This window comes from Bufo gargarizans, chromosome 2 (assembly GCF_014858855.1).
Source record: "Bufo gargarizans isolate SCDJY-AF-19 chromosome 2, ASM1485885v1, whole genome shotgun sequence".
Classification (NCBI taxonomy): domain Eukaryota; kingdom Metazoa; phylum Chordata; class Amphibia; order Anura; family Bufonidae; genus Bufo; species Bufo gargarizans.
Genome location: NC_058081.1, coordinates 341,783,972 through 341,844,919, shown reverse-complemented (window position 1 = coordinate 341,844,919; position 60,948 = coordinate 341,783,972). Strand labels below are relative to the sequence as shown.

At 44.0% G+C, this 60,948-nt stretch overlaps 1 protein-coding gene across 1 annotated transcript; it reads left to right on the top strand.

Moving 5' to 3' along the window:
- Positions 1–217: 217 nt before the first annotated feature.
- Positions 218–33,360, top strand: LOC122928115 (bromodomain-containing protein 8-like). The gene is made up of 8 exons (XM_044280621.1): positions 218–555; positions 2,481–2,726; positions 15,932–16,162; positions 27,692–27,831; positions 29,356–29,439; positions 31,670–31,738; positions 32,157–32,334; positions 33,251–33,360. The coding sequence occupies exons 1-8, from the start codon at positions 334–336 to the stop codon at positions 33,287–33,289; spliced, it is 1,209 nt and encodes a 402-aa protein (XP_044136556.1). The 5' UTR covers positions 218–333; the 3' UTR covers positions 33,290–33,360.
- The last annotated feature ends 27,588 nt before the right edge of the window (positions 33,361–60,948 follow it).

The window sequence follows — 60,948 nt, the reverse complement described above, 5'->3', positions numbered from 1 at the left end:
TCCAGAGCAGCCAATGGCAGACGGGGACGAGCCTCCCTAGCATCGCGGGTTATGCTAGGGAGGCTCGTCCCCCGACACCGGATGTTTTATTCTGTGTGCAGGGAGAAGTAGCAGCGGGGACCAGGGTAAGTATATTCCATGTGGGGTGCCACGGGGGACATTTTATACTCTTGGATTACCCCTTTAATTTTGTGATTATTGTAGTAATTGCAAGTAAATGACCCATTAATATCCTCTGTTCTGCATACAAAATGAATTCTAGAAAGAAATGGTTGTACCATTTTCAGGTTGTACTTTTTCTTCTTGCAGAGGAGTTCTCACTTGCAACAGAACATGCAAGAAGGTCAGACCTCCAATCATGCTGCTATTTGCCCTATGAGTTCTAGGCAAACTCACAGTGACTTTGAACATGTTGGAATAAAACAAGTTATACATGAAGATGTATCAGACCTTGCAGTCCAAATTGAATTAATTTCTTTGGAATCTGAGAGTGCAGTGCTCAGTTCGGATGGATATAATTCAGATGTTCAGAGTTCTTCTCATGGCCTGTCACAGGTATTTACATTTATTGGGGCATCATAGGCCTTTATGACCTGTGTGTTTTCTCTAGTTTATTAAATTTTAATTGAGAGAATCTACGAAAAGTGAGCTAGAGTTTTGGTGTATTATCTCGGTTTTTGGCATCATCTCAAAACTTTCAGCTTGGACAGTGGTTTGTCTTTAAAAGACCATGGGCCAGATTTATCATTAACTCGTCAGAATAATGGAGTGAAAAAGTCGCAAATTTTTGCGCAATCGCTTAAACTGCGCAAAAATTTGCGACTTTTTTCTGCTCTGCACTATGCTCGCCAGTTTTCTGAAAGTGGGCGTGTTTTCTTATGTAAATGAATCTCTAGACAGATTTACTATTGGGACTATTTAAAAAGTCGCAATTTCGCTCCAGTGAGGACCATGCTTATCTTATGAGACTTTTTAATAGAACATGCGACTTTTTCATAAAAACGTGCGACTTTTCCATAAAGATGTGCGACTTTTGTAAAGCTGCTTACTGACGGATAAACTGCTACCGTCAGACCACATTTATTACAGTCTTAAAGGGCCGATCATAAATCTGACTTGACTAAAACTGACTAGCCATATGTTAAAGTGGAGTGAGCTGTCAGAGTCGTGATAAATCTGGCCCCATGAGTTGTGGCACAACATTAGAATAAAACATCTCAGATTATCCAGGATTGACCACCTTTTTACAAGTGATGGCCTGTCCTCAAGAAAGACCATCACTATCTGATCACCAGGGATCTGACACCCTGCTGACCAGATGTTTTGCAGTAGCTCCGGTGACGGAACTATGCAGCTCCATCCAATATGCAGAGGACGGAGCTGTATACTGCAGAGCTGCACAATGAATGGAGCTGTGTAGTTCCATAGCTACTGCAGAACATGCTGACTGGAGAGTGCAGCAGGGTGTTAGACTCCAATCAGGTAGTGATGACCTGGGGCTAGACCACAATTTGAAAAAAAAATGGCCAACCTCTTTAAAGGGCATTTGTCAGCAGATTTGTAGCTATAAAACTGGCTGACCTGTTGCATGTACGCTTGCCAGTTGAAGGCATCTGTGTTGGTCCCATGTACATATGTGCCCACACTTCGGAGAAAAATGAATTCTAAATATATGCAAATGAGTCTCTAGAAGCAGTGGGGGCATTACCCTTACTCCTAGATACCCGTCTCTCTCTGCAACTGCCACGTCCTCTGCACTTTGATTGACAGGGCCCAGCAGGTGTGATCATGTTTACACTACCTGGCCCTTTTAATCTAAGTGCACAGGGTGTGACAGTTGCAGAGAGCTGACCCTTTAGGTGTAACAGCAAGCTCCTAGAGGCTCATTTGCACATAAAAAAACTTTTATATTTCTCAGATGCAGCCACAGATGAACATGGGACCAACAGAGAAGCCTTCAGCTGCCAAGCAAACATGTAACAGGTCATTCAGTAGTAGTCTGCTGACAGATGACCTTTAAGGTGGCCAAATATGTTAGTCAGAAATTAGCTTATGGTTTATAAGCAGTTTAACAATTATCTGGTGAACGATTGTTTCGCAGACATGGCCATACGAATACTGGACATTGCAATTGTTCAAATTGTCCATACATGATGAATCTGGCCTGATTAAAGATCTTTCTGGAAATGTTCTTTCAAAGAAAGATCTTTTGACAGACTACTGGATAAAAATTTTCCTTACGGCCAACTTCTTTTGAGATAATGCTGGTGGGTCATCACTTGGCTAAAACGATTGTCCCTTGATCATTTTTAAATCGTCCCAGTTGATCACTTTTGACTAAAGTGTATTGCCACCTTTACTACTACCTTGGCTTGGCTTTAAAAGAGGGACCGAGGAGCACAGACTAATACGTTTTTATGGATGTAGGATTTTTTTTCTTTAGATTAAGTATTTACACTCAATTCTTATGCCAATTGCAGGTTGAAGATTTCAGGCTGAGTCACTCCACTATGAGCAAAGATAATTTATTGCGTAGCTCTGAAAAATCCTGCATAGAGGACAGGAGTGAAGGAGATGAAGCATGCTTAGGAAGCAATCTAGAAAATAATGTAGAAGGTCAAAGTCACCTTGAACATGGGATAACAGAAAACTCTGAGCCAACAGATACACCTCAGTCCTCAGACTTACTGCTGGTTATAAAAGAGCCTATTCTGGGCTGTGCGCAGGTAAAAATATACTTATTAGGCTTCATGCACACGAGTGTATGTATTTTGCAGTCCCCAAAAAAATACAAATGACATCCGTGTGCATTCCGTATTTTGTGGAACGGAACAGCTGGCCCCTAATAGAACAGTACTATCCTTGTCCATAATGCGGACAATAACAGGACATGTTCTATTTTTTGCGGAACGGACATACAGAAATGGAATGCACACAGAGTACCTTCCGGTTTTTTTTTTGGGCGGACCCGTTGAAATAAATAGTTCTGCAAAAAAAAAAATGGAACGTACATGGAAAGAAAATACTTTTGTGTGCATGAGGCCTTAGAAAGACATCATGGGCTACAATCAATTGTTGGGGATATAAAGCAAAAGGCTTTATATAAAATAAAGGATCAAAGGATTTCAAAGGGAATTGATCCTCGAGGTGGACATATAAAATACCTCAAAAAGAGATCGTTGTTAATTTAATTATGTTGTGCAATCAGTAAAATAAGGTACAAGAGTCTATGCAAAAATATAAATGATTTATTATGCAATAATTTAAAATGCAATCAAAGTTTATTGAATATAAAATTCAATAATATGCAATAACACAGTGATATGCAGTATCCAAAATTCGCCACTAGATGGCACTAGCACCAAGACCAACGTATACACAATACCTCTCAAACATAAAATGTAATACGATCCGTCTCAATCACAATCATCAGATATAGAACTCAATTATGTTAATAGATACAAACCCTTGCTCTGCACAAAACTATGACAAATCTCGGATAATCGGGTAGGATTGTCACACAACTTATAAATTATCAAGCCTGGTATTGACTATGGAATGAAATAATTCCAATCAGAGAATTTCCTCTGAAATCAATATTTAGATCTTTTATTCAGTAATATGCATCTTTACTGAATAGTGACAATATTGATGTAGCACTTTTAATAACTATACATCTGCCATACAACGAGAAGTTTTCTAAATATCAGGCTAATTAATTTATATCAACACTACACGAAATAAAGTTATATGTTACCCGAGAATGCAGATGATGTGCAGAGACTAAGGGAAGTCAGCTCCAAAGTCGGTCCTGATCATTGGGATCTTTCTCCTGGGCTTTCTTTGATTCTCTGTGTTTTCCTTATTCCCCCTGTCTTTTTCCTGTTGCTGCCCCCCCCCCCCCTCCCCTATGTGTGTGTGGTTTATGATCACAAACTTATCAGTTAGACACACCTTCCTAACTTGGAATTTTCCAATCCATTGTAGGCTAGGCGTGTACATATGATAATGACTGTGATGTCACTGTATTACCCAAAATGCATTTCTGCTGTTGGTGTAATGTTACTCATTTACCCCTAGGTGACACTATTACCTAAGCTATTAGTATCATTCTAGTAAGAGTTAAATATCCAAGTATGACTTTATCTCACATTCTATACACATGACATACGGAACCTTCAATCAGAGCTCCAGGGATTAGTTTTTGACACAAAAACAATAATATTGTGAACCTTGTTCTCTCACAGAGATATCTGTGTCTCCTCGGCCACTCCAATGGGTTATTGATGGTTAGTTAAAATAACACCTCTTTCCCTAAACACAGACTCATTAGCAAGGTTTATACCTAAACTGTTTTCATCATACTCTAGGAATATATGCTTTCCTATTGAGAATTATATATATGATATTAAAATTTTTTTTTAAAATAATACATAGGTCCTATTGATTTTTTTATACAAAAACTAAGGTTGATTATAGATATAGATATTACAGCTTTTCTGCTTCATTAATAGATACCAAACTGTAGCGGTAATTAGCACCAGCTGCGTCCAGAGAATATTCCTATCTCAGCCATAAATCCATAAGGAGACAAGAATGCCTCTTCTTAGACTGGTACATCCTTGAGAAAATAAACCTTATGATCAGTGTCCTTTCCATGAACTTCTCTTGGCCATATTTAAATTACATAACATATAACAATATGGCCTCTTATATACCAAATCCACTATAATTAGGATATTTAGATATACAGTGGATATAAAAAGTCTACACACCCCTGTTAAAATGTCAGGTTTCTGTGCTGTAAAAAAAATTAGACAAAGATAAATCATTTCAGAAATTTTTCCACCTTTAATGTGACCTATAAACTGTACCACTCAATTGAAAAACAAACTGAAATCTTTTAGGTGGAGGGAATAAAAAATAAATAAAAATAATGTGGTTGCATAAGTGGAGCTGTGTTCAGAATTAAGCAATCACATTCAAAATCATGTTAAATAAGAGTCAGCATACACCTGCCATAATTTAAAGTGCCTCTGATTAACCCCCAAATAAAGTTCAGCTGCTCTAGGTGGTCTTTCCTGAAATTTTCTTAGTCGCATCCCCACAGCAAAAGCCATGGTCCAGAGAGAGCTTCCAAAGCATCAGAGGCATCTCATTGTTAAAAGGTATCAGTCAGGAGAAGGGTACAAAATAATTTCTAAGGCATTAGATATACCATGGAACACAGTGAAGACAGTCATCATCAAGGGGAGAAAATATGGCACAGCAGTGACATTACCAAGAACCGGACGTCCCTCCAAAATTGATGAAAAGACGAGAAGAAAACTGGTCTGGGAGGCTACCAAGAGGCCTACAGCAACATTAAAGGAGCTGCAGGAATATCTGGCAAGTATTTGCTGTGTGGTACGTGTGATAACAATCTCCCGTATTCTTTATATGTCTGGGCTATGGGGTAGAGTGGCAAGACGAAAGCTTTTTCTTACGAAGAAAAACATCCAAGCCAGGCTACATTTTGCGAAAACACGTCTGAAGTCTCTCAAAAGCATGTGAGAAAAGGTGTTATGGTCTGATGAAACCAAGGTTGAACTTTTTGGCCATAACTCCAAAAGTTCTGTTTGGCCCAAAAACAACACTGCACATCACCAAAAGAACACCATACCCACAGTGAAGCATGGTGGTTGCAGCATCATGTTTTGGGGCTGTTTTTCTTCAGCTGGAACTGGAGCCTTAGTTAAGCTTTAGGGAATTATGAACAGTTCCAAATACAAGTCAATATTGGCACAAAACCTTCAAGCTTCTGCTAGAAAGCTCAACATGAAGAGGAACTTCATCTTTCAGCATGACAACGACCCAAAGCATATATCCAAATCAACAAAGGAATGGCTTCACCAGAAGAAGATTAAAGTTTTGGAATGGCCCAGCCAGAGCCCAGACCTGCATCCGATTGAAAATCTGTGGGGTAATCTGAAGAGGGCTGTGCACAGGAGATGCCCTCGCAATCTAACAGATTTGGAGTGTTTTTGCAAAGAAGAGTGGGCAGATCTTGCCAAGTCAAAATGTGCCATGCTGATAGACACATGATAGACACATACCCAAAAAGAGTGCTGTAATAGAATCAAAATATATATATACTTATGGAAAAGCACAACACAATACATTTGCAACCAGAGTTCACAGGAACCTGTAACATTAAACATGATGACTGATCTGCAGGCAGCATGTTTTACAGCAGGACCAATTGAGCAGATTGATATATGGTTTTATATTAAAGATTCAGTAAAAATTGTAATTTATTCACTGAACTCCTGGGTCATTCTGGGCTTAGGAGTAAAATGGGTGGCCTTATTCAGTGACTGACAGCCTATCTTGCATAAGTGTGCAAACAGAGACAGCTGTCAGGCACCAAGTACCAGCAACTGGACTCCTAAGCGTAGAAATAACAGTTTTAAAGAGGTTTTCTGGTTACACACAAAAAAATAATAATAACCACAGCATTCAACCTAAAGGCTCATGAATATCATGTGGAGCCACTATGGTAGCTAATGGCGGTACACGGCATGACACCTGGTGTTTGTCCTGTGTGTCTCCACACTATGCATGATGGCAGTAGGCACCCTCTAGCCCTCCTATGAACTATGATGCGGCCATAAATGGCAAAGCAGGTTCTGCCTTGGTACTAATGATGGCCACATCAGATCTCTTCCCTCATAGAGAATGTCTGGGACTGGATAGGACAACAGATCTCTTAAAGAGGACCTTTCATGGGTTTGTAGTAAGTGAGATAAATATCTGTACATGCGGGGTGCCCCCCGCTGATGCTGCCACCCTGCCTGTTTTTTTTTTTTTTTTTTTTTTTTTTTTTTTTTTTTTTAAATAGCACTATTGCACTCCGTTATGGCCCCCTGCAAATTTCACGCTCAGTATGCTAACACTGAGCATCGGAGCAAGGGGGAGGAGATGCAGTCTTTCTCTGTGGGCGTCTCCTTCATCCGTTCACCTTTTCTGCGTCGCACAAAGACACGGTGGTTGGAACCAAAGATCTCAAATTTGGACTCATCAGACCAAAGCACAGATTTCCACTGGTCTAATGTCCATTCCTTGTGTTCTTTAGCCCAAACAAGTCTCTTCTGCTTGTTGCCTGTCCTTAGCAGTGGTTTCCTAGCAGATATTCTACCATGAAGACCTGATTCACACAGTCTCCTCTTAACAGTTGTTCTAGAGATGTGTCTGCTGCTAGAACTCTGGGTGGTGACTCGGATGAACTTATCCTCCGCAGCAGAGGTGACTCTTGGTCTTCCTTTCCTGGAGCGGCCCGCATGTGAGCCAGTTTCTTTGTAGCGCTTGATGGTTTTTGTGACTGCACTTGGGGACACTTTCAAAGTTTTCCCAATTTTTCGGACTGACTGACCTTCATTTCTTAAAGTAATGATGGCCACTCGTTTTTCTTTACTTAGCTGCTTTTTTCTTGCCATAATACACATTCTAACAGTCTATTCAGTAGGACTATCAGCTGTGTATCCACCTGACTTCTCCACAACGAAACTCATGGTCCCAACCTCATTTATAAGGCAAGAGATCCCACTTATTAAACCTGACAGGGCACACCTGTGAAGTGAAAACCATTTCAAGTGACTACCTCTTGAAGCTCATCAAGAGAATGCCAAGAGTGTGCAAAGCAGTAATCAAAGCAAAAGGTGGCTACTTTGAAGAACCTAGAATATGACATATTTTCAGTTGTTTCACACTTTTTTGTTATGTATATAATTCCACATGTGTTAATTCATAGTTTTGATGCCTTCAGTGTGAATCTACAATTTTCTATATATATCTACACACACACACAGTTGCAAGAAAAAGTATGTGAACCCCTTGGAATGATATGGATTTCTGCACAAATTGGTCATAAAATGTGATCTGATCTTCATCTAAGTCACAACAATAGACAATCACAGTCTGCTTAAACTAATAACACACAACGAATTGAATGTTACCATGTTTTTATTGAACACATCATGTAAACATTCACAGTACAGGTGGAAAAAGTATGTGAACCCCTAGACTAATGACATCTCCAAGAGCTAATTATAGTGAGGTGTCAGACAACTGGAGTCCAATGAATGAGATGAGATTGGAGGTGTTTGTTACAGCTGCCCTGCCCTATAAAAAACACACCAGTTTGGGGTTTGCTTTTCACAATAAACATTGCCTGATGTGAATGATGCCTCGCACAAAAGAGTTCTCAGAAGACCTACGATTAAGAATTGTCTATAAATGGAGAAAGTTCAGCACTGCTGCTACTCTCCCTGGAGTGGCCGTCCTGTAAAGATGACTGCAAGAGCACAGCGCAGACTTCTCAATGAGGTGAAGAAGAATCCTAGATTGTGAGCTAAAGACTTACAAAAATCTCTGGCATATGCTAACATCCCTGTTAGCGAATCTACGATACGTAAAACACTAAGCAAGAATGGATTTCATGGGAGGATACCACAGAGGAAGTCACTGCTGTCCAAAAAAACATTGCTGCATGTTTACAGTTTGCACAACAAGAGCACCTACATGTTCCACACCAGTACTGGAAAAATATTCTGTGGACAGATGAAACCAAAGTTGAGTTGTTTAGAAGAAACACACAACACTATGTGTGGAGAAAAAGAGGCACAGCACACCAACATCAAAACATCATCCCAACTGTGAAGTATGGTGGTGGAGGCATCATAGTTTGGGGCTGCTTTGCTGTGTCAGGGCCTGGACGGATTGCTATCATCAAAGGGAAAAATGAATTCCCAATTATCAAGACATTTTGCAGGAGAAGTTAAGGCCATCTGCCATCTGTCCACCAGCTGAAGCTCAACAGAAGATGGGTGTTGCAACAGGACAACGACCCAAAGCATAGAAGTAAATCAACAACAGAATGGCTTAAACAGAATAAAATACGCCTTCTGGAGTGGCCCAGTCAGAGTCCTGACCTCAACCCAATTGAGATGTTGTGGCATGACCTCAAGAAAGCGATTCACACCAGACATCGCAAATATATAACTGAACTGAAACAGTTCTGTTGTGCACGTCTGATCTGCAATTACAGGAAACGTTTGGTGGATGTTATTGCTGCCAAAGGAGGTTCAACCAGTTATTAAATCCAAGGGTTTACTTTTTCCACCTGCACTGTGAATGTTTACATGGTGTGTTCAATAAAAAACATGGCAACATTTAATTCTTTGTGTGTTATTAGTTTAAGCAGACTGTGATTGTCTATTGTTGTGACTTAGATGAAGATCAGATCACGTTATGACCAATTTGTGCAGAAATCCATATCATTCCAAAGGGTTCACATACTTTTTCTTGCAACTGTATATATACACAAATTCACAAGTAATAAAAAATATATATTTAGGGAGGGATAAGTAGGGTGCTGTCATGTCGGACTCCTGGAAAACTATTTACCGGTAATTCAAAATTCTACTTTTCGGGACGTCCTCCATGACAGCACATATGGAGCAATACCAGATAAACTACTTTAGGGAGAGACCACAGCCTGTAGGACTTTACGTCTAAAGGCTAGGTTTCTTTTAGCGGATAGGTCTAGTCTGTAGTGTTTGCAGAAGGTTTGAAAACTAGACCAGGTAGCTGCCCTGCAGATTTGTTCCACTGAGGCATAAGCTCTTTCCGCCAAAGAAACAGCCACTACTCGAGTAGAATGGACTCTGACTTTGAATGGGCAGTCTTTGTTCTGGGAAGTATAACTTGCTGGATTGTTGATTTAATCCATCTTGCAATAGTGAATTTTGCATCTTGTTTTCCCATATTCTTCCCTGTGAATTGTACAAATAAAACTGAATCTTTCCTGAAGGGGCGAGTGACTTCTAAATAATGTATTACTGAACGACGAACATCTAGAGTATGAAAACGTTGTTCTTTTGCATTCTTCTGATCTGTGTAAAAAGAGGGTAGAACTATTTTCTGATTACAATGAAAAGATAAGACGACTTTTAGCATAAAGGCTGGGTCCAATTTAAAGATTACTCTGTCATCCAGAATCCTCATATATGGTTCCCTTGAAGAGAAAGCCTGTAACATGGGCCTGAGACCCATGTCAAAACCTTCCTGCAGAAATTCTAGAATGTCCTGAATAGAAGGGGAAACTGACTGTTTGTGAAGAGAAACAAACCAGGAACGGAATTTCTTCCAAATCTTACCGTAGCTGGCAGAAGTAATGCTCTTGTGAATTTGTAGCATATTCGTTATAACTCTTACTGACAGGCCCCTGCTCTTCAGATTCCATGCTGCCAGCTTCAACCTGTGAACTTGTGGATGTCAAAGAGACCCCTGAGACAATAGGTCTGCTTCTGGGGGAAGAAAGACGGGTTCCTCCAATGCAAAGTTCTTTAGAATTGGGAACCAACTTTGTTTCTGCCAATATGGAGCTATTAGGACTAGAGTTACTCGTTCTGACCTCAGCTTTTTCAGGATTGGCCCAATTAGAGGAAAAGGCGGGAAGGCATATGCCATATCCATGTCCCAACTCTGAGACAAAGCATCTACTGCCACTGGTCTGTCCCATGGATTTAGTGAGAAGAAAAAGGGAAGACGAGTATTTTTTCTTGTGGCAAAGAGGTCCAATTGAAGAGTCCCCCATGTCTTGCAAAGTAGATGAAATACCTATTTTTTGAGACGCCACTCCCCTGGACATATGGAATGTCTGCTTAAGAAACCTGCGATCACATTTTTCTCTCCTTTCAGGTGGATTGCTGAGACTGACAGTACATTTTTCTCTGCTCAGCTGAATATCCGGTCTGATAAATGTTGAAGGGGTAGAAAACTTGACCCCCCCCCCCCCCTTGATGTTTCAGGAATTATACTGTTGCAATGTCTGAGAGAATCCATAGATGTAGGTAGGCCCTTTAGAAGATTTTCCTCTTTTAGGAAAGTTTCCAAGACTGCTCTCAACTCCCTGAAGTTTGAGGACCTGTGAGAGATTGTGACTCTAGGGACCCTGAAAGTATAAGTCCTGCACCTGGGCTCACCAGCCTGACTTGCTGCCATTCATTGTTACTAGAATCTGAGGTTCTAAAGTCCATGGAATTCCCAATGATAAGTTATCTGGATCTATCCACCATGAAAAACACTGTCTTACCGACTTTGGAATGCGGATGTTCTGATCCAAAGAATTTAGATCTCAGTTCCAACAATTTAGAACTGTTTTCTGCAAATGTCTTGAATGGAATTAACTTCAGGGCAGTGATGGTCAGTTCGCAGTGTTCGCCAGCGAACACATGCGGGCTGCCATCTTTAGTAAGGTAGACTCACCCGTCCGGTGATGCCCTTACCTGTGCCTGTGCCGGGAGCCGATCTGAAATCAAATGCAGTCACCGGGAGCAAGCAGTTCCGAGAACAGCCCGATGAAGGACCCTGGCGGTGACCGCATTTGATTTCAGACCTGCTCCCGACACAGGCACAGGTAAGGGCTTACCTGTGCATCGCCGGACGGGTGAGTCTACCTTACTAAAGCTGGCAGCCCGCATGTGTTCACTGGTGAACACTGCAAACTGACCATCACTGCTTCAGGGGACTGTGGCGATGCAAGAGGTCATTAACCACAGGATTTTTATGGCCGTTCTTATAGACCAGACTTCCTTCCTTTGGAATAAGGGAATCTCCTGGGGCATCTTTGCCTGTTTCTCTATCAGCAGGAATGAACATTGTTTTTCAGAGTCCAATAGGGTGCCTAAGAAAATATTCCTAGTTTCCAGAATAAGGTTTGATTTTTCTGGGTTTATGATCCATCCCAAGCGGGAGAGACTCGTCAAGGTGAATTCAAGCTGTTTTATTAGAACGGTGGCAGATGGAGCTGTCAATAGGAAGTCGTCCAGATAAGGTATAATTATTATACCCTCTTCTTTCCTCAACCAGGACACAACTTCTGCTACTATTTTTGAAAAGATTCTCCGTGCTAAGGACAGGCCGAAGGGTAGACACTGGAACTGGAAATGTTGAATGGATGAATCCTTCTGAACCGCAAATCTCAGATATTTTTGATGTGCTGTAAATATTGGGACATGATAATAAGTATCTTTTAAGTCCACTGTGCACATTACGGCTCCTGGACAAATCAAATAAATAACGGATTTTATTGATTCAATTTTGAATCTTCGATATTTCACCCACTGATTCAGTATTTTTAGGTTTAGAATGGATCGATTTGTCCCATTTGGCTTTTTTTACTAAAATAACTCTCAAGTAATGTCCCAGATTTCTTATGGAGGTACTGGCTTGATGGCTTGTAGACGCAATAGTTTTTCCAAATCTGACATTATTGCCACATTTCCTTGGGGGGAATATAAAAATTATATTCTGTATCCTTCCTCTATTGTTTTTAAAATCCAAGTATTGTGAGTAATTACTTCCCACTGTGGAAGGAAGGTTTTCAGTCTTCCTCCCACTGAAAGAACGTCATTGTTTTTGTTGTGTAGTATTGGGATTAAGGAGGAATCCTCTACCCTTCCCTTCCTTTGGGTAACTCCACCCTCCTGATTTACACTTGCCTCTGTAGGACTGAGACGTATATCGGAGTCCTGGCTTCCGAAAGGACTGGGACTTTTTATTTTTGTCCTCTCTAAACCCTTTCTTTTTGTTTATAGTGTTTTCCAAAACAGAATCTAGAACAGGGCCAAAAACATAAGTACCAGAAGATGGGATAGTACAAAGTTTATTTTTTGTCCCCAGACTAAGTTTTAAGCCACAATGTACGCCTGAAAGCGTTTGAAAGGAAACTGCCTCTGGCAGCGAATCTAATAGATTCCGCTGAAGCATCAGAGACAAACGCAGTTGCCATTTTTAAGAGTGGAATGGACTCCAGAATTTCTTCCCTGAAGGTTTTCATCTTCAGATGGTTCTCTAGTTGGGAGAGCCATAAAAATTACAATTGAGACACTAAAGTAGCGGCAATATTGTATTGATCAATGCAGAAGATACCTCCCAGGATTGTTTTTTAAAGACCATCTATTTTTCTATCTATAGCGTCCTTAAGTTACGAGGAATCCTCAAAGGGCAAGGAGGTTTTTTTAATAACTTTTGCAATTGGTATATACATTTTTGGGGTATCCACCCACAATTTTGTATCTTCTGCATTAAAGGCTAGACGATTGTTAGACTCACAAGATATGTTAAGCCTCTTTTCCGCTTCCTCCCATTCTTCCAATATGAGTAATTTTAGATTTTCATTTAATGGAAAGAGTGTTTTCTTTTTTGCTTTTACTCCGCCAAATATCTCATCCTGTATAGAATGAGGTTGGGCGACTTCCTCTACGTCCATTGTCTGACGGACAGCAGAAATGAGAACGTCTAAATTATCAGGTGAAAAAAATAACTTTTCCCTCTTCCACAGGACAAGAAGCAATTTCATCTTCCTAAATATCTTCTATTTCTCCCTCTGATCTAATGTTACTAGTGGATTCATCCTCTGAATCTGAGTCCATATCAACTTCAGGTCTTTTTACATGAGACTGCGGAACAGATTTTGGCATTAATTTGACAACTGAGGAGTGTACTTCCTCCTTTATAATCTTCGTAATTTTAGCTAATAAAGATGGCTGCAAAGTTGTTTAGAGTAAGACTCTGCCAGCTTCTTAGCACAAGTAGCGCATCTTTTTACTTTCTTTTTTGGTTCAGAAGGATTTTTATACACCACATCTTTATCATCCAGAAATTACAAAACAAACTGCTAGCTATGCAGAAATCCAAAAGTATTATGATTACAGGGCCTATACAGCACACCTGACTTACATGACCCTGGGCAGGAGGTTCTGAACCTGGCACTGACCGACCAATCACTGGACCTTCCATGGTGGAGTACACAAACATTTGATTTCTAACCATACCTTTATAGTCCTGCCCCCTGCAGCCACCAGTCTGCTCCTCCCTCTTCTGGGACTCGATCCTACAGGAGAATCCCGATATAGATAATGCAAATCCATTCCTACTGGGGACTTGGTAGGCCATCCACACCACGCCTGGCATTCCAGCGTGCCCTCTCACCGGACATCTCACGATAGGACGTCACCTGGCTTGAAGAGGAGCGCTGAAGCCGCTGGAAGTGTCGCTCCTGGGACCTCCCCCAATATGGCTGCGCCCTGCACATGGAACTCTGATGGAGAAGGAAGATGTAGTACGGAGCAGAGAGCCTCTCCAGAGAGGAAGCGGACACCGCAACCAGACCCCGCGGCCTCAATGGGTACTGGTAAGACCAAGGGACCCGGCCATAAGGGGTCCTCCGGTTGTGGGATGGAAGGAGAGGCATAAACCCCCAATCCTATCCTGGGCTCCCATGCCAAAGCATACATTTTTTCCCATAACAGGGATACTCTCTGTTGGCTGCTGACCTGTAAGGGACAGGAAGAACACTGGTGTTGCAGGGGAGAGAGGGGCTTTTATCTTCACTGTACTTCCTGTCCCTTTTTATATATATGAGGACATCCTCCATGTGTCCTGTCATGGAGGACATCCTGGAAAAATGGCTCGAAAAGAAGGAAAATCGGAAATAGGAATCTATGTGAAAACAGACGAACAAATGTATATGACAAGACAGGAACAGTAAAGGTAGGGATTGGAAAGGAGAGGTTCAGGTCAGGGAGAATTGACCAGTTAAAATATCTGGAATTGGGCGGATGCCGCTGTCTAAACAGTCCGAAAAGGCCGGAGATCTATGAAACTGTAGCCAGTTTGACCAAACCGTTGCAAAGGTATATGCAGTATTATGATCTACTCTGAGTCCCTCTATACCAGGGATCAGCAACCTACGGCACTCCAGCTGTTCAGAAATTACAACTTCTTCATTCAGTTTATATGGGAGTTAGAACAGAAGCCGAGCCTGTTTGCATGGTGCGAGTTGTAGTTTCACAGCAGCTGGAGTTCCGAAGGTTGCTGATAACCCAAGTTAATCTTTGCAACCGTTCGGTATTTAACCACTTTTGTGGAATTATTTGTTGCATAGCTAAGACAAAGAGTCTCAAGGTTCTCTTTTTGATCTGTTGGATCCATCCTGGGAAGACAATAATGCAGTCTCAGGTGAGGTTGGTATAGAAGACCGGAACCTCTCGCCAAAGTGAGCCACAGTGTATGTTGAATTATGATTGCATTTACAAATCTTGTAACTTGTTTATGCACTTTAACTTTAGAAGCTCCTTCCGTACAGCTGTGTCTGCATGTTACCTATGGTAGAGCCTGACATGTATTTTACAAAGAATCAACTGCAGAAGTCCAAGCCTGATTTCTGCTGTGGATGTGTGACTTGTCATTTAAAGGGTCTACTTTGCATTAGGGCTCATTCATACGACTGTATGGTGGCCTGCAAATAGCGGTCCATAATGTACAGTCATGGGCAGTTTGAACTTCATGCTTGCAGTGCAGACCCATTGACTAGAATGGGTCCACGATCGGCAAAATGTGGCAAAGATAGGACATGTCTTATCTTTTGTGGTCCGGAGGCACGGACCCGAAAACCTATGGAAGGGCTTCTGAGTGTTTCTGTGGGCTTCCGATCCGTGCCTCCGCTCTGTCTTATCTTTTGCCGTATATTGCGGATGACGGACCCGGGCCAGTGCCCGTGTATTGCAGAACCGCTGTTTGCAGTCTGCAACACAGGCATGGACTGAAGTGAATGTGACTGTGTATTCTGCCGAGATCTTTTTTTGCTGCATGCAAATTAAGTATGAAATGCCACGTTTAGTTGCATTGTATAGAGAATTGAAGGATATTTGATGGAAATTTTGCTGTGGAATCAATGCTTGAGTCTTCCAGAAATATTAAATATTTGAACGTAGCCTTAGTGAGATGCATGATTAAATGTGCTGGGGGAAGAATCTATATAACCTGTGCTTCTCAGGATATTTGATGTAGAATATGTTTACACTTATTATTCTTTTGCCAATTGCAGGTTGAAGATCCCTGTCAGTCTACTGCCAGTGAAGATGATTTATTGAGGTGCCCTGAAATTTCCTGCATGGAGAGTAGTAGTTCTGGTGATGGAGACTTCTTAGGAAGTAAACAAGAAAATAACGTACAAAGCAAAAGTCTTCTTGAAATTGGGAAGACAGAATACCAGACAATAGACACAATTCAATTTTCAGACAATCTTTTAACTGAATCTGTTGTGGCCTGCACACAGGTAAAACATATTTTTGATGAAAATGTGGCATGGTCCTTATATAATAAAACCACAAGACAACAAGAAAAAAAGACAACATGGTCAACATACTGTATGTAATGCTTACAGGGGTCTATTGCTGCTAAGTTAACACTTTTCCAAAATGATCATGAGGTTTCTTTGTTCACATTTTGATCAAACTTTATACGCCCGCAGCTCCCTGTACATATGCTAAATATTCATTTTCGTTCAGTAGATATTGTTAAAAATCAAGTTTTATAATATGTAAATTACCTTGCTACCAGCAAGTAGGGCGACTACTTGCTGGTAGCAGCCGCATCCTCCTCTCATCATGACGCCCCCTCCGCCGTTTGATTGACAGGGCCAGGGAACGGGTTCGTTCTCTGCTGGCCCTGTTCTAATTCAAAATATCGCACCTGCGCCGTACCTTTCTTTAATCGCTGCAGGCGCACTAAGAGGCGGCCTCTCTCCCGGCCGCTCCATCCTCAATGCGCCTGCGCCGGGTGTAGATGTGACGTCATCGGCGCAGGCGCATTGAGGATGGAGCGGCCGACAGAGCGGCCGCCTCTCAGTGCGCCTGCGCCGATGACTTCACATCCACACCCGGCGCAGGCGCATTGAGGATGGAGCGGCCGGGAGAGAGGCCGCCTCTCAGTGCGCCTGCACCGATTAAAGAAAGGTACGGCGCAGGTGCGATATTTTGAATTAGAACAGGGCCAGCAGAGAACGAACCCGTTCCCTGGCCCTGTCAATCAAACGGCGGAGGGGGCGTCATGATGAGAGGAGGATGCGGCTGCTACCAGCAAGTAGCCGCCCTACTTGCTGGTAGCAAGGTAATTTACATATTATAAAACTTGATTTTTAACAATATCTACTGAACGAAAATGAATATTTAGCATATGTACAGGGAGCTTGCAGTGTAGGGATTAATATTAACGGGGGAAAAAAAAAGGGTTTAGTGGGCTGACAGAAGCCCTTTAAAATGGGTTTCCCATTAAAATGAAATGGCATAGTCTTAGAATTTACATCACTTTCTTATTGATGGGTGTTTGACTGCTGGGATCCCCACTGATCTTAAGAATGAAGGGTTCACATTCAACTGAATATTAATTTTTGCCAAACAGTGGTGCTCCCAGCCACCGGCCATGCAGGATAGAATTTTAAAAGGTCCACAGCACTAAATTCTTAGGTTCAGTGGGGCCTGTCCTAGAAATGTGTAGTGCAATAACCCTTTCCTAAATTTTTACATGACAACAGCTGCAATTAGAAAATTTGATGACAGTTGGCATAGACAATGAAAGCTTAACCCCTTAAGGACCTTGCGATTTTTCACATTAAGGACCAGGCCATTTTTTGCAAATCTGACGTGACACTTTACGTGGTAATAACTTTAAAACGCTTTTACTTATCCAGGCCATTTTGAGATTGTTTTCTCGTCACATATTGTACTTCGTGACAGTGGTAATATTGAGTCAAAAAAATTTCATTTTTATTTATAAAAAAATAAAATAAAGAATTTACCCAAAATTTTTGAAAATTTGCACATTTTCAAATTTCTTTTTCTCTACTTTTTATAATAGATAGTAATAACTCTAAAAATAGTTATTACTTTACATTCCCCATATGTCTACTTCATGTTTGGATCATTTTGTGAATGCCATTTTATTTTTTGGGGATGTTAGAAGGCTTAGAAGTTTAGAAGCAAATCAAAACCCACTTTTTAGGGACCAGTTCAGGTCTGAAGTCACTTTGTGAGGCTTATAATAGAAACCACCCAGAAATGACCCAATTTTAGAAACTACAACCCATATGTGATCGTAAGCTGCTGTACGGGCACACAGCAGGGCGCAGAAGGATAGGAATGCCATATGGTTTTTGGAAGGCAGATTTCACTGGGATAATTTTAAGCTGCCATGTCACATTTGAAAACCCCCTGATGCACCCCTAGAGTAGAAAAAAAAAAAAAAAAAAAAAATGAACACATTTTGGAAACTAGGGGATAAGGTGGCAGTTTTGTACCCTTATTTCAGGGTACATATGATTTTTAGTTGCTCTAGAGGCAAGGTAACAAAAAATAGCTGTTTTGGCACCATTTTAATTCTTTGTTATTTACAATGTTTATCTGACAGGTTAGGTCATGTGTTTTTATAGAGCAGGTTGTTACGGACTAGACAATGCCAATATTTTTGGTTGTTTAAATTTTACACAATAAAGCATAAAAAAATATATATATTTTTAGTGTCTCCATATTCTGAAAGCCATATTTTTTTTACATTTTGGGCGACTGTCTTAAGTAGTGGCTAATTTTTTTCGGTATGAGATGACGGATTGAGTGGTACTATTTTAGGGTGCATATGACTTTTTGATCGCTTGGTAATACACTTTGTGATGTAAGGTGACAAAATTGCATTTTTTGAACATTTTTACGGTGTTCACCTGAGTGGTTAGGTCATGTGATATTTTTATAGAGCAGGTTGTACGCGGCAATACCTAATATGTAAACTTATATATATTTTTTTTCCACTTTAGCACAATAATAGCAGTGTTGAAGCAAAAAATAAATCATATTTTAGTGTCTCCATTGTCTGAGAGTGATGGCTTTTTTATTTTTTGACCGATTATCTTAAGCAGGGGCTAATTTTTTGCAGGTGATGGTTTGATTGGTACTATTTACGGGGGGCATACACCTTTTTGATCGCTTAGTATTGCAATTTTTGTGATGTAAGGTGACCAAAAATGGCTTTTTTTTACACAGTTCACCTGAGGGGTTAGTTAGTTCATGTGATATTTTTATACAGCAGGTTCTTACGGACACAGCGATAAATAAATATAAAAAAGTATGCATATTAGTTAAGTTTTACACAATAACAGTATTTTTTAAACAAAAAAATCATGGTTTAGTGTTTCCATATTCTGAGAGCCATCGTTTTTTTTGGGGGGCGATTGTCTTAGGGTACTTTCACACTTGCGGCAGAGGATTCTGGCAGACAGTTCCGTCGCTGGAACTGCCTGCTGGATCCGTCAAAACGTATGCAAACTGATGGCATTTGTCAGACGGATCAGGATCTGTCTCTCTGGGGTCATCCAGAAAAACGGATCCAGTATAATTTTCTTTAGCATTTTGTTCGGTCTGTGAAACTGAATCCGTTTTGACGGATCTGGCACTAATACACTTCAATGTAAATTAATGCCGGATCCGGCATTAGGGAAGGGAAAAATTACGGGCCAGTGCTTTTTCCCTACCCTAACCGCTGGTGAGGCTCCCGGCACATGCGCAGTGTTGGCCGGTGTCTAGCTAACTCTGCTTTGAGATTTTCCTACCCCGTTGTTTTGCGCCTGCGCGGCACACCTCCTCACGTCATGTCCAGTGCGGCTGGAAGTGATGAGGGTAGGGAAATCTCACAAGGTAGGGAAATCTAACGGAACACTAGCACAGGATCTCAAAACCTGAAGATCTGTCCCATTTAGGGTACTTTCACGCTTGCGTTATTCTTTTCCGGTATTGAGTTCCGTCCTAGGGGAAAACTGATCAGTTTAATCCTAATGCATTCTGAATGGAGAGCATTCCGTTCAGTATGCATCAGGATGCATCAGTTCAGTCCTTTTTTTTTTCTTCAAAATTTCTTTATTGAAATTTTTAAATGCCAAATAAAAATCAGCATAACAAAAGAGTCATTGTTGTTTACATTGATATACAAAACATCACTTATGCATTACTTTTAATCACCCCCCCTTCCCTCTCCCCTCCCCCTACCATTCCCTAGATTCACATCACCAACCTATCACAGTCTATCTTTCCCCCCTATCTCGTTGTATGATTCTTCTAATATAGTGCTACTAATGCCTATCTCTTCCTTCACATACTTTTAGTTTCCCCAACCCATCTATAAGATCCTCCATTAAGTACCATGTTGTTAGTTTAAATGGGGACATTATCCTTATATATTCTGACTCAGGGATATACTCCAACATGAAATTCCTCCATACTTGATATAACTTCCTACCCAATACTTCTTTCTTACTAAGTGCATCAAGCCACTCTAGATGAAATGTATGTCTCATTTGGGAGAGTATCATGTCGTTAGTAGGGACCTCAGGTTTAAGCCACATTCTGAGCAGACAGCTTTTGGCTACCATCAATAGCCTATGTCCCGCTTGTGATAAAACCTTTTTGGGTTCCTGTTCCACGTCTATACTCCCTGACTCTATTGCAACATGTAATATTACCATGCTTGGCGTAACATTTCCTTGAAACTTGCTTATTCGTCTAAGGATCTGACCCACCTTTTTCCAGAACCCTTCCAGCTTGGGGCAACTCCACAGGCCATGAAACAGATCAGTCAGCTGTGTCTTGCACCGGGGACATGCTGTCAAGCGTTCTGAATCCCCAGCTCTGCCTGGGAAGTTGAAACCGTAAATCGCATGATGCAATATTTTGATATGGGTTTCTCGCCACTTCTCATTAGCTATTGTCCTGAATAGAGAGGCTATACCAGAGTAGGCACATTTTGAAATCTCTGTTATCCCCAGTATCTGTCCCCATTTGTTGAATATTCTCGTACGATTTTTTGATCTCCATCTGTCCCTCAGCAGATGATATAACAACGTAATTGTAGGTCTGGTTTTAAGATTTAGTATTGTGTCGAAGTCATTTGTCTTCCACTCCCTTGAGAGATCTTTAACAAGATTCCTGCTATAATCTCTCATTTGCAAATATGGTAAGTAATTTGGTCCCTGCAAATCCCATTTTTCCTCCATTTTCTGTAGTGTGGCCCAACGGTTTTCCCCTTCCTTAAAGAGATCTCCCATTTTCCTAATCCCTTTTACGACCCAGGACTGAAATAGCTTGCTATTTATTCCTGGTTCAAACCCAGGGTTATGCAAGAGTGGGAGGTGCTTGGAAAATTGGTATGATAATTGGAATTGCTTCCTCATGATTTTCTATGTCACTTAATATTGAGGGACACCCTCAATATTAAGGATCTTTTTATTGTGGGCGGGAGTTTGGGTAAGCTAGTGTGTAGCAGTGCTACCAGATCCCAAGGTGCAGCCAGTTGCCCTTCCAAGTGCAAGTTCGAGTGATATGACGTCTTATTTATCCAATCTAGGATATGTCTGCTTATGCATGTCAGGTTGTATCCTTGGATATCTGGGAAATGTAACCCCCCCCCCCGTGTTCTTTTAGCAGTTTTAGTGTCTCTAGCGCTATTCTCGGCCTCTTCCCCCTCCAGATGAAACCAGTGAACCCCCTTTCTAGTAGTGTAATGTCTGCATGTCGGAAGAGTACTGGTATTGTCTGAAGCGGGTATAAGAGCCTGGACATCTCCATCATTTTGATTAGATGGCATCTCCCTGTCAAGGAGAGTGGTAGGTTTTTCCATCTGGATAGGTCAGCTAATATTTTGGCTCTCAACGGAGGGTAGTTAAGTTGATATAGGGAGTGTGGATGTTTATCGATCTTAATACCCAAGTATGTTATGTGGAATTTCACTTGTGTTACTGAAAGATGAGGTGGTAAGTGTATGGCCTTCCGTTTGTCTGAAAATAGTCAGAAGTTCACATTTGGAGGTATTATCTTTGTACCCTGAGTATGACCCGAAATCCTCTAACATTTCAAAGATTTTCCCAATGTGCTTGCTGGTAGCCGCCGCATCCTCCTTTCAAAAAAACGCCCCCTCCTCCTGTTGATTGACAGGGCCAGCGAGCGCTCTCCTCCTTCGGCTGGCCCTGTCTGCGTTCCAAATCTCGCGCCAGCGCCGTACCGGTCTTCAGTCGGCGCAGGCGCACTGAGAGGAGGTCCTCGCTCGGCCGCTCCTTCCTCAGTCCGCCTGCGCCGAGGACGTCACATCTACACCCGGCGCAGGCGCACTGAGGAAGGAGAGGCCGAGCGAGGTCCTCCTCTCAGTGCGCCTGCGCCGACTGAAGACCGGTACGGCGCAGGCGCGAGATTTGGAACGCAGACAGGGCCAGCCGAAGGAGGAGAGCGCTCGCTGGCCCTGTCAATCAACAGGAGGAGGGGGTGTTTTTTTGAAAGGAGGATGCGGCTGCTACCAGCAAGCAACCGCCCTACTGGCTGGTAGCCAGGTAATTAACATATTATAAAAGTGCGTTTTTTAAAGAAACTAAACCACAGAAAAATGTAAGAGCATTATATATTGAATAATCGCACTATAAGGATTTTAATTAGCCCAAAAATGAAAAATGACTTTTGGGGGGTGACAGAAGCCCGTTAATTCCAAATACATAGTTCATTATCCTCCCTCACATTATGGCTTTGGATGCTGACCAGAACAGTTTCTGCTCTCCCATATGTTCTATATTAGTATCCTGATACTCCTCCCACCAGCTCACTACTTTATTCACAAAATCCTCGTTTGAGATCATATGTGATGGAAACCGCCACAGATAGTCTGAGCCCTTGCGGTAAGTATCCCGCAAAATCAGCACCACCGGCGCATGATCAGATATGACCATGTCTTCTATGGTCGCCGACTCTACTCTGCCCTGTAAGGATTGGTGTATTAAGATGTAATCTATACGTGACCAGGAATCCCTTGCGTGGGAGTAGAATGTGTATCATCTGGCTGTAAGCTGCGCCACGGGTCAATCAAACCCACCCCCTCCATTAGTGGTTCCATGGGCCTATCCTGCGTTCTATTCCCACCTAATCCTCTCCTTTCCCTTTTTCTATCCTATGAGGCTCTTACCACTGAGTTGAAATCTCCCCCTATGATTTTGTTAGGGCAATCATCTTGTAGGAGAGTTTGTTATAACTCTGCAAAAAATTGGGTATTGCTGGAATTCGGGCCATAAATGCAATAAATACTATATAGCCTCTCTTGCACCTGAAGTAGGACGCTGACCCACCTCCCTTGGTTATCAGCTGTGTGACGCACCACCTGACAATTTAACTGCTTGTTGAGCAGGATCAGGACTACCGCCTTCTTCTGGATTGCAGGGGAACCAATAGCCTTCCCCACCCACAATTTTTCCATACGCTCAAAATCCCCTGTGTCCATGTGCGTTTCCTGCAGTAGTGCTATCTCAGGGCTCAGCTTTTTGAGGTGTCTGAGCACCATCGACCTTTTCTGCGGTGATTGCAATCCTTTGACATTCCATGACACCACTTTCAATACGACACCCTATTCACACTGCCCCTTAAGGTACTGGTGGAATCTGTCTGCGATACTATATGCTAAGATAGACTGTGATGCCCCTCCGTCAAATTATACCTCCCTCCCCCCCCTCTATCGTCCCCTTATAAACAGTAGTATTTAAACCTTCCTCTTCCCCTGAATTCACACGCTTTAACAACTTCCTTTTTTCTGAGATGCAAAACTTCACCCACCCCTTGGTTGCTTTGGCTCTATCAGGCTAGTGTGACATTGCCTCCACAATGTGAAATCTGATATACCGGCAACCTCCCCTTGAAGATAACACATTACCCCATAAAATAGCCTGCTGTAAACATTAACACTAAGCATTAACAGTATTGGTGCATAACTAATCTAACTGTCATTGCTTAAACTGAGGTGACATAATACAAAAATCAAACAAGACATAACCTTAGCCCTTGCAATGGCATGTAGCTTACATATACTGTTCTGATGCGCAACTATCTGAACCGTTTTTACTTTAACTGTGGTGACCTACTATAAAATGAAGGATACTCATGACTCAATAATATATTGAGTTATTGCAAACAGTCATCTGCTCTTGAATTGTGCTCTCCTATGGCCCGGTGAGCATTGGTCACCTGTATGAGAGTCTCTCTCCCGAACCCTTGGATCTTGACTCGCCTGCGGCTCCTCCTCCAGGTGTACTTGCGAGTCCTGATGATCTGCCAGGTTAGGTGATCTGGATTTCTTGCTCTCGGCTCGGCTCTTGGTCCCCAATTGTAGACACCATCCTTCAGCCTCTATTGGATCTCTGAAGAAACGTGTAGTGCCATCTTGTAAGGTCACCCGTAGGCGGGCTGGGTATTGCAGTTGGAATCTGATCTGCCTTTTATACAGAGCCGAACACACTTGGCTAAAGTCTCTCCTCATCCGTGCCACTAGCGCTGAGTAATCAGCAAATAATAGGTCTGAGTGACCCCTGATCTTCAGCGGTTCTTTTCTGGACCTAAAGGCCCTCAAGATTGCCTCCTTGTTGCAGTAGTCCAGATATTTCATGATAACCTGGCAAGGTTTTGGTGGTGCCCCTTTAAGTCGTTGCTCACGTGGGCCACGGATTTCTGGGTTTGGCCCGATTTTGTGAGCTCTCTCCACCTTGCACCTGCCTTCTAGTCCCAGAGCTGTTGGTAACTCCTGCTCGCATATATCCATGAGGGCCTGCAGCTTGATACTTTCTGGTAGTCCCAGCAGTCTCAGATTATTCCGTCTGGATCTGTTCTCCAGATCCTCCAGACGATCTCTCAGCATGCCATTTTGTTTAACCAACTCCTGGGCATCATTCTCTGACTTGGCTGCTAAGTCCTCCATCGAGGACACTCTGCGCTCGAGTTCATCCAGGCGGGAGTCATGCTGTACTCATGTAACTTGTGCAGCGATTGCGTCAGAGTTTTAGAAAGTGTCTTCTTAATGTCGGGTGCCAGGTGTCTGGCGACCTCAATGGCTAGAGTCTTATAATCAATTGCCGGTGCCACCTTAGAGTCACCTTGTTGCGTGGGAGTCTGTGGCAATGCGACTGAAGCTAACTCTGGTGAAGCAGGGCGGGAATCCGCCATCTTGCCGAGCATTGCCCCTTCACACACACCTGTAAGTCTCGTACTTTTTCGTCTCCCGATCCTCAGGAGGTATCGGTCCATGAACCGAATGTGCTTGGTATGCAGGGGACCTTCCTCCCCACTCCCGGTCTCCCTTCTGGCACTGAACTTTGAGCAGGTGCGCTGTTAGGGTGAGCGGTTATCAGAGCTCCTTCACTCCATGTCCTGCATCACAGCGCTGGAACCGGAATTCCAGTTCAGTCCCTTTTGTGGTATTTGGCCGGAGAAAATACTGCAGCGTCCTGAAGTCTGGACATCACCAGACGCTGGGTTTCATCCCTGGTGATGCTCTGCCAGGCCTCTACTGCAACTGTCTTCAGTTCCTGCTTGTTCTTGGGGCATTTCCCCTTCAGTTTTGTCTTTAGCAACTGAAATGCATGCTAAATCGGATTCAGGTCAGGTGATTGACTTAGCCATTGCATAGAATTCCCCTTCCTTCCCTTAAAAAACTCTTTGGTTGCTTTTGCAGTATGCTTTGGGTCATTTTCCATCTGCACTGTGAAGCGCCGTCCAATGAGTTCTGAAGCATTTGGCTGAATATGAGCAGATAATATTGCCCGAAACACTTCAGAATTCATCCTGCTGCTTTTGTCAGCAGTCACATTATCAATAAATACAAGAGAACCAGTTCCATTGGCAGCCATACATGCCCACGCCATGACACTACCACCACCATGCTTCACTCATGAGGTGGTATGCTTAGGATCATGAGCAGTTCCTTTCCTTCTCCATACTCTTCTCTTCCCATCACTCTGGTACAAGTTGATCTTGGTCTCATCTGTCCATAGGATGTTGTTCCAGAACTGTGAAGGCTTTTTTAGATGTCGTTTGGCAAACGCTAATCTGGCCTTCCTGTTTTTGAGGCTTACCAATGGTTTACATCTTGTGGTGAACCCTCTGTATTCACTCTGGTGAAGTCTTCTCTCTCTTGATTGTTGACTTTGACACACATAGACCTACCTACTGGAGAGTGTTCTTGATCTGGCCAACTGTTGTTAAGAGGGTTTTCTTCACCAGGGGAAGAATTCTTCGGTCATCCACCACAGTTGTTTTCCGTGGTCTTCCGGGTCTTTTGGTGTTGCTGAGCTCACCGATGCGTTCCTTCTTTTTAAGAACGTTCCAAACAGTTGTTTTGGCCACGCCTAATGTTTTTGCTATCTCTCTGATGGGTTTGTTTTGTTTTTTTCAGCCTAATGATGGCTTACTTCCCTCATAGTGACAGCTCTTTGGATCTCATCTTGAGAGTTAACAGCAACAGATTCCAAATGCAAATAGCACACTTGAAATGAACTTTGGACCTTTTACCTGCTCATTGTAATTGGGATAATGAGGGAATAACACACACCTGGCCATGGAACAGCTGAGAAGCCATTTGTCCCATTACTTTTGGTCCCTTAGCTAGTGTGAAAGTAGCCTTATTCTGCCCGCCTCTTGGCATGTTTGTCATGCTGCAGCCAGACCTTTGGCCTGCCCCCATTATAGTCAATGGGGCCAGAGCGGACTTCTGGCGGCACACGTGAACTAGCAGCAGCACGGACCTGGCAAGCTGTTCACCCGCTGGAACAGCCTGACGGAGAAGGCTGCTGCTAATGTTAAAGTAGCCTAGATAAAAATGCCTACAGAAGATTATTGTATTGATTAGTGTAATGTGTGATGCCCTTATTCGGTCACTACAATAATTACATTTAATATTTGCATATATTTTGTTAAAGGGCATCTGTTAGCAGATTTCTACCTATGGAACTGGCTAACCTGTTGCATGTGTACTTGGCAGCTGAAGGCATCTATGTTGGTCTCATGTTCATGTGTGCCCACATTGCTGAGAAAAATTATGTTTTAATAGATGTAAATGAGCCTCTAGGAGCAATGGGGGCTTTATTTTTCAGCAACTGCTGCGCCCTCTGCACTTTGACAGGGCCAGTGTCATATTCAGGTATGGGAGGGAAACACCACACCAAACATAGGAAGGGAAGGGGTGAGGGAATAAGGCCTGGAAACTAGGGAAAGGAGATGGCCACCTCCTAGAAAAACCCTAATGAAAGTTCTGACTAACTACCAATATGAACAGTCCCCAGAGGTAGGTGAGTTCATATACAGGAATACCTAGTGTCCAGACGTCATTTGATCCAAACGGAAAACATGTCAGATCAAACCACATGTTGCCAGTCTCACTAATCTTTTGCCACCTGTCGCAGGAACGTCCGTGAAAGCCAGGCAGTGTAAATGTCATCATACATGGTCCTGTCAATCAAAGTGGAGAGGGTGCAGCAGTTGCAGAGAGAGCAGAGCCTCATAGAGGCATAATGGCAATGCTGCTGTTGCTCCTAGAGGCTCATTAGCATTTTAAAGCTTCATTTTTCTCAACAATGCGGGCACAAATGAACATGGGACCAACACAGATGCCTTCAGCTGCCAAGTGCACATGTAAGGGTACTTTCACACTAGCATTATTCTTTTCCGGCATTGAGTTCCGTCCTAGGGGCTCAGTACTGGAAAAGAACTGATCAGTTTTAGCCTAATAAATTCTGAATGGAGAGCAATCTGTTCAGGACAAATGCCATCAGTTTGCATACATTTTGACGGATCCGGCAGGCAGTTTCGGCGTCGGAACTACCTGCCGGAACCCTCTGCCGCAGATGTGAAAGTACCCTAACAGGTCAGTCAGTTTCATAGGTACAAATCTGCTGACAGATGCCCTTTAAATCCTCCTTTGCCTGTTCTACAATCTGTTTTCCATTATTTCATTTACATTTTATTTTTAGGACATGGATGTGGCGGAAACAAATTTCAATGAACCTGTATCAGAAGTGGATTCTCCTCCTCCTATGAACCAAAATAATGAGATTTCTGTTTTTGAGCACACCGAATGTATAATGCCAAAGACTACTTCAATGCTTGAATTGTGAGTGTCTTAGTTTCCATGAGCGAAGTTCTGCACAACATTTTATTACCTTCTATTAATATGATTTTGGTATCCTGTTTGGGAAATACAAGTATGTTACTGTTCTCTAAACTGTGCTGACATGACTGCTTGTAGATATCTTACAAGCTATAGGTAAATCACAACAAAGTAAATAAAATGAAGAGGTTGTGCCAAGGTTAACGTTATCCCCTATCCACACGATAGGGCAGTGGTGGCGAACCTATGGCAGGCGTACCAGAGGGGGCACTCAGAGCCCTCTGTGTGGGCTGTGCTTAGGGTTGCCACCTGTGCACTATTACTTATGAGTGCTTCCATTGTGGAGCGCTCATTAGTACAGCCTTTGACCCCTCTTCTGCTTATGTTAAATAAATAAAACTCACCTCATCCATTTTATATTGCCGTGGGGAACACTTACTGCTCACTGGATGTGCAGGACAGGCCCTGCGCTCCAGCGTGATGGCGTTTCGCTTTGACTGGAAGCAGCAGGACCTGCAAAATGTCACCACGTTGGAGTGTAGGTCTTGTCCTTCGCATTCAGTATGCAGCGAGTGTTCACCAAGGCACAATCAAATGAATAAGGTTTATTTTTTATTTTATTTTTTTGCACAAGAAGAGTGGGGAAGGGGACATTGATAATACTGTGGTCTCTAATGGGGGCATTATTAATACTGGGAGCTAATGGAAGAAAAGTAATACTAGGGAGGGGCATTCATTTTACTGGGGGCCATTAATGGGCCCATTATTAATACTAGGGGCCACTACTGGGGCATTATTAATACTGGGGGTCACTACTGGGGCATTATTAATACTGGGGACCACTAATGGGGGCCTTATTAATACTGGGGGCCACTAATAGGACATTTGTGATACTAGGGGGCACCAACAGGGGCATTTTTACTGGGGCCTGTGTTAAGTCATGTCCCCACAGCTTAAAGGGGTTGTCTGGGTTCAGAGCTGAACCCGAACATACCCATATTTTCACCCAGGTATCCCTCCTGACACTGAATCGCGCAGGGAAAAGGCATTTTCAGGAGATCTGGTATCAGGCTCTCCTTAGGGCTGCCAGGTGGAGGCTTCCGCCCAGCAGTGAGCCCGGTGACGTTACCGGTACTGATGGGCGGGCTTTAGTGCTGCCCTAGCCTGTAAAAAGACTAGGGCAGCGCTAAAGCCAGACGATCAGAGCCAGTGACTTCCGCCCAGCAGTGTATTATTGTAAATAAAAAAGGCCTTGCCCTGCGCGATCCCCAAGGGCAACCCCCATTCTCGGGATCGTGGGTGTCCCAGCAGTTGGACCCCTACTGATCAGTTAGTTATCCCCTATCTTGTGGATATGGGATAACTTCAAAACTTGGCACAACCCTTTTAATCTAATTCCTTAGATGGCAATGGCACTTGTGGATGTCCATAGCTCTCAGGCCATGTAAGAAATTTCATGATACTGAACAGTGCATACATTTACAGCTTGTGTATACATGTGCAGTCATATATCTATCTGTTTTTCAGATTGCTTTTAAGTACTAGAGAACCCAACCAGAAAAACATCAGAAAGAAGTTGGGATCCATTTGGAAGATGGTAGCAGATCATAGGTGTGTTTTAACCTATTCGCTGCCAGAAGTGTTTGGACATTGTGCACAACAATATCCACAGTAAAAATATACAAATATACAAAATATACAATATATAAATATACAACACAGACGCTTTTATGCAACTGTGCATCAAATGTAATTTTTCATAAAAAATTGCATAAAAGGAGATAATAGTGGGTAAAAGTGTGACCCGATCTGAAAGTTATAGGGTCCACAAATTCTTAAAAATAAACATTCAACATGTGTAGAGTTAATACATATCACTTAGGCCTAAGTTCACGTGCACATATTTTCATGAAAAATAGCAGCCTATACAATACAGGGATTACAGTCCTTGAAAAGTAAGTGCACCCCCAAAACCTATATATTTCCTGAAAGCACATAACCAGATGGTTGCAGTTGCCTTGACAGATTGTTGCAAATAGTGGCAATGAGGAGAGAAAGGCACTGATAGGGTGAGTATGTCAAATAAACACTATATCAACAATAGTGGGAAATGGTTTGCTCACCTATTTTGGTTGCACCAAATTAGGTGCAACCACAATGTGGGCCTAATGGAGATGGTTAACAGTTGATGCAGCCTGAACTTGTCCAATCATCTTGGGCGGGGAGCCACACCTCCAATTGAGTAAACAGTAGAAATGGAAATAGGAAAACGCCGGACCATAGAAGTCGAGCGTGTGGACAACAGGGGGTGCACTTTCACAATTGTTGCTAAACAAATTTCTATTTACTCAATGATGGGTTTCGGGGTACCGCTGACCCCTTTTATCAAGTTGTTTTTGAAGAAGTTTTACTTAGATCCATTGATCCAAATTAATGCTGATGTGAACCCACCCGTAGAATCGTCAAAATAGACAGATTATTTGCACTATCCTTTTATAACCACAACACAAAGAATTCTGTTATAGAAAAATCTTTATTGTAACTAAATTAGAAACATATATTCTTTATTATATATGATAAATGTAATTATTATTTGTAACCTTTAAAAAAATAAAAAAATGTACCATTAAAAAAGCAAACACTGGAACAGAGGCCATGCAATATATGGTAATCATCCACATATGGGTTAAAAATGTATACTGTCGTACCGTCACCGCTTCTAGGTTACCTAAATCTACATTCTCTACATCTATATTTATACACACTGTGTATAAAAATATAACCTAATAATTAATACACACAACTATATATTTATGGAACTTTGCAGCCAGCAGTGAATATTAGCAAAAATTGGACAAAATTGTAATTTGCGACTAAATTACATAGTCTAGCAAAGACCTTATGGAAATAAAATATAATCTGCAAAAAATTGAAGATGTCAGGTGTGATATTTTTTACCTAGTATAGGAAAAAAATTATTTTACATAAATTGTAGATAATAAAACAAATGTCTTGAACTATGTTATGTAACAGTATTCAAATAGTACAGCTAAAGGGGTTATCTGGAAAAAGATACTGATGACCTATCTTCAGGATAGCTCATCAATATCAGATCTGCAGGGGTCCGACACCTAGGACTCCTGTCTATCAGCTGTTAGAAGACGCTAGGCGCCCCATGAGCATCACAACCGCTTGTCGGCAAGTGATGTCATCGTATATCATTCACATGGCCTAGTTGCAACTGTGCCCCATTCAAGTCAATACTAAGCACAGCCACAATACGATGTACAGTGCTGTGCTTGGTAGGCTGCCGGAGCTCCGGTGAGTACTGCAGCTTCCTGAAATAGCTGATCGGTGGGGGTGACGGTGTTCTGCCACTTTTCTATACCCGGACAAAAGTCTATAGTCTTCGCTCGCCACGCATCGGGCTTGGCCTCGCTGCGCTCGGCATTTGCTAAAACTAGCTCTATGCCGCCATTAATAGTAAAGAAAGAAATGGACGGTAAAGAAAGAGATGGATGGTAAAGAAAGAGATGGATAGTAAAGAAATGGAGGGCTGGGAAAATGCAGGGGCGTTCTGCTAGATTAACATACTTTAGCCGAATGCGCTTGCGCAGCGCGCACACCCCCTCCTCCAGTTGATTCCAACACGTCCACGTGACTTCCGGTGCAGCTACATCACTTCCGGGTATAGACTTTTGTCCGGGTATAGAAAAGTGGCAGAACACCGGGACTCGGATTACTTCCGGTGTGATAATGATAACCTATTCTGAGGATTACCCCTTTAATATCCATGCAACCAATAAGCTTATATGTCTGTCTCGTCTGCATTTTATTGCAGATATGCAGGACCGTTTCGTAAGCCACTGACAGACAGAGAGGCCCCAGGATATAAGGAGATTGTTAAACGGTTAGTACAGGTGTTTTTTTCAATATAGTGTATTATATAAGTGTGTGCTCTAAATAATGTATGGTTACGGAGTTTCTTTTCTGGTTTCCATTATCCAGTTTTTCACCATTAGAAATGTCTTATCTGAGTTTATTTGTAATGTGAAACACTTTTCTTTACACACATGGTTTTCTGTGAAGATGGACTACCAGCTTTAGGCACCAGTACTGACAGAATTTCATTTTTTTTACAATATTTTGACATCTACAAGTTTAAAATTCCTTTACCAGAATATTTATACCGATGAAATGAAAAATTAAAAGAAGAATGCGTTCCCCCTCCCAACATCCGTTCACATCTTTGATCAGTTACCGTACAAAGGATTAGAATGAAATATGTGCACAGAGGCAGGTATTGAAATGAGTGCTTGTTTTTCTAGACCTACGGATCTTTCTACAATAAAACGGGGCCTAATAAAGGGAAATATAAGGACAAGTGCAGATTTCCAGAGAGACATTCTGTTAATGTTCCAAAATGCTGTGATGTACAACAGCATCTATCACACTGTTCACCAGAAAGCCCTGGAGATACAAAGAGATGTAGAGGAGTTGCTACAGGTATGTTGATGCTAAGCCATTATGATCTTTCACCAATTATCACTTTGTGTTCCATCATTAATAAGGTGATCATTTACAGAAAACCTTATGAAACCATCGATTTGTACTAACAGAACTGATTATTTCAGTTCACAGACACAGAACATACAATAGTTGGGCTGTCAGTAAGGGCTCATGCACATGACCGTTGTTTGGGTCTGCATCTGAGCCGCACTCCGTGTGCTGTCCGTATCCATTGCTCCCAAAAAATAGAAAATGTGCTATTCTTGTCAGTTTTGCAGACAAAAATTGGCAATTCTATCGTGGGCTGCCCATTCCGTTCTGCAAATTGCGGAATGTACACGGCTGGTATCCATGTTTTGCAGATCCGCGTGCATGAGCCCTAAGACAGCTCAGTCCCAACAATTTCATTGCATGCACTGCAATAAAGTATATCAACTGACAGGCTAATGGCATAGAGACAAAGCCATGAGGTGGGCATAAATAGGATGAATAGATTTTGTTAATATTTGTCCTATTTCCTTGGGGGAGGAGGCTTTATAACATTTAAAGGTCTGTTTACTGTCCTGCTAATGGCACTGTGTGCAAGAAGGAGCAGTGTTGTCAAAGAGCCCACAAGTATTAATGGGTTTATGGAGAGGGTTCAGCCAGAGACTACTACAAAGAAGTCTGTTACGAAGATATGCCATCAATGTCAAATAGTTGCAAGGGCCGCTGCCTTTCAAACAGCTGATTGGCGGGGGTCCTGGGTATGGGACCCCAACTGATCAGATGCCGATGATCTATCCAAAGGATAGATTAGTAATCAATAATGCACAGAAGCCCCTTTATTTGCCGTGCAGTGGTGCTACAGGGAAATTTAACAGCAAGTCATTTTCACTAAATCTGTATCCCCTTTGTCTTTTTTGTATCTTAGGTTTTAAATGAGCAAGTGACACAAAGTGAAAAGGAATAGAATATTTTGCTTTTCTCATACAGTTCTTCAGTTCTATTAATATTTAATATTAATGCTACGTTTGGCTCCTGGAAAAAAAAAAAAGCAGTGTTGTATATGTTTGATTTTATATTATATGTATTGCATGTTTGTTTTGTATGCTTGTTCAAAAAGCATTAAAAAGTTTTTTTGGCATGTTTCCTTTTTGTTGTTACCAGTTCACATTTTGACCAGATATATTTTTGTCTTCTTTAGTACATGTAGCTACAAAAGCCAGAACTTTTTCTTGTTTGATGATATTAATAATTTGGGTCATGTTTCAGTCATACACAGGGCTTTATTTTATGCCATTTTTATTTTATTCTTTTCTTGCTTTTACTTTTTATACCCGTTTCTCCATATTCTTAAATCTTTTTAAGAGCACAGCATGCAATTAAAATACTTTTTTAAAATGGTGTGCCTTTTTTGTTATGGTTGTTTTGATATAGGCAATATATAGATTATGGCCGTCGGGGACTGGACTAGTATCTGCAGGGTGGACTATTATTATTAATTTTTTGTGTTTATTTTATTATAATTTTTTTACACTTTGTGCCCCTACATAAGGTTATACAAGAGCATCGTCCTTTAATGACGCTGTGATTTCTCGTTTTTTACATTTCCATTTTTCACTCCCCTCTAGGGGACCTAAACATTTGGGGCCAGATTTATCACGACTCTGACAGCTCACTCCACTTTCACATATGGCTAAAGTCAGTTTTATGATCGGCCCTTTAAGACTGTAATAAATGTGGTTTGACGGTAGCAGTTTATCCGTCAGTAAGCAGCTTTTCAAAAGTCGCAAGTTTTTATGAAAAAGTTGCAAGTTTTTATGAAAAAGTCGCATGTTCTATTAAAAAGTCTCATAAGATAAGCATGGTCCTCACTGGAGTGAAATTGCGACTTTTTTGCGACTTTTTAATTAGTCCCAATAGTAAATCTGTCTAGAGATTCATTTACATAAGAAAACACGCCCACTTTCAGAAAACTGGCGAGCATAGTGCAGAGCAGAAAAAAGTTGCAAATTTTTGCGCAGTTTAAGCGATTGCGCAAAAATTTGCGACTTTTTCACTCCATTATTCTGACTTGAGCTAATGATAAATCTGGACCTTGATCTTTAGATTCAGTATATTCTTATGGAGCACTACCACCTGCAAGCATCCATGAGAATATACTTGTGATAGGCCTTGTAGCTTCCAGCAGGCTTCAGCCGATCACCACCAGCGCAAGGAAGCCGTTCAGAACACATCACTCTCTAGGATTGTAGCAGGAAGCAGCATTCTGCTTTCACCAAATCCGAATAAGAGTTGTGTCACACATAACATTTTTCCTGTGCTTTTTGTCTTGTTTTTTTTAGGAAAAAATACTGTGGCTAGATATTTGCTTAAAGGGTTATTCCTGTGAGTATAAGTTATCTCCTATCCACTAGACAAGGGATAATTGGCAGGATCTGACTGCTGGAAACCCCACCCATCATGAGAATAGGTGGTCCATGCGTCTGTGGTAGTCCCATAGAGATTGAATGGTGCAGCAGGGCTCATGCTCATGATTGGTGGAAGTTTCACTGCTCCTGTGGATAGGGGATAACTTCTTATAACTAACTTACACTTTTAAAGCCAACAGGTGCATTTTATGATGGTTTTTCTCACTTTTGGTTATTTTTTGTATGAATAGCTTTTTTTCTTGAAAAAGCAGCATGATCTTAATATGGTTTTTTTTTAAATCTGTTTTCAATAGACTTATGTATACAGAAAAAAACACCCGAATACAAAACACATGGAAAAAATGTGTGACCCAAAAAAAAAAACGCCACAAGAAAAAAACAACAACACATAAATATCATGGCATTCTTTACAAGCCCAAAACAATTGCCACAAAAAAGTGTGTGTGAAGAAAGCTAATACATTTCAATGTGTTGTGGAATCCATAACCATTTACAGCACAGTATGGGATAGTGTACTCCAGTTAGATGTTTTACTAGTGTGGGCCCTATGCTGCCCCTCTACCTAAACCTAGAGCTTATTGCTAGTCATTTTAGATGGGCAGATATTCTGGCCCAGGAGCACCTATCACTGATAACAGCATGTATATCAGCGCTTGTTATCTGTATTTATATGCAGCAATTATCATTTGTATGTAGATGAACGATCAGTAATATGATTGTTTTCCCCGACCAGTTTTCATTTATTATTTGCACATCCCCTATTTATGCAGAAAGATGTGCTGCAAGCAAGGAAACATTTTTACTGCAATTACCTGACAAACATGTTTGCTGTTGGGCGATTGGTGGCTTACAAATGTTCATTCACCATCACCGGCTCATGTAACAGGGCACTAAGACTAAGTCTACATCTAGACTATTTATCACGCTATTTAAAAATTGATGTCATATCACTGTGAAATCACAGTCCGCAGGAACTGCATTGAGTAGCTTGGAAATCTTTTCATAATCACTGCAGTCAAGTGAGTAGCTTGGCCGGACAAAAAGTTTTTCATGCACAGCTTTTGTCTGGCCGAAGCTGGTACTTGAGCCGGATATCGGCTGGATCACTGCCGGATCCAATTATAGTCAACAGGGTCTGATGCATGGCCGTGTCCGGCTATGCCAGATCTGGTGAGCTCCAGCAGGAACAGTTAAACACAGATGTGAGTGGGCACTTACTCCATCTCTATACACTGTGTTTTGGCAATGTCTGGTTATTGCAGCCTTTTCCCATTCACTTGAATGGGACCGACATGCAAATTTAAATCTGAAGAATGTCAATTTAGGCTAGGTCTACACGACGACAGTTGTCGCGCGACAGATAGGGCATAACTACACTGCAACATTTGTCTCACCACATTTTGTAGCACCAATGTCGCGCAACAATTTTTATAATAGCAGTCTATGATGTCGCACTGCAACATGCTGTGATAGGACAGTCGCAGAAAAATCCATGTCGAATAGATTTTCTGCGACTGCCGTGTCGCAGTTGCAGCATGTTGCATGTTGCAGTGCGACACCATAGACTGCCATTATAAAAATTGTCGCACGACATTGGTGCAACAAAATGTGGTGCGACAAATGTCGTCGTGTAGACCTAGCCTTATGCTGTGGATTTTACTGCTTGCATAAGGTGAAATCCACTGCAAATCCTCAGCAAAATCTGTAACAAATCTGCAGCGGAATCCCAATAAATTCCGCTGCAGAAAACTCACTATGTGACTATAACTTAGGGTACTTTCACACCGGTAAAATTTTTTAAAAATATATACAGTACAGACCAAAAGTTTGGACACACCTTCTCATTCAAAGAGTTTTCTTTATTTTTATGACTATGAAAATTGTAGATTCACACTGAAGGCATCAAAACTATGAATTAACACATGTGGAATTAACACATGTGGAACAACTGAAAATATGTCATATTCTAGGTTCTTTAACCACTTCAGCCCCGCTAGGTGAAACCCCCTTCATGACCAGGCCACTTTTTACACTTCGGCACTACACTCCTTTCACCGTTTATCGCTCGGTCATGCAACTTACCACCCAAATGAATTTTACCTCCTTTTCTTCTCACTAATGGAGCTTTCATTTGGTGGTATTTTATTGCTGCTGACATTTTTACTTTTTTTGTTATTAATCAAAATGTAACGATTTTTTTGCAAAAAAATGACATTTTTCACTTTCAGCTGTGAAATTTTGCAAAAAAAACGACATCCATATATACATTTTTCGCTAAATTTATAGTTCTACATGTCTTTGATAAAAAAAAAATGTTTGGGCAAAAAAAAAATGGTTTGGGTAAAAGTTATAGCATTTACAAACTATGGTACAAAAATGTGAATTTCCGCTTTTTGAAACGGCTCTGATTTTCTGAGCACCTGTCATGTTTCCTGAGGTTCTACAATGCCCAAACAGTATAACTACCCCACAAATGACCCCATTTCGGAAAGTAGACACCCTAAGGTATTCGCTGATGGGCATAGTGAGTTCATAGAACTTTTTATTTTTTGTCACAAGTTAGCGGAAAATGATGATGATTTTTATTTTTTATTTTTTTCTTACAAAGTCTCATATTCCACTAACTTGCGACAAAAAATAAAAAATTCTAGGAACTCACCATGCCCCTCACAGAATACCTTGGGGTGTCTTCTTTCCAAAATGGGGTCACTTGTGGGGTAGTTATACTGCCCTGGCAATTTAGGGGCCCAAATGTGTGAGAAGAACTTTGCAATCAAAATGTGTAAGAAATGACCGGTGAAATCCGAAAGGTGCACTTTGGAATATGCGCCCCTTTGCCCACCTTGGCAGCAAAAAAGTGTCACACATGTGGTATCGCCGTACTCAGGAGAAGTTGGGGAATGTGTTTTGGGGTGTCATTTTACATATACCCATGCTGGGTGAGAGAAATATCTTGGCAAACGACAACTTTTCCCATTTTTTTATACAAAGTTGGCATTTGACCAAGATATTTTTCTCACCCAGCATGGGTATATGTAAAATGACACCCCAAAACACATTCCCCAACTTCTCCTGAGTACGACGATACCAGATGTGTGACACTTTTTTGCTGCCAAGGTGGGCAAAGGGGCACATATTCCAAAGTGCACCTTTCGGATTTTGCAGGGCATTTTTTACACATTTTGATTGCAAGGTACTTCTCACACATTTGGGCCCCTAAATTGCCAGGGCAGTATAACTACCCCACAAGTGACCCCATTTTGGAAAGAAGACACCCTAAGGTATTCCGTGAGGGGCACTGCGAGTTCCTAGAATTTTTATTTTTTGTCACAAGTTAGCAGAAAATGATGATTTTTTTTTTTTCTCTTTTTTCCTTACAAAGTCTCATATTCCACTAACTTGCGACAAAAAATAAAAAATTCTAGGAACTCGCCATGCCCCTCACGGAATACCTTGGGGTGTCTTCTTTCCAAAATGGGGTCACTTGTGGCGTAGTTATACTGCCCTGGCAATTTAGGGGCCCATATGTGTGAGAAGTACTTTGCAATCAAAATCTGTAAAAAATGACCGGTGAAATCCGAAAGGTGCACTTTGGCATATGCGCCCCTTTGCCCACCTTGGCATCAAAAAAGTGTCACACATCTGGTATCGCCGTACTCAGGAGAAGTTGGGGAATGTGTTTTGGGGTGTCATTTTACATATACCCATGCTGGGTGAGAAAAATATCTTGGTCAAATGCCAACTTTGTATAAAAAAATGGGAAAAGTTGTAGTTTGCCAAGATATTTATCTCACCCAGCATGGGTATATGTAAAATGACACCCCAAAACACATTCCCCAACTTCTCCTGAGTACGGCGATACCAGATGTGTCACACTTTTTTGCTGCCAAGGTGGGAAAAGGGGCACATATTCCAAAGTGCACCTTTCGGATTTTGCAGGGCATTTTTTACACATTTTGATTGCAAGGTACATCTCACACATTTGGGCCCCTAAATTGCCAGGGCAGTATAACTACGCCACAAGTGACCCCATTTTGGAAAGAAGACACCCTAAGGTATTCCGTGAGGGGCACTGCGAGTTCCTAGAATTTTTTATTTTTTGTCACAAGTTAGCAGAAAATGATGATTTTTTTTTTTCTCTTTTTTCCTTACAAAGTCTCATATTCCACTAACTTGCGACAAAAAATAAAAAATTCTAGGAACTCGCCATGCCCCTCACGGAATACCTTGGGGTGTCTTCTTTCCAAAATGGGGTCACTTGTGGCGTAGTTATACTGCCCTGGCAATTTAGGGGCCCATATGTGTGAGAAGTACTTTGCAATCAAAATCTGTAAAAAATGACCGGTGAAATCCGAAAGGTGCACTTTGGAATATGCGCCCCTTTGCCCACCTTGGCATCAAAAAAGTGTGACACATCTGGTATCGCCGTACTCAGGAGAAGTTGGGGAATGTGTTTTGGGGTGTCATTTTACATATACCCATGCTGGGTGAGAGAAATATGTTGGCAAAAGACAACTTTTCCCATTTTTTTATACAAAGTTGGCATTTGACCAAGATATTTATCTCACCTAGCATGGGTATATGTAAAATGACACCCCAAAACACATTCCCCAACTTCTTCTGAGTACGGCGATACCAGATGTGTCACACTTTTTTGCAGCCTAGATGCGCAAAGGGGCCCAAATTCCTTTTAGGAGGGCATTTTTAGACATTTGGATCCCAGACTTCTTCTCACGCTTTAGGGCCCCTAAAAAGCCAGGGCAGTATAAATACCCCACATGTGACCCCACTTTGGAAAGAAGACACCCCAAGGTATCCAATGAGGGGCCTGGCAAGTTCAAAGAATTTTTTTTTTTTCGCATAAGTTAGCGGAAATTGATTTTTTTTTGTTTTTTCTCACAAAGTCTCACTTTCCGCTAACTTAGGACAAAAATTTCAATCTTTCATGGACTCAATATGCCCCTCAGCAAATACCTTGGGGTGTCTTCTTTCCAAAATGGGGTCAGTTGTGGGGTGTTTGTACTGCCCTGGCATTTGAGGGTCTCCGCAATCATTACATGTATGGCCAGCATTAGGAGTTTCTGCTATTCTCCTTATATTGAGCATACAGGTAATGAGATTTTTTTTTCCGTTCAGCCTCTGGGCTGAAAGAAAAAAATGAACGGCACAGATTTCTTCATTCGCATCGATCAATGTGGATGAAAAAATCTCTGCCAAAAAAAAAAAATGGAGGGGAAAGGCGTCTGCCAGGACATAGGAGCTCCGCCCTACATCCATACCCACTTAGCTCGTATGCCCTGGCAAACCAGATTTCTCCATTCGCATCAATCGATGTGGATGAATAAATCATTGCCGGGATTTTTTTTTTTATATATATATATATATACAAAGTGCTTGCCAAAGCATAGGAACGCCGCCTCCTCCTCAGCTCGTATGCCTTGGCAAACGTATCTGTCACTGCAGAGGAGAAAATCCCGTCTTGCAGCGCCGCATACACTGACTTGCGTGTAATCTGACAGCAGCGCAATGCTTCTGTCAGAATGCACATCGGTGCTGCAGCTAGTAGATCGGTTGGTCCACCTGGAAGGTAAAAAGACAAAAAAAAAAAAAAAAGAAAAAAACAGGCCACAGCGCAATAATTTTATTAACTTTGGAACAGAACATGTAACTTTAACTTTTGGAACTAAACATTAACCTGTTTGCTTACCTGTTTTTTTTTTTGTTTTTTTACCTTTATAGAACAAACCTCTCCTTCCCCATGGGTCAATGTGCAAAGCGCAAATCGCCCAAAGATGTGGCGAAGTGCGTTATGCACTTTGTCCCATGTGAAAGGAGACGTTTGCAGCAGCAGTGAGTGAATGGGCCCTAATAGCCCTGTGTGCCTGTCCTGGTGAGATGATCCCTATGCTAATAGTGTACCTGTGAGTGGTACTTCCGGAAACACTCTCCAAAGCATAGGGCAGGGTGGTCCGGACAGTCAGGACAGAAATAGCGGGTGTCACGCCTTATTCCACTCCTGCTACAGACACGACATCTTTTTCGGGGTGACGGTTGGGTTGAGGTACCAGGAACGACATTGGGGAAATGTCGCTCGTGTAGACGGCTAACTACACTGGTGGTTGGGGCCACGGAACCTCCTGGATACAGGAGGTTCTCGATGATCTCTTCCTGAAATTTGAGGAAGGATCCAGTTCTCCCAGCCTTACTGTAGAGAACAAAACTATTGTACAGAGCCAATTGAATTAAATATACAGACACCTTCTTATACCAGCGTCTGGTGCGTCCGGAAACTAAATACGGAGACAACATCTGGTCATTGAAGTCGACCCCTCCCATGTGGAGGTTATAGTCGTGGACTGAGAGGGGCTTTTCAATGACACGGGTTGCTCGCTCAATTTGTATTGTCGTGTCTGCGTGAATGGAGGAGAGCATGTAAACGTCACGCTTGTCTCTCCATTTCACCGCGAGCAGTTCTTCGTTACACAGTGCGGCCCTCTGCCCCCTTGCAAGACGGGTGGTAACGAGCCGTTGGGGGAAGCCCGCGCGACTAGTTCGCGCGGTACCACAGGCGCCAATCCGTTCTAGAAACAAATGCCTAAAGAGGGCCACACTTGTGTAAAAATTGTCCACATAAAGATGGTACCCCTTGCCGAATAAGGGTGACACCAAGTCCCAAACTGTCTTCCCACTGCTCCCCAGGTAGTCAGGGCAACCGACCGGCTCCAGGGTCTGATCTTTTCCCTCATAGACCCGAAATTTGTGGGTATAGCCTGTGGCCCTTTCACAGAGCTTATACAATTTGACCCCATACCGGGCGCGCTTGCTTGGGATGTATTGTTTGAAGCCAAGGCGCCCGGTAAAATGTATCAGGGACTCGTCTATGCAGATGTTTTGCTCTGGGGTATAAATATCTGCAAATTTCTGGTTGAAATGGTCTATGAGGGGCCGAATTTTGTGGAGCCGGTCAAAAGCAGGGTGGCCCCTGGGACGGGAGGCGGTGTTGTCACTAAAGTGCAGGAACCGCAGGATGGCCTCAAAACGTGCCCTGGACATGGCAGCAGAGAACATGGGCATGTGATGAATCGGGTTCGTGGACCAATATGACCTCAATTCATGCTTTTTTGTCAGGCCCATGTTGAGGAGGAGGCCCAGAAAAGTTTTAAGTTCGGAAACTTGGACTGGTTTCCACCGGAAAGGCTGGGCATAAAAGCTTCCCGGGTTAGCGGTGATAAATTGTGTGGCATACCTGTTTGTTTCGGCCACAACTATGTCTAAAAGCTCCGCAGTCAAGAACAGCTCAAAAAATCCCAGGGCCGAACCGATCTGAGCCGTCTCAACCCGAACTCCAGACTGGGCAGTGAAAGGGAAAACTACAGGTGCGGCTGAAGTTGGGGACTGCCAATCAGGGTTTGCCAGCACCTCTGGGATTCTAGGGGCTCTACAGGCACGTCTTTGCGGTGGCTGCGACGGGGTCACTACTGCACGTGCCACCGTACCAGCTTCAACTGCCCTTCTGGTGCTCGCTACTTCACCAGGTTGTACGGCAGTGCTGGTACTAGGTCCAGGGAGGGCTGGGCTGCTGGTGTATGCCTCACCACGTAATCCGACAGCACCAGCCCCACTCTGCTGCTCTTGAAGCGGATCCTGCGCAACCTGCGGTCTAGCGACACGGGGCCGGGTACGCCTGGTGGTATCAGGGACCTCAGCCTCCTCGTCCGAACTTTGGGTCAGAGAGCCACTGCTTTCTACAGGTTCGTATTCTGACCCGCTGGATTCATCAGATGAGGGTTCCCACTCCTCATCCGACTGGGTCAGAAGCCTGTAGGCCTCTTCAGAGGAATACCCCCTGTTTGACATGTGGGCAACTAAATTTAGGGGTATTCCCTGAGACTACCCAAGAAAAAAAAAGCAAGCCTGTCTTACAAAGGGGAGGCTAGCGAAGTACCGGAGGCCGCTGCGGTTGATAAAAAATATCAAAACTGATTTTTTTATCGCCGCAGTGCGTGTAAAGTGAATGTGCAGTGATCAAAAAAAAATTTTTTTTTTGTCACTGCGGTGGGGCGGGTGTGGGCGAACGCACGTGTGGGCGACCGATCAGGCCTGATCGGGCAAACACTGCGTTTTGGGTGGAGGGCGAACTAAAGTGACACTAGTACTATTATAGATCTGACCGTGATCAGTTTTGATCACTTCCAGATACTATAAAAGTACAAATGCTGATTAGCGATACGCTAATCAGCGAATAACGGACTGCGGTGGGCTGGGCGCTAACTGATCGCTAACTACCTAACCAAGGGACCTAAACTATACCTAAAACCTAACGGTCAATAACAGTGAAAAAAAAAAGTGACAGTTTGCACTGATCACTTTTTTCTTTTCACTTGTGATTGACAGGGGTGATCAAAGAGGTGATCAAAGGGTTAATAGGGGTTCAGGGGGGTGATCAGGGGCTATAGTGTAGTGTTTGGTGTACTCACTGTGAAGCCTGCTCCTCTGCTGGATCCAACCGACGAAAAGAACCAGCAGAGGAGCAGGCAGCCATATAACAGATCATATTTACAAATATGATCTGCTATCTGGCACTTTGATTGGATTTTTTAAAAATCAGCAACCTGCCAGCCACGATCATTGGCTGGCAGGTTGCTGACGAAATACCTCTCGATGAAATGCCGGCGCAAACTGCGCACGCGCGGGCGCATACTCGCGTCATCTCGCGTCTCGCGAGATGACGCGTATATGCGTGACTGTGCGCCAGCCTGCCACCTCCGGAACGCACATGTGCGTTAGGCGGTCCGGAGGTGGTTAAAGTAGCCACCTTTTGCTTTGATTACTGCTTTGCACACTCTTAGCATTCTCTTGATGAGCTTCAAGAGGTAGTCACCTGAAATGGTTTTCACTTCACAGGTGTGCCCTGTCAGGTTTAATAAGTGGGATTTCTTATAAATGGGGTTGGGACCATCAGTTGCGTTGTGGAGAAGTCAGGTGGATACACAGCTGATAGTCCTACTGAATAGACTGTTAGAATTTGTATTATGGCAAGAAAAAGTAGCTAAGTAAAGAAGAACGAGTGGCCATCATTACTTTAAGAAATGAAGGTCAGTCAGTCCGAAAAATTGGGAAAACTTTGAAAGTGTCCCCAAGTGCAGTCACAAAAACCATCAAGCACTACAAAGAAACTGGCTCACATGCGGACCGCTTCAGGAAAGGAAGACCAAGAGTCACCTCTGCTGCGGAGGATAAGTTCATCCGAGTCACCAGCCTCAGAAATCGCAGGTTAACAGCAGCTCAGATTAGAGACCAGGTCAATGCCACACAGAGTTCTAGCAGCAGACACATCTCTAGAACAACTGTTAAGAGGAGACTGTGTGAATCAGGCCTTCATGGTAGAATATCTGCTAGGAAACCACTGCTAAGGATAGGCAACAAGCAGAAGAGACTTGTTTGGGCTAAAGAACACAAGGAATGGACATTAGACCAGTGAAAATCTGTGCTTTGGTCTGATGAGTCCAAATTTGAGATCTTTGGTTCCAACCACTGTGTCTTTGTGCGACGCAGAAAAGGTGAAAGGATGGACTCTACATGCCTGGTTCCCACTGTGAAGCATGGAGGAGGAGGTGAGATGGTGTGGGGGTGCTTTGCTGGTGATACTGTTGGGGATTTATTCAAAATTGAAGGCATACTGAACCAGCATGGCTACCACAGCATCTTGCAGCGGCATGCTATTCTATCCGGTTTTAGTTGGACCATCATTTATTTTTTAACAGGACAATGACCCCAACACACCTCCAGGCTGCGTAAGGGATATTTGACCCTGAAGGAGAGTGATTGGGTGCCTAGCCAGATGACCTGGCCTCCACAGTCAACGGACCTGAACCCAATCGAGATGGTTTGGGGTGAGCTGGACCGCAGAGTGGTGTTCCTTAAAAATCTTGTGTCTTAAAGCAAGAGGCACAAACAACCTCCCAGGAGGACAAAGATCAGGAGCCTCTGACTGGGCTACCTGCACCTCTGCCTCCAATTCAGGATAAAGAGCAGAGACCACCACACCTTCAGCCAAAATGGGACCCGGGTCTTCAAAATTCCCACCTTCCGGAAAACAACGTGACAGGGCATCTGCCTTCACATTCTTAACCCCAGGGCGGAAAGTGACAACAAAATTAAACCTTGAAAAGAACAAAGACCATCTGGCCTGTCTCGGGTTCAGACGCTTGGCTGACTCCAAGTAGGCTAGATTTTTATGGTCAGTAAACACGGTAATAGGGTGTCTGGCTCCCTCTAGCCAATGGCGCCATTCCTCAAAAGCCAACTTGATGGCCAACAACTCCCTATCTCCCACATCGTAATTTCTCTCTGCGGAGGAGAGTTTCTTCGAGAAAAAGGCACACGGTCACCTTTTGGCATGAGAGGAACCCTGAGACAAGACCGCACCCACACCCACCTCAGAAGCATCAACCTCAACTATGAAGGGTAGAGAAATATCAGGTTGTACCAAGATGGGAGCGGAAGCAAAACTCTCCTTGATATTAGAAAAGGCCTTACGCGCCTCTACCGACCAGGAAGAAAAATCTACCCCCTTTCTGGTCATATCAGTGAGTGGTTTAACAACAGAGGAATAATTCAAAATAAACTTCCTGTAATAATTGGCAAAGCCCAAAAAATGCATCAGCGCCTTCTGATTCTCAGGAAGCTCCCACTCAAGCACAGCGCGGACCTTCTCGGGGTCCATGCGAAAACCAGAAGCGGAGAGAAGAAACCCCAGAAATTGAATTTCTGGAACAGCAAACACAAATTTTTCCAGTTTCGCGTATAAGTTATTCTCCCGCAGGATGAGCAAGACCTGACGTAAGTGTTCCTTATGAGTTTTGAAATCAGGAGAAAAAATCAAAATGTCATCCAAATACACTAATACAAATTTCCCCATTAAATGATAAAAAATGCTGTTCACGAAATGCTGAAAAACGGCTGGAGCATTCATCAAACCAAAAGGCATAACCAAATTCTCAAAATGGCCCTCAGGGGTATTGAAGGCCGTCTTCCATTCGTCTCCTTCTCTGACCCTGACCAGGTTGTATGCCCCTCTTAGATCTAATTTGGAAAAAACTTTAGCCCCAACAATCTGGTTAAACAGGTCCGGGATCAGAGTAAGCGGATAAGGGTCACGAATTGTGATACTGTTCAGGTCTTAAAGAACCATCTTTTTTCTTAACAGAGAAAACCAGCGGCAACAGGTGACTTCGAGGGTCGTATGTGTCCTTTTCTCAGACTCTCAGAGATATAAGCACGCATAGCGACCCTTTCAGGTTGGGAGAGATTGTATAAACGAGATTTAGGCAGCTTGGCGCCTGGGATGAGATTAATAGGGCAATCGTACTCCCTGTGCGGGGGCAAATCCTGAATTCCACTCTCAGAGAAGACATCCGAAAATTCAGAGAGAAAAGATGGTACAGTCTTAGTAGAAACCTCAGAAACAGATGTCGTGAGGCAATTCTCTCTGCAAAAGTCACTCCAACCATTTATTTGCCTCGCTTGCCAATCAATGGTGGGGTTATGTTTAGTGAGCCAGGGTAGCCCCAACACTAGAGGAGTAGGCAATCCGCTAAGGACGAAACATGACACATCCTCAACATGAGCATCACTCACAATTAAACGGATATTGTGAACTATGCCCTTTAATGATTTCTGAGAAAGTGGGGCGGAATCAATAGCAAAAACAGGAATATCCTTTCCCAAAGTGCATACCTGGAAACCATGAGTTATCGCAAATTGATTATCAATGAGATTGACAGCTGCTCCACTATCTACAAAAATCTCACTAAAAATGTTCTTGCTCTCTAGCGCCACCCTGGCAGGCAGGACAAAACGGGAACTACAAGCAAACGGAAAACCTTCAATTTCCGCCTCAACCCTGCCAATGTTAACAGATGGAACATTTTTAAAGGATTTTTTCCTTTTTGTTTCTTTATTACTCCCAAAAAACTGCCTGAATCTCCTAGAGGGACAAACATTTGCCAAATGATTTATACCTCCACAACAAAAACAAACCTTCCCATGCGGGCTGAATCTTCTAATGTCAGAGGCAATCAACCCCAGCTGCATGGGCTCCTGCTCAGAAGGGGTTGACAGCAACTGAGACCCCTGCGCACAGAATGAGACCACTGCACTGTCCTGGGATTGAGTATGACAGGAAGGAGTGATCTCTCCTCTCTCTCTAAGATGCCTGTCAATACAAACGGCCCGAGACATGGCAGAGTCCAAGGAGGTAGGCCTCTCATGAAAGGCAAATGCATCTTTCAATCCCTCTGAAAGACCATGGCAAAATTGACTTCGGAGTGCAGCATCATTCCAACCAGTATCAGCTGCCCATCTCCGAAATTCTGAGCAGTATATCTCTGCGGATTGTTTACCCTGGCATAACAGACATAGTCTAGACTCAGCCAAAGCAATACGATCCGGATCATCATATATCTGACCCAGGGCTAAAAAGAATTAATCCACTGAACGAAGGGGGCGTGCCCCCACCGGCAGCGAAAAGGCCCAGGACTGAGCGGTGTCCCTGAGCAGCGATATAATGATCCCCACCCTCCGTTCCTCATCACCAGAGGAATGGGTAAGTAGACGAAAATGGAGTTTGCAAGCCTCTCTAAAACGAACAAAATTCTCACTACCCCCGGAGAACGTATCCGGAAGCGAGATTTTAGGCTCAGAACAAACTCCATGAACGTAGGCAGAAACGGTCACCTCAAACTGAGAGACAGTTTTCCAGGGATCTTCTACCTCCAGTGAAAGACCCTGCATGCGGTCAATCAAGGTTGAAACCGGATTCATGCTTAAGACGGTTTTGGCGGTTTATAATGTCACGGAAGGTGTACAGGAAACAAGACAACACAAAATGAATATATGACTCACTGGATCCAAAACTAAGGAACAAAAAGAGAGACCCCTGCATCAGACCTGGCACTCTCCCTGACTGCTCAGCCTATGCGAAAATCCCAATGGTAGATGATCGCATATCCTCATACCTCGACTGTAGAACACCTGAACACCCTTTAATAGTGAGGGGACACGACCACCGGCTCCCTACACTAGATACGGAGGGAGTCAGGGTCACCTGGGATCCATCAAACAGAAAAACACAAATGAATGCACAACACTTATCTTGTAGAAGACTGGGAAGTAGGATCAGCATGCACACACACTCCAGGAAGAAATATAAACCGCACAGTGATGCACTATGGGGAGGAATTTAAAGGGATGCAATCAGTACAACTACATGACAGCTGAGAGAGGCTAACGAGATGAGGAACTGAAAGCAAAACAAAGGAAGCTCAAGGAGGAGGTTCTGAAAGGCATCTGTCAGAGCTTCTCAGATGTCTGGTGGTGACAATGCCACCATACAGGTTGTCCCATGTGTCCCACGCATCTGCTGCCTAGCTCTGCTACATCAGTCATCCAGTAATACTATACCAGTCATTTGGTTCTGCTACATCCATGAGCTCAGCTAAGCTACATCTGTGTCTACAGTTCAGTCACTGGGGAAGATTTATCAAAACTGGTGTAATGGAAAACTGGCTTAGTTGCCCATGTCAACCAATCAAATTCCATCTTTCATGACAGAGCTCCTTTGCAAAATGAAAGGTGGAGCCCGATTTGTTGCTATGGGCAACTAAACCAGTTTTTCTTTTCACCAGCTTTGATAAATCTCCCCCACTGTCTACAGCTTTGCTAAATCGGAGTCTACAATCTCTTCACTCCAGCACTGCCTACAACTCTGCTGTACCAACATTGACTACTTTCCTGCTGCTATGACACCGCAAGCACCTCTAGACACAGGGGCACATTTACTATAGTGTTCGCGATTGTATTTAGTCTAAAACAATGGAGGCTTTTGTATCTCATTCACCTATGTTGATTTTTTTTACGCTAATTCAGAAGTCTTCTAACTTTTATGACTTTTTCCCAATCTATTTATGTAGGTGTGCCTTTTTTTGTGCCTGAATTTGTTGCAAAAACAGTTTTTTACACTCCAGGGCTGGCGTACTTTTCTTTGTCTGTTTTGACTAGTGAAGTGTGACTTTTCCGGGAGACATGCAACTTTTCTCCACAAAGATGCAACTTTTTTCATGCACAAATAAATTAGACCAGTCTAAGTCAATATGAACTTGTCTAACTGAAAAACAACCACCAGAGGTCAGACTAATAAAAATACGCCTAGTTTAATTTATGAAGTGCTGTGCGACTTTTAATGATATCAGTACTCAAAAGAATGAAATACGCCTGTCTAATACAAAAAAAAACTGGCGAGTTTGATAAATGTGAACAGAGTATACTATGGAAGATGTCAGCAACAGTGATGGTCAGTTCGCAGTGTTCGCCAGCGAACACATGCGGGCTGCCATTTTTAGTAAGGTAGACTCACCCGTCCGGCGATGCACAGGTAAGCCCTTACCTGTGCCTGTGCCGGGAGCCGATCTGAAATCAAATGCAGTTACCGGGAGCAGGCAGTTCCGAGAACAGCCCGATGAAGGCCCCGGCGGCTGTTCTCGGAACTGCCTGCTCCCGGTGACTGCATTTGATTTCAGACCAGCTCCCGGAACAGGTAAGGGCTTACCTGTGCATCGCCGGACGGGTGAGTCTACCTTACTAAAGATGGCAGCCCGCATGTGTTCGCTGGCAAACACTGCAAACTGACCATCACTGGTCAACAATGCTTGTGGTGCTTTCATTTCCATTTTGTAAGTTGCTATCTCCACTTTGTGGCCTGTAAAAAGCAGCTGATGATGAAGGCAAGTGGTTTCATCTAAATCAAAAAGGAAACTGATTGAGGGCTCATGCACACAAACGTATTTTCTTTCCGTGTCCATTCAGTTTTTTTTTGCGGACTGTATGTGGAACCATTATTTCAATGGGTCCGCAAAAAAAACGGAAGTTACTCCGTGTGCATTCAGTTTCTGTATGTCCGTATTTACGTTCCGCAAAAAAATAGAACATGTCCTATTGTCCACATTACGGACAAGGATAGTACAGTTCTATGAAGGGCCAGCTGTTCCGTTCCGCAAAACACGGAATGCACAAGGATTTCATCCGTTTTTTTTTGCGGATCGCAAAATACATATGGTCATGTGCATGAGCCCTAAGGCTAATTTCAGATGAGCGTGTCCAGTGGGGAAAAAACTGTGTGGGAGCGAGATTTCCTGTTTTGGACACTGCTCATTTCACAAGCAGTGATGGTCAGTTCGCAGTGTTCACCAGCGAACACATGCCGGCTGCCATCTTTAGTAAGGTAGACTCACCCTTCCGGCGATGCATAGGTAACCCCTTACCCATGCCGGGAGCCGGTCTGAAATTAAATGCGGTCGCCGGGAGCAGGAAGTTCTGAGAACAGCCTGATGAAGGCCTCCAGCGTCTGTTCTCGGAACTGCCTGCTCCCGGTGACTGCATTTGATTTCAGACTGGCTCCCGACACAGACACAGGTAAGGGCTTACCTGTGCATCGCCGGACGGAGGAGTCTACCTTACTAAAGATGGCAGTTCGCATGTGTTCGCTGGCGAACTGACCATCACTGTTCACAGGACCGCAAAGCATTATGATGATTTATACTCTCTGCATGACCTGTATCTACTTAATTGTACTGAAATCATTATAATGCCACCCGCTAATGTGAAAGGAGCAATGTCCATAACGGGAAATCACGCTCTCACATGGAGCGTGTTTTCCGCACTGAACACGCTTCTCTGAAATAAGCCTAAGGGCACATGCAGATAGGCATTGCATGCATTGGGGACCGCAATTTGAAGTCCGCAATGCATGAGCATCACCGTATTGGGGCCCGCAAACAGTGGGTCTGCAGTATATACGAGCACCGGCCGTTTGTGCACAGCATCACAGATGCGGACCTATTTACTTGTGGTGCGGAAAGGTGGCACTCCACGGAAGTACTACGGAGTTCCATTGTGCTGCTGCCGCAGATGGATCCAGACCCATTCAACTTGAATGGGTCTGGGGTCTGTCTGCACCGCAACAAAATAGAACTCCGTAGTACATCCGTGGGGTTCCGTGTCACCGTTCCGCACCGCAAGTGAGTAGGTCCGCATCCGTGATGCAGTACACCAAGCATGTCAAACTCAAAGGCTAACATGGGCCAAAAAAACAAAATTTAAGTTTATGTGGGCCGCATCAAAAAAAAAAAAAAAATTGTATATTTTCATAGAACAACATTGTTGTTTTATGACTGCTGACCCCCAACATCCCGTGGCAACTAGGTAATAAATCAACAAATATCAAAAAGTGAAAATGTATTCATGATAAAACCACCAAGGAGGAATGATTATTATATTTATATTTATATATATATATATATATATATATATAAAAAAAAGAAAAAAGAGATGGCAGCACCGTCACAAATAAAACAAGTTGAATGCAGGGTGCACGCAGCCCAGTTTGGATATAAGCCAATCCAGCAAATGTAAATGATGAAAAGAAGGGCAGCACTCCAATGAATAAAAATTGAAAAAAACTTTAATTACCCATAAGGCTATAGCCTTATGGGTAATTAAAGTTTTTTTCAATTTTTATTCATTGGAGTGCTGCCCTTCTTTTCATCATTTATATATATATATATATACACACAAATATTAAACTTCACTATATGTATCAAGACCCCCAACCCCCCCTGTACAATACCCCAACCCCCCCTGCACAATACCCCATGCCCTCCCTGCACAACACCCCATGACCCCTTTGTACAACAACCCATGCCCCCCTGCATAAGACCCCATGACCCTTTTGTACAACACTCCATGCCCCCTTTGCACAAGACCCCATGCCCCTCCTTCACAAGACACCATGTCCCTTTTGCACAACACCCCATGCCACTTTTGCCCCATATCCCCCCTGCACAAGACCCCATTCAGCATTCACTGTTTTAAAAAAACAAAACAAATTCAAACGACAATATTAGCATTAATATTTACTTTTCTTACCTTGTGAATCTGGTACCCTGCGTCTATAGCCGCAGTGGCGCCATCCGCAGCATGTGTCAGAACTCCTTCAAGGCGGAGCCTGATTACGTCACATCAGGACGTGACGTTGACCTCTGCGCACCTCCATCCTCTCCTGGACCACCTCCGCCAGCCTCCATCCTCTCCTGGACCGCCTCCAACTGCCCCTGGACCGCCTCCGCCAGCATCCATCCTCTCCTGGACCGCCTTCGCCAGCCTCCATCCTCTCCTGGACCGCCTCCAACTGCTCCTGGACCGCCTTCGCCAGCATCCATCCTCTCCTGGACCGCCTCCGCCAGCCTCCATCCTCTCCTGGACCGCCTCCAACTTCTCCTGGACCGCCTCCGCCAGCATCCATCCTCTCCTAGACCACTTGTCAGCTACTGGACCGCCTCCAACTTCTCCTGGACCGCCTCCGCTATCCTTCAACCGCTCCTGGACCGCCTCTGACTTTTTTATTTTATCTCCGCCCGCCTCCAGGTAACCAGAGCAATGAATATCTTTGCCGGGCCGCAAAGATATTCATTGCGGGCCGCATGTTTGACACCCATGCAGTACACAAACGGCCGGTGCCTGTATATGTTGCAGACCCGCTGTTTGCAGGCCGCAATACGGGCACCGCTGGGGAATGCCTGTCTGCATGGACCCTAAGGTCCCTTTCACACCGGCGAGATTTCCGTGCGGGTGCAATGCGTGAAGTGAACGCATTGCACCCGCACTGAATCTGGACCCATTCATTTCTATGCCGCTGTGCACACGAGCGGTGATTTTCACGCATCACTTGTGCATTGCGTGAAAATCGCAGCATGTTCTATATTGTGCGTTTTCCACGCAACGCAGGCCCCATAGAAGTGAATGGGGCTGCGTGAAAATCGCAAGCATCCGCAAGCAAGTGCGGATGCAGTACTATTTTCACGCACGGTTGCTAGGAGACGATCGGGATGGAGACCCGATCATTTTATTATTTTCCCTTATAACATGGTCACCACAGGTCCTTTGACTGCAATCAGCAAAGAAAGAGACAGAAGAGATGCCGGGCTGTGCGAGCAAGTGGTGAGTTAAATTATTTTTGATTTTTTTTTAACCCCTCCAGCGCTATTGTACTATGCATTCTGTATTCAGAATGCTATTATTTTCCCTTATAACCATGTTATAAGGAAAAATAATACAATCTACAGAACACCGATCCCAAGCCCGAACTTCTGTGAAGAAGTTCGGGTTTGGGTACCAAACATGCCGATTTTTGTGATTTTTCTCACGCGCGTGCAAAACGCATTGCAATGTTTTGCTCTCGCGCGGAAGAATCGCGCATGTTCCCGAAACGCACCCGCACCTTTTCCCGCAATGCCCGTGTGAAACCAGCCTAAGGCTGACTGGGACTTTGCATAGACAGAACACTGTGAGTGTCACAATAAAGGTTCCTAAACACCTAGGGGACATGAGCAGAAAAGGCCCTGTCTGCTGGAACCCATTATACCACATGCTGTGAAGGCAATGAGAATGTCACGGCCAGACATCTGAGAAGCTCTGACAGACGTTCTTCAGAACCTCCTGCCTGAGGTTCTTTTGTTTTGCTTTTGTTTTGTCATCTCGTTTCCCTCTCTCAGCTGTCATCTAGTTGCACTGATTGCATCCCTTTAAATCCCCTCCCATACTGCATCACTTTGCGGTTTATACAACTTCCTGGAGTGTTCTGATGCTAGAAGCTGTTACTGCTGCAGCCACAAAATAAGTCTGTTTTCTTTATTTCTGTTTGCCTGTGGGCTTGATCCTAGGTGACCCTGACTCCCTCCGTATTAAGTGTAGGAAGACGGTGGTCGTGTCCCCTCACTATTATAGGGTGTTCAGGTGTCATACAGTCGAGGAACGAGGGTATGCAATTTTCTACCATTGAGATTTTTGCATAGGCTGAGCAGTAAAGGAGAGAGCTAGGGCTCTTACAGGGCTTACCCTATTGTTCCTTAGTTTTGGATCAAGTCAGTCGGATCTTCATTTGTGTCTTCTAGTTTTCTGTAACACCATCCGTGACATTATAAACCGCCAAAACCATCTCAAGCATGGATGCGGTTTCACTTTTGACTGAACGCATGCAGGGTATTTCATTGGAGGTAGCAGATCTCCATAAAACTGTATATTTAATTTCAGGTGACCGGTTCAGCTTGCGTTCATGGAGTTTGTTCTGAGCCTAAGATCTCGCTCCCGGATACGTTCTCCGGGGGTAGTGAGAATTTTGTTCGTTTTAGAGAGGCTTGCAAACTCCATTTTCGCCTACTTCCCCATTCCTCTGGTGATGAGGAGCAGAGGGTGGGTATCATCATCTCGCTGCTCAGGGATAACGCTCAGTCTTGGGCCTTTTCGCTGCCGGTGGGGGGCACGGCCCCTCCGTTCAGTGGATGAATTTTTTTTAGCCCTGGGTGAGATATATGATGATCCGGATCGTATTGCTCTGGCTGAGTCTAGACTACGTCTTTTATGCCAGGTTAAACAGTCCACAGAGATATACTGTTCAGAATTTCGGAAATGGGCAGCTGATACTGGTTGGAATGATGCTGCACTCCGAAGTCAATTTTGCCATGGTCTTTCAGAGGGATTGAAAGATGCATTTGCCTTTCATGAGAGACCTATCTCTTTGGAGTCTGCCATGTCTCGGGCCGTTCGTTTTGACAGGCGTCTTAGAGAGAGAGGAGAGATCACTTCTTCCTTTCATACTCAGTCCAAGGACAGTGCAGTGGTCTCATTCAGTGCGCAGGGGTCTCAGTCTCTCTCAATCCCTTCTGAGCAGGAGCCCATGCAGCTGGTTTTGTTTGCCTCTGACAATAGAAGATTCAGCTCTCAGAGGAGGGTTTGTTTTTGTTGTGGAGGTATAAATATTTTGGCAAATGTTTGTCCCTCTAAGAGATTCAGACAGTTTTTTGAGAGTAATAAAGAAACAAAAAGAAAAAAATCCTCTAAAAACGTTCCATCTGTTACTATTGGCAAGGTTGATGCGGAAATTGAATGTTTTCCGTTTGCTTGTATTTCCCGTTTTGTCCTACCTGCCAGGGTGGCGCTAGAGAGCAAGAACATTTTTTGTGAGATTTTTGTAGATAGTGGAGCAGCTGTCAATCTCATTGATAATCAATTTTCTATAACACGTGGTTTCCAGGTATGCACTTTGGGAAAGGATTTACCTGTTTTTGCTATTGATTCCGCTCCACTTATATCACTCACAATATCCGTTTGATTGTGAGTGATACTCATGTTGAGGATGTGTCATGTTTCGTCCTAAGCGGGTTGCCTACTCCTCTAGTGTTGGGGCTACCCTGGCTCACTAAACATAACCCCACCATTGATTGGCAAGCGAGGAAAATAAATGGTTGGAGTGACTTTTGCAGAGAGAACTGCCTCACGACATCTGTTTCAGAGGTTTCTACTAAGACTGTACCTGTAATGCAAGGCACCAACAAACAGACCAGTGATGAAAGCAAAAAGGTGTTTATTCACCAGAAACATAAACGTCCAGGACACTTGCTGGTAACAAAGAATAATAACAAAAAACCAGGCAAGGAGATTCCAGGAATAGTCCCAACCAGTGCTGAATGATGCTGTGCACTTGGCAGTCGAGTCACTCCAGATCTTGGGTCCGCTGTAAGGACAAAGTTCCTGGCAGTCTTCAGTCACTAGGAGTTGTGACCTATACCTGGTTGAGGGAAAATAACAGTGGGCACTGATCACCCTGAGAGACCTCCTTTTAAATGCCTGCTGACCAATCCCAGGGTGCCAAGTGTCCACTACCATAGGTGAACAAATTGCCCTGCACCTGAGTACAAGGCCTAAGGCAATCACAAGTTGATTAACCCATGGCTGGCTCCCTAATCCACTTTGCTCTTGTGAGTCAGTATAATATGCGCCACTGGTCGACGAAGTGCATAAGAAGCGCGTACTCGCGACCGTGTATCCCTTTGCGAACCTGCCCTCGTGCGTACGCACGGACGCATGATTGACTCAGCGCGAGTATGCGAGCGCGTGGACCCAGATGCGGAAACGGAAGTCGTAGGAGACACCGGAGACAACCCTGGCCGCGGCGTCTTGTCACTCGCCTGGCCACTCTGTCCCCGGGACTCCGACGGTCCTCCCCTCTGATGTCCACGTGAACGCATCTCCGCACTGGCTCGCAAAGGGGTCAGCGCTGGTGCATCAGAGACACGCATAACCTGTCCCGCAACTCCACGAGGACCCCTCTTGGTTCCCCTGGAGTGCAAAGCAGGTGAGGATCTTACATTACCCCCCCCTCGAGGAGGCGGCTCTGAAGACTCCAAGCAAGCTTTCCCCGGATTATCCCGGTAAAAGGCTGCCACCAACTCATCCGCATGCACCTGGCGAGCAGGTATCCAATATCTCTCCTCTGGACCAAAACCCTTCCAGTCCACCAAGTATTGAAGAGACCTTTGGACAAAACGAGAGTCCAAAATTCTGTTCACTTCGAACTCCGGTACCCCTTGGACCTCCAGCGGGGATGGGGTCTGAATGAAGGGAGCGGAGTCGGCTGCCGATTTGAGAAGTGAAACATGAAAGGTGTTCACTCCTCGGATCGACGGTGGAAGAGCAACCTTGTACGTAACTCGGTTGATCTTTTGTGTCACTGGGTATGGGCCAATGAATCGAGGACCCAACTTGGAAGATGGCTGACGCAGCGGAATGTTCCGGGTGGAGACCCACACCTGATCTCCCACCTTAAACTTTTGCTCTACGGTGCGATGACGATCAGCAAATTTCTTCTGTTGCGCCACCGCACTGCGGAGATTCCGCTGGGCCGACGACCAAATGGGACGCCTATCCTTGAACCACTGATCCACCACCGGTGAGTCAGTGGAGGGTCCGGCCAAAGAAGAGAGTCTTGGATCCCTGCCCCCCACGCACCTGAACGGAGACATCTTAGTGGAAGCATGCTCAGAGTTATTATAAGCCACCTCCGCAAAGGGTAGATACGCTGCCCATTCCTCCTGGCAGTCTGACACGAAGCACCGGAGATATTGCTCCAGGGTCTGGTTAGTCCTTTCCGTCTGACCGTTGGTCTCTGGGTGAAAACCAGAAGAAAAAGACAAATTAATACCCAATCGGGAGCAGAAAGAACGCCAGAAGCGGGAGATGAATTGCACTCCTCTGTCTGAAACAATGTCATCCGGCGCTCCGTGTAATCGAAATACATGATTCAAGAACAGATCTGCCAATTCTCTGGCCGAGGGCAATCCAGGGAGTGGGATAAAATGGGCCATTTTACTAAAACGGTCCACCACTACCCAGATTACCGTACTTCCAGAGGACCTTGGCAAATCTGTGATGAAATCCATGGAAATGTGAGTCCATGGAGCCTGGGGAATAGGCAGTGGGAGTAAAGTCCCAGAAGGGGCAGACCGGGACGGTTTACATCTGGCGCAAACAGTACATGCCTGGCTATAGGCCTTAACATCCACGGACATGTTGGGCCACCACACGTGACGTTTAACAAGGGCAAGTGTTTTTTTAACACCCAAATGCCCGGCAGACTTTGAGTCATGAAGCTGTCGGATGACCTCCAATCGAAGGTTAATGGGTACGAACCATCGACCCTCGGGTTTGTCAGGTGGACTCTCTGCCTGTGAGGGCTCAAGAAGAGAGGACAAGTCCTCCATTACTTCTGCGGCCCCCAGGGCAGCAAGAAAACATTTAGTTGGGAGAATGGTTTCTGGCTCAGAGTCCAGGACAGAAGCAGCCTCAGGGAAGCAGCGGGACAGGGCATCTGCCTTCACGTTTTTGGAACCTGGTTTATAAGTGAGGCGGAAATTGAAGCGGGTGAAAAACAATGCCCACCTGGCTTGTCGGGAGTTGAGTCTTTTGGCACTCTCTAGATACTCCAAATTTTTGTGGTCAGTGTAAACCGTGATGGGATGTTCTGCACCCTCTAGCCAATGTCTCCACTCTTGAAAAGCCAATCTTACTCCCAGAAGCTCTCTATTGCCGATATCATAATTACACTCGGCTGGAGAGAGCTTCCGAGAGAAGAAGGCACAGGGATGTAACCTCTCGGGGTCCCCAGAATACTGTGAGAGAACTGCCCCTACACCGACCTCTGAGGCATCGACCTCGAGAACAAAAGGTCTGGAGGTGTCTGGATGAGTAAGAATTGGTGCCGTGCAAAAGGCCTGTTTCAGCGTCTCAAAGGCTCTGACTGCCTCTCTCGTCCACTTAGAAGGATTAGCTCCCTTCTTAGTGAGGTTGGTGAGAGGTACTACTATCGCAGAAAAATTCTTAATAAACTTGCGGTAGAAGTTGGCAAAGCCTAAGAAACGCTGCAACCCCTTAAGATCCTTAGGTTGAGGCCAATCCAAGACAGCAGAAAGTTTGGATGGGTCCATAGCCAATCCCTTTTCTGAGATAATGTACCCCAGGAAAGGCAACTCCTTCACCTCAAACAGACACTTCTCAAGTTTGGCATAGAGGCGGTTCTCCCTCAGCTTCTGGAAAACCTGACACACGTGTCTCCGATGAGAGACCAGATCCGAGGAGTAGGTTAGTATGTCATCTAGATAGACAACAACACATCTATCCAAGAAATCTCTGAGAACATCGTTGATGAACTCCTGGAAGACCGCGGGAGCATTACAGAGACCGAAAGGCATCACGAGATACTCGTAATGCCCGTCTCTGGTATTAAATGCGGTCTTCCATTCGTCACCCTCTCTAATGCGAACTAAATTATAAGCACCCCTTAAATCGAGTTTGGTGAAGACTCGGGCCCCTGCCACCTGAGAAAACAGATCATCAATCAGAGGCAGTGGATACCGATTCTTCACCGTAATCCGATTAAGGGCACGATAATCGATGCAAGGTCTCAAGCCTCCATCCTTCTTCTCCACAAAGAAGAATCCAGCTCCAGCAGGGGAAGTGGATGGACGAATGAAATTCTTCTCAAGGTTCTCTTTAATATACTCCCGCTGAGCCTGAACCTCAGGCCCAGTGAGATTATAAAGATGCCCTTGTGGTGGCATGGTGCCTGGCAACAGGTCTATAGGACAATCATATGACCTGTGGGGAGGTAATACATCAGCCCCCTGAGGACTGAACACATCTCGGAAATTATGATACTGCTGTGGTAAAGTACTTAATACTTCCATGGAGGCTAGTGACAGGTCGGGACGAATGCACTTAGTAAGGCATTCCGTACTCCACTGACAGATAAGACCCGAGCGCCAGTCCACTACTGGATTATGGAGCCTTAACCAAGGGAGTCCCAAAATCACGGGAGTGGATGGCATGTCAAGGACAAAAAGGCTTAAGGTCTCCCGATGATCAGCCCCCACCGTTACCTGTATTCCCGGAGTCATCCACACTGCACGACCATCTTGAAGAGGGGAACCATCAATCGCGGTCACTGACATGGTGGTTTTCGGCTGGATCAACGGGATGCCAAGTCGACGAACCAAGGTTGAGTCCACAAAATTCCCAGCGGCCCCAGAATCGATTAGTGCTGACAACTCATGGACCTTGTCTTGCCACCGTAAGGATATGGATACCATCACCCGGCTTGGAGGAGGGATAATAGCACCTAGGGGGTTCTCCTCTATGCCCCCTAGGTTCATTTGTTTCCCGCCGGCAGGAGGGGACAGGTTTTAACGAGGTGTCCAGACTTCCCGCAAAATAGGCACAGGCCTTTCTGTTGGCGACGAGCTCGTTCTGCCTGTGTGAGATGGGAGGATCCAACCTCCATTGGCTCTTCGGCCGATTTTAGAGGCCCTGGATGTGGTCGAGAGGATAAAAACCGAGACGACCGTTCCACTCGCCTCTCACGGATTCGCCTGTCGGCATCGATTGCCTGAGAGATAGCCATTTCCAACGAGAAGGGGGTAGGCAAGGCCAAAAGAAGATCCCGGACCGTATCCGAAAGTCCCAAACGGAAGCGATGGCGTAGGGCTGCGTCGCCCCAGGTGGTGAAAGCTGCCCATCGCCTGAATTCTGCAGCGTATTCTTCAGCTGGGCGGCGGCCTTGTTGAATATGCTCAAGATTGGTCTCTGCGGTGCGAGTACGATCTGGGTCATCGTAAATCACAGCCATAGCCTCGAAGAAGGCATCCACTGACGAAAAAGCTGTATGGTCTTGAGGCAAGTTAAATGCCCAACGTTGGGGGTCTCCACGTAGCAGTGACATTACAATCCCAATTCTCTGCCTGAGTGCCAGAAGCCATCGGTCGTAACTGGAAATAAAGGAGACAGGAGTCCCTGAAGTTTAAGAACTCCTGTCGCTCTCCTGTGAAGGGGTCAGGCAGAGGGATCTTAGGTTCTGTTTGATGCCTTGCGATAGTGACGGGTAGTGCTGAGGCTCCCTGGATAAGCTGCTGAACCTCCTCCATCACAGTTGTCAGTTGCTCTTGGATTTGCGTTGCAGCGGCTGCTGGTATATTTGGGCGTCGTTGGAACAGCAGGTTAACGGCTCCCGTTAATTCATTCAGCTGCTGCTGGATCTTGTCCATGGCAACTGTTAGTTGGGCCCACTGTTCTGTAATGCAAGGCACCAACAAACAGACCAGTGATGAAAGCAAAAAGGTGTTTATTCACCAGAAACATAAACGTCCAGGACACTTGCTGGTAACAAGGAATAATAACAAAAAACCAGGCAAGGAGATTCCAGGAATAGTCCCAACCAGTGCTGAATGATGCTGTGCACTTGGCAGTCGAGTCACTCCAGATCTTGGGTCCGCTGTAAGGACAAAGTTCCTGGCAGTCTTCAGTCACTAGGAGTTGTGACCTATACCTGGTTGAGGGAAAATAAAAGTGGGCACTGATCACCCTGAGAGACCTCCTTTTAAATGCCTGCTGACCAATCCCAGGGTGCCAAGTGTCCACTACCATAGGTGAACAAATTGCCCTGCACCTGAGTACAAGGCCTAAGGCAATCACAAGTTGATTAACCCATGGCTGGCTCCCTAATCCACTTTGCTCTTGTGAGTCAGTATAATATGCGCCACTGGTCGACGAAGTGCATAAGAAGCGCGTACTCGCGACCGTGTATCCCTTTGCGAACCTGCCCTCGTGCGTACGCACGGACGCATGATTGACTCAGCGCGAGTATGCGAGCGCGTGGACCCAGATGCGGAAACGGAAGTCGTAGGAGACACCGGAGACAACCCTGGCCGCGGCGTCTTGTCACTCGCCTGGCCACTCTGTCCCCGGGACTCCGACG

Bases quoted from the DNA above. Each gene is read 5' to 3' on its own strand.
- LOC122928115 (XM_044280621.1), top strand. From the start codon at position 334: ATGCAAGAAGGTCAGACCTCCAATCATGCTGCTATTTGCCCTATGAGT. The intron at 27,832-29,355 runs GTGAGTGTCTTA...TCTGTTTTTCAG, and splicing joins ACTACTTCAATGCTTGAATT to ATTGCTTTTAAGTACTAGAG. The intron at 29,440-31,669 runs GTGTGTTTTAAC...ATTTTATTGCAG, and splicing joins AAGATGGTAGCAGATCATAG to ATATGCAGGACCGTTTCGTA.